Below are 72,089 nucleotides of genomic sequence, written 5' to 3'. Positions count from 1 at the left end.
CAAGCTTTGGGTTTAACCATGGAGGAAATTTCGTAGTCAGGCACGCTTAGGTTGGAGTAGTACTAGGATGGGTGACCTCTAGGGAAGTCCCGGTGCTTCACCCCTATGAGCATCACCTAGATCCAATGAGTGCTAAGTGTTCCATTTATTCTCATGAGAGATGGATTCATATTGAATCACTACTCATGAAACATGGGTCAATGAGTTTGACTCAAAATCACACAATTAAATCCTAATAGCAATATCACAATCTCTCTTTTTGCTCATCAAGAATGTCTCATCTATGGATTTGTGAATTTCAACCTCCATAGCTTTTGCTTCTTTCTTTTTGTGATAGGTGTTTTTATGTAGATGATTCTTGGGAGTTGTGGAGTTGATCTTTCATCAACTTCAACATGGTATTAGGGCTCCAGATCTTTATGCCCCTATTCTGTTCTTGAGAGATTTGACATTAGTTTTCAGATCTATGGCTTTTAGAGGATTTTTGTATTGAATCTAGGAGGTCACTAATTTTCAGTGCACTTTGAGCCCGAACAAACATCACCGTTGAGCTCAGAGTGCCCACAAACCTTTATTTTCATATAAAATTTGTTGAATTGGGACATAGTTGAAATCTGAAGCAAAATAATATTGCTTCTAGATTGGGTAGGTTTCCTAAGGCGACGATTTTCTAATTTTTGGCACATATATCAAGATTTTTTGGCATGAAAATCAAGATTTTTTGCACGAAAATTGAGATTTTTGGTAAGTAAATCGAGATTTTGTGTCATGCAAATTGAGATTTTTGGCACGTGACCTAGAATCTTTGGCACACAAATTGTGATAGTTTTGTACAAGACTGGCACACTTCTTGAGGTAAATCTATTGGGCATGTTTACTGATGCATTCTGGCACGGATCTTGAGGCAATGATTTTTTTGCCCTTTGAGTGCTTTTTTGACCTACATGTGGGTTTTTGGCCATAACTTGCTCATGCGGACTCCATTTTTCAAAAATGAGATATCAATGAAAAACTGATCTTGAGCTCATTATGATGGTGCAGTTTATTTGAACTTTTGAGGTTGTTTGGTTGCCGGTTTATGAAGTCAAAGTCAAAGGTTCTATTTTGCATTTCGGGAGACATATCTTGAGACATTCTATTTTCCAAATGTTGCTCCAGGCACATCTCATTTAGTTTTTTATTTATTTTTGCATTTTGATGGATATGTTGGTTATTTGAGATTGATTTTGTTGTTTCAGATGATTTTCATGGGTTTTACTATCTTTTTTATTAGCCGTATGTCTCTTTTGATCTTTGTTGACATCCTTTTGTAGTATTTTTGCAAACACACTGAGATAAAGTGCCACTCTATTGCATTTTAGTGCATTTCAGGATCTTAGACATCTTTGTATTTTGTTGTACTCGCACTACATTATAAAGTGCCTTGGGGGGTTTCACGTTGGCCATATTTGCCATCTTCCTTTGTCAAGTGAGTATTCCTTCCACGACATTAGCTTCATGATGTATCGATGACACATGCCATTATAAGTGTTTGTACTTCTTTTGCACTCTCAAGTTTCCTGGTTCTTCTTTTTGTAGGAGATATTGCATTCAGTTTCAGTGTTCATGTTTTACCTCTTAGCATTATAGGGGGGTTATGTTAGTTCTATTGCTTTCTTGGTTTTATGGAGTGAGCTATGTATTTAGTATTTGATCCTATGTACTAAGCAATTATAGTGGCTGGATATCTATGCATTTCAGTGAGATGGATCATTCACCATATAGACATTCTTTTGTTCATTTTTTTGGAGGCCATGAAGATACTTTCCATCTTTGATTGATCATCTCTTCAGACTTAGTCTTCTCTACCTGGTCATGTTCTATATAGTGAAGATTCTTTAGATCAACAGTTTGACAATGTTTGTAACTTCATGCTTCAGTGGTGTTCTTCATGATCATCTTTTATTCCTATCTTCTAGGACATTCCCTAGTTTGGAGGCTTTTGCAGTCCATCACTAGTTCTTTCAACATTTTTTCCATCTCTTTTTGGAGTAGGGGTTTTCCCATGTGGTTTTCTCTATTTCTCCTATTTTTAGAGATTTAGTTGTGCTTGGGTACCTCATTAAGCCTTGTTTCTGGGACTCAATTTTACATTTAGTAGTAGTTTCTAGGTTTCTAGCTACTCCCTAAGTTTATCTTAAGGGGGGATGTTAGAGTAATAAAATATTTTTGTATTAATTAAATCATATTGATTTAATTATTAAGTCACTAATTAACTCTAGTTTTCTTAAGCTAAACTTTAGGCATCTAATAATTAATTCTTTTATTAATTATTATGATTGTTGGTGTAAATAGGTATTTACTATTTACACTTTACTTAAGTTTACCTAGGTTAGTGCATTATTTTATTATTTTCCATTATTTTATTATTTCTCTTTATGAGACACTTAGGAGTTTGCACATCTTTTAGAGTTGTCATGTAGACAACATAGAAGTATGCAACTCTAATTGTGCACATGGTGTCTACAACACAGGAGTGTGCATCATTCACTGAGTTGTCATGTAGACAACACAATTTTTAGCACTCCTAATTTAGCACATGTTGTCTACAACATTGATGTCCGTGTCTCACCTTTGTAGGCTTATCCTCTCATCATTGCACTTATTTCCATGCATAATGGAGGATAACCCATATTTGGTGGACATGTGCCTAGTTGTTGGACTTATCATGATGTTGATTTCAAGGCATTCTAGATGCATCTCAGAGGCCTTTATATTGAGGCACTCCTAGTGTACTTGTACATAGAGTTGAATACTATACAGTTATTCTGATCATACTCTGGTCTAATTTGTGCTTGTGTTTTGAGTTCCTTGGTCTTGGATAAATTATGCGCTAAGGTAGATTCTTACATGGTATTAGAGCTAAGGGAGATACTCGTCACATATCCATTGGATACCTCGTTGGTTCATCTCTCTAAGGGACTCGATTTAGATCTGGAGCATTAGCAGCAATTGGGAGCGTCTAGAGCTGAAGCGAACCTTGCCATTGCGTCCAGAGCAATGATTTGATGAAGATTGATTATAAATTTGCCTATTTTAGGCCATAGTCAACCGGGAGGCAATTTTTTTTTGCAAATCGGAACCCAAAGGCCTGATTTGCAAATCTGGGTATGGTCTTATTTGATTTGCAATTTATTTTACGGATCTGATTTATTCTGCTATTTTCTTGTATTTTCGATTTTTTTCAAAATTATTTTCAGCCCAGTCGGGCATACAAAGAAAGGCAAAGAATTTTTTTTTTAGTGCACAGGCTGGTCCAACGTACTGAGAGGGAATATCCTACAATCTAGCAGAATATTCCATTTGAGAATTTGGCTTCACTAGCCTGACGAATATTCCTATCAGGTGGGTTATTAGAAATCTGCATATCACTTCTGCGAATGACTGTACTACAACAACAAATCATAGTCTGTGGCCGCATTAAATTTTTTGGACCAGACCGCACACTGGTCCAGCACCCATTTCCACTCGATGGCCGAGCACTTGCACAACCCAGCGAGTGCTTTTATTTTCAATCTTTCGTAGGTTGTGTTTTATATATCATAGGAGCATATAAATTAGTCAATGTGGGACTAAAGAGTCCCTGTCGCGTATTGAACTTGGGCACTGGATAACAAAATTCGGCATCACCTTTTGTAAACCCTCACTGTGAACTCCAATATAGCGCAGCGACATGCGTCAAGTGCGGTAATAGCCACATGACGCTTTCATGGTGGACGCGATAGGTCCACGACACCCCATTGCAAATAGGTCAGACTCTAGTCAGGGACACGTGGCAACAAACCTGTATCTACGCAGTCCACTCGGATTACAACACGTGTCGCTCCTTGATTAGCCCACATCAATCATAGCTATTTGATCGTACTGCCCAGTCATCAGTTGAGTCACCTTTTTGTACTCTAACACATCAACTTTTTCCATACACTCCGTACATGCCACATCATCATCTGTACAAGGTGACATCATCACAGGCATGTGGAGATGCTGACGTTAGCAAATCACGAGCTTAAATTTGATGGTTGTCAGACCGTCATTCCAGGGCATTTTTAAACTACTGCGACAACCATTTGATCATCAAATTTAACACATTATTTTCCTCTATAGACCCCTCTTCTTATGCAGTTTTGATTTGGTAGCCCGACTTCAAACAACCATAACTTAGTCATTTGCACTCCAAATCAGGTGCGATTTTTTTTGATTTTGGGTAAAATTTCCTAATTTTTTCAATGGTGTAGCTAGTTTTTGGTTTTGGTGCGCAGATTGGTCAGTATAAGTGTTTTTTGGCGACTATACCTTTCTAATTCTGCTTTTTGCAACTTCAAATGCATCGTACGGGCTCATCTGGACTCCTTTTCAGGTTCCATTTTTTTTGAAAGTGCATATTTTTTTGTCTAGTTTTCAGATCTGTAGTCAGATTGTAGTCTTATTTGGAAAAAAGTATCATTTTCAGAGATAGGTCCTCTTTTGCATTGTATTGTTTCATAATTGATGTAATTTTGAGCTACATTGTAATAATCCAGATTTGTATTCTATACGAAGGTTGTAATCAGAAAAATCAGAAAGCCCACTTTGTCTATTTTGGCAAGTGGCCCATTGTAAATGCACTATATATAAAGTGCCAAAATCATTTATTTGGGGGGGGGGGGGGGGATTTTTTGATTGAGCGAAAAGGGGGGGTGTGTACTGTGTACTGTGTCTCCTTGATCTTGTGTTCTTGCATTATGGATTCTTTTTCAAAGTTAACTCCACATAATTATGCTACTTGGAAAGAAAACATTAAAGAGCCATTGATAGAAAAAGGTTTATGGCGCCATGTCACTGGTGCTGCAAAGAAACCTCCTGGTGATGCTAATGAAGCTCGAAAAGAAGACTGGGAATCCAAACAAGAGATGGCCCTAGGAACCTTGTTGAAAAATATCTTTGATCCTATCAAATTTCACATTAGGAAGCTTACTCATCCAATAGAGGTTTGGGCTAAACTAGAAGCTTTGTATGGGACAATATATGAAGACATGGCTTACACCATAGAGGATAAACTTCTCAAGTTGGATCCTAGAAATTTTGACACAATTAAAGACTATCTTACCCAAGTAGAAATGTATAGGGCATAGTTGAAGGATTGTGGTGAACCCATTAAAGATGGAAAGATGATCAAACACATCACGACTCATCTTCCACCTGAATATGCTCCTTTTGTTTCTAGCTTTAATACACATAAAGTGACAATGGGTAGGTGCCTATGTTAAGCCTTCATTTGAGAAATTCTCAGAAATGTTGATCTTTGAACATGACAATCTAGTGGGAATGGGAATTCTCAAGTCTTCCAAAACCAAAGCCTTGGTAGCAAATGAAGGTAATTCAAGTGGCCAAAACTCAAATAAGAAGTAGAAGCAATGGAAGGCTAAGCTACAAGACGACACACAACAATCCTCCTCAAAACAACAATCTTCCACAAGTCAATCTTCTTCCACTCAACATTCTTCTTCACAACAAGGAAAGTCTTCTTCCAAGAACAATCAAAAGGGGAACAATTCCAACAAGGACAAGAAAATGTGTTCCTATTGTAAGAGGAATGGACATGATGAACATGAGTGCAAAGATAAGCAGATTGATGAATTGGTAAACATTATGAGGAAACACCAAATTGATGTTCCAAATGCATACAAGGATAAGGGTTCTTCATCCACGTCAAAGGGCAAGGGCCAAGCATTAGTTGCAAGTACAAACAATGCGGAGGAATGGGTTCTAGATTTAGGAGCAACTCATCATATGGGTGCTTTAAGGGAGCAATTTTCCTCTTTAAAATCGTCAAATGTACCATACATCTATGTGGGCAATGATACTCAAGTTGAAGTATAAGGTAAAGGAAATATTGAGTTAGAGAATGCCATCTTCAAGGATGTTCTTCATGTTCCTAATCTTAGTACCAACCTTCTCTCCATCTATCAAATAACTCACTATGGATGTGGCAATAAAGTAGAGTTCCTCCTCGACACAGTAGTGGTGAAAAATCTCAAAGATGATTCAATGGTGGCGATTGGAAAGGCCAACTATGAGACTAGACTTTATTCTTTCTCACACTTTGTGCCTAAGTCCACGTCTCTTGCTTTGTTGATTCATTCAAACACTCAAAGTAAACTATGGCATGAAAGATTTGGACACCTTAATTATCGTTACCTTTAGCAATTAAGCAGCAAGGAAATGGTCATTGATCTACCTCAAGTCAAGTTTTCAAAGGGAGTATGTCCAGGTTGTGAAGCAGGTAAACATCTTGAAGAGAAATATGACAAGGGGAAGTCTTGGAAGGCAACTACTATTCTAGAATTGGTTCATAGTGATGTAGCTGGCCCTTTTCCAATACCATCTTTTGGTAAGGCTTGGTATGTTCTCACATTTATTGATGACTTTTCAAGGTACACTTGGGTCTTTTTCCTTGGTCATAAGAGTGAAGTCTTTGACAACTTTAACACATTCAAAGCTCAAGTTGAGAAGAAATCTGGGAAAGCCATCAAGATCCTAAGGACAAATAATGGCAGAGAATATGTCATCTCCAAACTTATAGACTTTTGCACACATGAGGGGATAGATCTTCAACATTCAGTTGCATACATGCCACAAAAAAATGGTGTAGCTGAAAGAAAGAACAAAACCCTTAAGGAAATGACTACTTGCATGCTTCAACACAAGTCTCTTGATCAATTTTTTTGAGCTGAAGCCATGTGCTATGCCAACTACATTCAAAACTGAAGTCCACATAAGGCCTTAGATGGGATAACACCTTTTGAGGCATGGTGTGGCAGGAAACCAAGTGTTAAGCACTTGAAAGTTTTTGGTTGTCAAGCATGGGCAAGGATACCTCCACAAAAGCGAAAGGCATTAGAACCACAAAGTAAACCATGCATATTTGTTGGATATCCTGATCATCTTAAAGCATACAAACTAATGGATCTAGAGACTTACAAAATCTTCTATGAGATGAGTGTTCATTCTGAAGAGACATGTCCAAGTTTGGCTTCTTCAACTCCTCCTTCTTCCTCCTACGTGGATAGTGATCATAGTGATGAAAGTGACTCGAAAGATGAGATTCCTCCAACCTTGACTCGCAGGACTCCACCTTTGCAGGGTCAACAAACAGTTGAGGACATTCCTTCATCTTCTTCCACTAAACCTCGTTGGGCACAACAAACCCTTAATGCAACAGGTTCATTGGTGGGAAATCCTTCAGACACTTGGAGGACTAGGACACAACACAAGTCATTTCCACATGCATATATGGCCATTGCTTCAGATCCACAGTCTTTTAAGGAAGCATCAGGGATTCCAGAATGGGATAAAGCTATGGAGGAAGAATACAATTCATTGATGAAAAATAACACATGGGACTTAGTTCCCCTTCCTAAGGGAAGAAAAGTGGTTCGATGCAAGTGGATCTATCGAACCAAATTTTTAGCAGATGGAAGTGTTGATAAGCATAAGGCTAGACTAGTTTCCAAAGGTTTCTCGCAAGTTCCAGGTATTGACTATACAAAGACTTTTGCACCGATTGCCAAAATGAACTCCATTCGCCTGACACTAGCAATTGCTGTAGCTCAAGGATGGATTGTACACTAGATGCATGTTAAGAGCGCATTTTTGAATGGTGACCTTCATGAGGAAATTTATGTGGAGCAGCCACAGGGGTTCGTATAGGATTCTACTATGGTTTGTAGATTGAAGAAGTCTATTTGTGGTCTAAAGTAGGCTCCTTAGGCTTGGTATGCCAAAATGGATTCCTTCCTCCTCTCAACAGGTGTCACCAGATGTCATTCTGATTTGAATGTTTACATTCTTCAGAAGGATGACTCTCACTTGATATTAGTGCTTTATGTCGATGACTTGATCATTACAAGGAGCACTGCATCCATCATAGCCAGTGTCAAGACCTCTCTATAAGACATATTTTCCATGACAGACTTGGGATTGCTACATTATTTCCTTGGCATTGAGATCATACAGTCTTTAGCAGGGATTTCACTTTCACAGCGCAAGTATGATGTTGACTTGCTTTCTCGGTTTCACATGAGTGACTGCAAGCCTGCTCCTACTCGCTTCCTATCAAGTGTCAAGCTAGAGGCAAAGTGCACCACTCCACTTGTTGATGCGACATTATACAAACAGTTAGTTGGGAGCCTTATCTACTTGACACACACACACGCCCTAATATTGCTTTTGCAGTTGGTATGGTTTCATGCTTTATGCAAGAACCTCATGAGCTTCATTGGAAGGCTTCCAAGCACATTTTGCACTACAAAAAGGGTACACATACACATGGGATTCATTATGCAGTAGGTACAAGCCTTCAGTTGATTGGGTACACAGATTCAAACTATGCAAGAGACTTAGATTCTCAAAAATCTACTTCAGGGTACATATTTCACCTTAGTTCCGGTCCTATTTGTTGGCAAAGTAAGAAGCAAAATAATGTTGCTCTTTCTTCCACATAGGCTAAGTATTGAGGAGCTATCAATGCAGCTACAAAGGCTCTTTGGTTACAACACATCTTGGAGGAGTTTGGATTTGATCTACCTAAGCCAATAGTTATTCATTGTGACAATCAGAGTGCCATTGAAATCTCTAAGCATCCAATTCAACATCAGCGGACAAAGCACATTGAGGTTTATATGCACTATATTAGAGAGCTTATACATGAGCAGATCATTGCACTATAGTATTGTCCTACAGCAGAGCAGGTCGCTGATATCTTCACCAAACCCTTCACCGAGGTCAAGTACATTCATTTGTGAGATCTCTTGGGGGTAAGGGATGTTGCAGAAAGGGGAGTCCATTGACTTCTCTCTTCTTCTTATTTTGGGAGGGAATTTTTCCTCTTCAGAGGTCTTCTTCTCTCTCTTCTTCTTTATTGTGCTCATCTCTCTTTTTGGAGGAGAGTTTTTCCCATGAGGTTTTCCCTCTTTCTCTGCTTTATGAGAGATTGCATTGCATCATTCTATAACATTGCTTTTGTACATGGGTACCTAACATGGCCTCGTAGCCGGGACCCATTATGCATTAGTAAGCTTAAGTGCACTCCCCTAAGTTGCACTTAAGGGGGGGTGTTGGTGTAAATAGGTATTTACTATTTACACTTTACTTAAGTTTACTTAGGTTAGTGCATTATTTTACTATTTTGCATTATTTTATTATTTCTCTTTATGAGACACTTAGGAGTTTGCACATCTTCTAGAGTTGTCATGTAGACAACACAGAAGTATGCAACTCTAATTGTGCACATGGTGTCTACAATACAGGAGTGTGCATCAGTCATTGAGTTGTCATGTAGACAACACAATTTTTATCACTCCTAATTTAGCACATGTTGTCTACAACACTGATGTGCGTGTCTCACCTTTGTAGGCTTATCCTCTCATCATCACACTTACTTCCGTGCATAATGGAGGATAACCCATATCTGGTGGACATGTGCTTGGTTGTTGGAGTTATCATGATGTTGATTTCGAGGCATTCTAGATGTATCTTAGAGGCCTTTATATTGAGACACTCCTAGTGTACTTGTACATGGAATTGAATACTATAGAGTTATTCTGATCATACTCTAGTCTAATTTGTGCTTGTGTTTTGAGTTCCTTGATCTTGGGTAAATTCTGCCCTAAGGTAGATTCTTTCAATGATGCAACCTAGGTTAGACTGTTCTAGGGTTTCAATCTCCTTTATAAGGATAATCTCTCTTTGTAATTATTAATTGATTCACTTTTCATAATAACAATCTCTCTTTTTGCTCATCAAGAATGTCTCATCTATGGATCTATGATTTTTTTCCTCCACACCTTTTGCTTCACTCTTTCTATGACAGGTGTTTACATGTAGGTGATTCTTGGGAGCTGTGAGGTTGATCTTTCATCAACTTCAACACCTTGTACCTTCCCTTGACCACACTACATGCATATTTGGATTAGCTATATGGAAGAGGTCTTCTAGGAGGGATCTCTTTTAGTCAAGACATGATAAATATTCCTAGGTAAACCAATAGTATATTCTTGTTTGTACATATATGTATGAATCTACTCTTACAACTATATTTAGTTGCACATTTTTTATTCAAACTCTTCAAGCCATAAAGAATCATGCACTATAGAGCCTCTTGAACTCATCCTTTTATAAACATAAGGTGTATGTGTATATGTATATGTACTCACACATGTGCGCGTGCATGCATACAGGCATTCTATTGCAAAATTTTATAGTCAAACTCATTGATACATATCTCATGATAGGTATTTCACATCAATCCATCACACATAAGAATGATGAGAAACTTAAGATTCATTACATCTATGTGATGCTCACAAGAATGAAACATCAAGGCTTCTTGAGAGGACAAATATTCTAATACTTCCATTCAAGCATGATTAACTATTTAGTTCCTCCTAACATCAAGCTCACATTGTTTCAACAAGTTCTTTTGCTTTATGAACCATTCATTATATCTAGCATCCACCTTTTGGTTATCAGTTGATAAATAAAAGGTATTTTCAATACAATGTAAATATCACAATTGAATTTTTATATGTATATAGATACATACATATATACTTGTATACAAACAAATATGCAAACATATTCATAGATTTATTTGTATATTTTGAGAATTAGATTCAATGGACTATATACTTCTTTCTGTTAGTTTTTCATGATTGAACAGGGAAGTATCGTACGTACTCCATAATGGAAAAAAATTTGGGGCTATTTTATCGATATTTTTGGGCCTTAATGTTGTAACTAATTTTAACCCTAAAGTGGCAAAAAAATACTTGTATATGGCTTCGGGTTAGGGGTGTCACAAGGTATGATATGATAATTACTTCTTGCGACAGTATTGAGCTTTAAGGGATTGTGGATTGTAATTAGGTTGTAATCACTAGATAATAATATTATTAGACTCGTTGTTTGGTGGACGTAGCATAGGGATTAGGTGAACCACATTAAATCTTGGTGTCTTGTGTTCTCTTCTATGCAATTTATTATTTTATGATATTTGTTATATTTGCATGTAATTGTTAGTTCTTGTCTGTGGTTAATCCTAACACTTTCTCATGAGAATGAATAATCCACTTAATACTCATGGTATTCAAGTACTACTAACAAAAATTGTACATTTTCTATAAAATTTCTCCTAAAATTAAATCCACTTAACTTGCAAACCCATTTACAAAATATTTTACCTTACAAACTGTTCATTATAAAACTAATTCAACTCATTAATATGTAAGAAGTTTGTTCTCCAATAAATGCATTGAAAAACTATATAAACTAAATAAAAAAAGATTGGAAGTATCTAGTCTAGGCCACCTCTATTATTAATACAGAGTCCTAAAAATTAAGTGAACCAAAACATAAAAGAGAACATATTATCTTTCCACTTTCCGAGTCGGCTCCATGATGGCTTTGCCTTTCTTGCGCTATACTTAATTCCCTTCACCTTACCTTATCTTTTCACTCAGTAGTTCAATCTATTACATCTTTTGTGGATCTTTTCCCTCAGACATATGCTGGTTTAAACATGTTTGCTTACCATTTCTTTTTCTTTCATACATTGTGAGATATATTATGATTCTTTGCAAGTGAAAATGGTTGCATATGCATTGTGTGTAAACCCACATCTCCATGCCAGTGGTATCCCATCAATCTTGTTACATCCCCTTCATATTTTTATTCTTGACTCCAATAAAGCAATGCCAAAAGTATTGGGTTTCCTTCAACAATTAACTACAAGCATAGCAGTCATTATTCAATTGATTGATATTTTGGAGATCTTGGTGAAGGAATACCTTGCCCGTCATTGAACATTAGCTTATTTATCATTATTGAGCTTTGTTATGGATATCAAATGTTGATACAACCCTCATTGGCTAGAATACCATAAGGATATCAATATGACAGTTGTCTCTTTTTGTTTTGTTTGTATTTTGATGTTTATGGATGTTGGAAGTAGACATAAGCATCAAGGCACAACTTGGATGACCAAAATATCCTTTCCTTTCAATTTAGCAAGCTAACATAAGTATCAAGGCATAAATGCGAGGATGACCAAAATATTTCTAGCATACAAGCATATTAGACACACTAGAGTTCTTTCTTATGCTATGTAACTTTAATTGTTTTGTCCATAATAACCCTAAGTTATCATTCATGATATGAGACAAAATTTGGCTTTATCTACCAACAATGACTTGTAGGTTCACATCCTAGGGTAGCATGTGAATTGCAATAGAAATGAGAAACCACTCAAACAAAGAAGGAGAAGTTCCAACCTCACCAAAGTGTCCAAATAAAATGAGTTGAGGTAGACATGGCCATCTAATACAAAATGAAGGCTCTCATAGTGGACACCAGGGATAACTTTGAGAATCTCCCTCCCCAGAAAATTTATAAAATGTTGGCAAAGCCATCATTTTTTCCAGAGGAAAAAATTATTTTCCCTTGATGATTTTTTTCCTCAACGTACAAAAACTTTAATTTTATTGGATCTTTTTTCCAACATGGAAGAATTTTGTAAAATCGAGGCAATTAATTCAATATTTTTGGGTGAAATACATATTTTATGAAGCGATTTTTTCCTCTTGAAAGGAAAGAATATATAAATTATGAGGCGATGTTTTTCCATTTGATGGAAAAAAGACATAATGTACGAGGTGATTTTTCCCCTTAGCTGGAAAGGGTTTATAATTAATGAGGCAATTTGGTTGCTTTTAACGGAAAAACATGTAACACAATGGCAAATGTTGTACAACTTGGTTTCAAAGCATGTGAAACATGACAATTAATTTCCTTTTGGCATTAAATGCATCTTTATAAAACCAAGTTACCAACGAAAATGAGAATGTGTACTCAAAGTGCAAGGTTTTCTCTAGATTAACAAGTGTAATTGGGAAAGTTGATGAGCACAGGACTTCCTAGTCAAGAGAATCCAACATGATAGGCACCAAACCCTATAGTGCACCCAGGGCAGTTTGGGTATGAAGAAGATCAATATGATATTATTAGTAGCATGATACACGCTATGTGGGATCTCCATATAAATTATCCCAAGTATATTAGTGATCAACACAAACTAGAGCATGAGGTAGAAAAGGAGGAGTTGGACTATGCAGTTCTTGATTTGTGATGATAGAAGAGGCTCAATCCACATGTTGCAAACATATAACATATTGATCATTTATTAGCAATTTTTTGAGCTATTCAATAGGCACTTCATTCATTTTCTTGTTTTCCAAATCATTTCGTAATTTTTTTGGGAAATTTTTCCAAATTAGTTATTAGTTACCAAACAGTCTAAAGCTTGTACGCACCCCTTCATTTTCTATAAGAAGGGGTACCAAGACTCTTTGGGAGGTATTTAAAGGATATACAACATATAATAGGTATACTTATAAGTTATTGTACTCTGTTGAATGTTCATATAATAGAATTTTGTATAGGCTCTTATAAGGTCATGCAACTATTTCAATTTTTAAGCTCGATTGTACTCATATTTTTCAAATTAATATAAATCCAAACTATTTTATGCCTCACTGGATGATTGTTGATCAAAGTATTTTTTGCCTACTAGACTTTGTCTCAAAAGGTCCTCCCTATTTGGAAAAAGTACATATTAAAACGTGTTATGTAATGATTGAAAAATGACAATTGGTAATAGATACAACACAATGGAGTTGTATTGAACAACCATGTATTGTTTGATGATTATATATCAATGATGGAAGCTTTATTTTGGGTCAAATCCCTAGAATGAAACCTCGATCTAATTTTATTTTTCGTAATGGTAACAAGTGTCCACTGTCCTCGCCGCCACCTCCACTTGGCACTTGCAGTGTGAGTTGACATTAATTAGATGTCCCATCACTACCAGTTACATTCCCTCTGTCATTTGCTTCGCATGCTTCACTTTTCTTTGGTACTGAAGAAAAATTATAGACTATAATCCTATATATTTGGGAAAGATTTCCAAAGATTTTGATTTTCTACTAATAGAATTTAACTTTAAGGACTAAGGGATGTGGAAGATTAAATGAATGTTTGTTGGAAATACAATAGGAAAGTAAACTCTGAGAGGTGGGGGTGAATTAGCGCTTCAAAAATTTAACCTTAAAATCATTCACCACACATCCATCTCAAAACCTATGCATGTAAATTGAAATACCAAATTTAAGCACCTACATTCATAACTTGAAAGTAAATAATATTCAACACATGCATGACAAAAGATATTTGGTTAACCTGAAACCCTCCAAGGAGAAGGTAAAAATGAGGTGGGGATGACATCCAAAGATATCCACTACTGCAATAATAAAGTGTATCCAATGAAGGTTACAATGTTTTATCATGAAACATGATCTACCCTGTGAAAGGTCTTCCCTGTTAAAGGCTTACAAGATTGTTAGATCCTACCTTGTTAAAGGATTTCAACACCCTATTAGAAGTGTGCCTGGTAAGAGGACTTTAACTTACAATGAAATAAACACCCTCTTAAAGGATTTATAACAAACTATTAAGACTACTCTATTAAGAGATTTAACTGATTCACCTGTTAGAATATCTCAACAATGATCCTTCAGTTAGCATTCTACTGCTAGATAATAGATCATGTCTTTCCTAATGTGTACTTGATCCTCACTGATCAAATGTCTCTCTTCTATCCTTTAACCTTCTTTCCTCTATTCTCCACTAACTAATTTTGCAATGTATCTCAATTCACCATACCTTAGTCACCATGAATACTTTGTTTGCTCATATAAACATCTCTCCTTTCTCCTTCCATACATAAAAAATTTAGGGTCTATCCTTCTTAAGAAGACCTAGGTGACTTAGGGTTAGGTATGAATCAATGATTGTGATTTAGCCATATTTCTACTTAATCCTTCCCTTTTTATGATTGGCTACATCTACTACATTGGGATTCTTAATAAAGATTCATCCTTATCATCTAGGATCGCAAAATAATCCTCAAGTCAGCTCCAAAATAGTTTACATAGTATTTTGTACCATTACAAACAATTATGTCAAAACTGTATTACTCGACACTTGAAGTCTATGATATCCTTGGCATCAATTGCAACTTCAATGCTATAACTCAGCCTCTAAATGACTCGACATCCATTGATCACTCGACATCTCAATGACTCGACACTTACTATTTTCTACACACTTGAGTGACTCGGCAATTATTAGTTACTTGACACATACTAAAAATCTCTTGCTTGACTTATATTATCTGACAACTTATGCTTGGCATGTAGCACTTGTTCAGTATGAAGTAAGTAAAGTACTTAATTATATTGTCAGTCATATGTCAAAACCAATATGAGATTAACAATCTCCCTCTTTGACATGAGTGTCAAAATACTTGGTCATGCATGAATAATCTTAGCATTTCAAGCATAACTTGGATAATACAAAATTTGAAAACTTCAAAATATTTGCAAAACTCATGACTCATCACTCGTCAATGATACCTCAAAATTCAATAACCCCCCTGAGTTGATTATCCCATTCTAAACTAAAAAATTGAATATTCCTTCTGAGTAGATTTTGCGTATGCTGGCTTGACTTATTGACTTTGTCTTGTCTCCCCTAAAACTTATTTATCCGTTCATGCATTCTCTCCCTTTATTTATTCTCCCCCTTTTGACACTTATGTCATGGGTTGTACAATTGCAGTGTGTTTGTCCAAGAAATTTTTGTAGATCTCAAGTATTATCTTCAGAGCTGCATCCTAGTTATCACAAGCTACCTCCAATGATTTGATTTGGATGGCTAACTTGGTAGCAAGATGAACTAAGCCTTCAAGTGTAGAAAGATGAGGATCTTTCTGCATTAGTGTCTTGACAAAGGCTAGCTCCTTGTGAAGTATTTCTGTTTGTGGGGTCAACATGGATTGGATGCTGATTAGTGTACCTTGAATATTTGCATCTTAAGCATGCAGAGTTGCCAACTGACCTTGGGAATTCATCAAATTCATGAAGTGCTTCTGACTCTGAGCTGGAGAATGAGGTCGAGTTGTGACTATTTTCTTCATGTCTTCCTCCAAATTGTCAATGTGGCATTGCACTTCTTGTGTGAACATAGGTGTATCACACAACTTAGTGTAAAGTGAGAAAATATTCTTGAGTACTTTCTTTACACTATCAATCTTACTTGCTGACTCAACCAGACTAAGTGCAATAGCACTTGATATATTTTCATTAAATTTTCCTTGAAATTTTCTTTTAGACCATTCAAGTAATTTTATATTGGAATTCAGGTCTGCATCATTAATCCAATCTACAATGTTTATCGACTGCTCCATAATAGGCTTTTCTTCTTCAAGTACTAGTAGGTTGAATGCATCAAGAAAGATATCCTTGATGTCTTGAAATGCTTGCTTCTGCCTAAGTTCCCTTCTAAGCAGTTCTTGTTGCTTTTTCCTTGCAAGTGCATCTTGTAGTATGCTCATTTGTTCAATAGTGATTGTTGCAAGGTCAAAGTTTGGTAAAACAATCACTTCATCCAAGTTTACATCACCAAATGATGTAACATCATCTACCTTGGATGTACTAGGACTAGACCTTGATGAATATAGTGGTGTAGCTTCTACACTTGGCATGTGAAGTGCTTGAATTAGAGGAGTAGCAGTTGCTGGCAAAGTAACTAGTGTTTGTATTACTAATTGCTCCTCAAGCTTTGTTGTCAAGTTTGACTCTTGAATGTTCTTCTCTTCTTGTCTTTTAATTTCAATTGCACCTTGAACTTGTGCTATAGGTACAAGAGTATCTACCTAACCTGTTGGAACTTGTGTTCCATCCTATGCTTCCATATCAACTTTTGGTACTGACACAGTGTGTACCAATTTGTTGATATTTGTCATTGATGTCTCTTTTCTTTGATACACTACAATGGGTAATGTAGGTCGTATCATAGTAAATTGAGGGGTTTTTGATATGTCTAGTGTTTCCACCTCTGTAGATGCCTTCTTTGCCTTCCTGGCTCATCTACACTCACCAATATAGGATGACTACATAATTGTGCCTTTGTCGTGGTGTCTCGTAATATTTTTTGCATATCCTCCTCTGTTAGGGGATTGATGTTCTGATTAAAGATTAGTGTCTACTTGTGTCACATGTTGTGGACTAGCACTTAGCATCTGTATATATGGTACACTATATTCTGTTTGTTTCTCATCTTTAGCTATCTCTTGTGCATTTGCATTTGTCTTAGTGGCTTCCACATGTGCATCTTTTTTAGTATCAACTGTAGTAACCTCAGTTACTTCTTGTCCATCCTTTTCATCATTGACCTCAATAAGTGTTTGCTCTATTGCCTTAGGTGTTGTCAGCCCGTAAATACCTTCCAAATTTGGATATTTTGTTGAACAACATCTTCAATCTTTTTTTGTAAAATGTTAAAGGCACGATACTTTGGAGAAAATTTTCCTGCATACTTCTTAATAGCCTTTGTCATCTCAGATTTATCCAAAACTGGCATCACTCTTACAAGTGTAGTTTCTCTTGTATCTCTCTCTCTATTGTGAGACTATATTTCCATCTTTGCCCAATGCTATCATATAAATGGTTTAGTAGAGAGTTGACAACCTCAATTGGAGTCATCTTAAATGTTACCATCATGGCATATACTGACTTTGCTACCTTATCCATATCTAATTTTCCAAGCTTATCAAATTCAATATGTGAAAATCCACTCAAATATATATTATTCTTTATATTTTCACATAGATTATCCAAATCAAAAGGACTGTGACTTACCACTTGGAATTGGCTATCATCATCAGATTCTATCTTCTCATGTGATTCAATCGAAGTAATGTATTATCTCCTTTGTCTCTTCTCAGACTCATCAAATTGTATAGCTTTCCTAACCTTTGTTTCTTTTGGATTCACCACTTCTTGAGCTTTCTTAGTAGTAGCTATTGTGCTAGTTCTAGTAGGAGGAACTACAAGCTTAGGTTTTACAACCTTCTTTGGTTTGCTAACTGCTGGAGCTTTAGCTTTTCTCTTCTTCTTCTATATGGCTATAGGCGCTTCACTAGCTTCTTCTCCCTCAACATCTTCTTCAAGCTTGGCTTCCTCTTCATCTTGATCTTCTCCTTGACCTTGTGTCAGGGCTAGTGGTGTTTGAGTAGTAACATCTTCTTCATCATCTTCATTGTCTTCCTCTTCTTCATCTTCTTCTGCTCCACCAATTTTTTCTTTAAACTTGTTAACAATTTTGTTCTTCTTTCTTATCATTGATGTTCTCTTTGAGTCCATTATTATCTTTGATTTGGAAACATCATAATTGTAATGCCTACCCCTACTCGACTTTTCTAATTTGTTTTGACTGGATTCTTTTAGGCATGTTTTGTTATTGTGTTTTATGATTAGCAGTGCTAGATTACTAGAACTGATTAGTTGTATTTCATATTCAGTTGATATATATGTTGAGGTACTTAGTGTCAGTTATTTTAGTTATTGAATGATGTTAGTTAGATGAATGATTTTTATGCAGTTTTTAGGGATACTTACCCCATACTTGCATGTGTATGGTGTGTGTGTATGTTTTCTTTATATTTGACATTTCTGATGTGGTTGAGGAAGGGAGTCGTAGTCACCTACTAGTCGAGATCTACATGATGAACCACTGATTGCCATCACCTATTTAGTTTAGAATATTGTGTTTGTATATGTGTGAATTTTATGTAGATTGTAGGTACCAGGTATCGACTTCCCTGAATTGCCAAGATGAGTGTACCCTATCGCAATATTTCAATGGTATAAGTGGGGAGATAACTCTTGAGTCCAAATCCTAAACCTTAAGCCAATTGTCCTAGAAAATAGGATAAGTCTCTAAGTTTGTTTACCAATCTAAATTTGTTAAGTGATGCGAATTTGTGATTTTGACCCTGGAGTTTGATTATGGTCTTTGCCTTTATTTGAGTTGTCATTTTTGGTTTTGATGGTATGTGGTGATTTTTTGTTATAATTAAATCAAATTAAAAGATAATTTAATGAAAATTTTATAAATAAATTTGCTAGTTAACTATATTTAATTATTTAAGAGAACAAATTTTCACAATCCATTATATTGTATTGGTATGTTTCTGGATTCGATTGTGTTAAGATTTTTACCATCAACGTTTCAAATCACACTATTTTTTGTGCTTCTCTTGCTCTTCATCCTGATGATGGATCACGTAGTGTGATTCAAAACGTTGATGGTAAAAATCTTAACACAATCGAATCCAGAAACATACCAGTACACTATATTTAATTAATTGAGAAATTAATTATACAAAAGAATTAAATTTAAAGATTTTATTAAAGTTCTATTTTAGACATATTTATATTTATTTAATTTAATGATAGTTATTTATGAATATTATTTTAATAATAAACTCTAAATAATGTTTTTTTTTTATTGGTAAGAGGCCGAAGCCAAGATTAATTATTGTGTGTTATAATTAATTATTATTATTATTTATTAAGTGTGATTGTGAGTAGATTTGAACCCAAGACCTCTTTGATAAGAGGCTCACAATTTACCATTATGTTGTAGGCTTTTGCCTGGACTCTAAATAATGTTATTAACTAGTATAAATATCTTAAATAAATCTATCTAAAGAAATGCCGATAAATATCCTCTACATAATAATTATAATTTAATTTTCTACATCTAAAATTATTTATATTTTCTTTAGCTCCATTTATTTAGTTTTTTACTAACTTAAGCATTTCATTTTTATTTCTAAAAAAATGGATGTTTCATATCTCCAAATATTATAATTTAAATAAATATTTTATGGTATTTATTAAATTATTTTAAAAAGTATATTCTATTTATAATAAAATTTAAATTTTAGACATGTAGATGGTTGTCAAATTTAACTTAGAAGAATAAAAGTTAACATTAACACGCTCACACCATCCCGCTCCACCCATTCTGCCATTGTAGAATGCCTATCAACATTAATTAAGTTAATAAATATATTATTAAAAATGTCTCGTGAATTACTTAGATAAAAGAATAAAATTTAAAGATAAAGTTATAGTTCTAATTTTGACATATTTATAATTATTTAATTTAATAATAATTTATTTATAAGTTTTATTTTAATTAATAAACTCTAAATAATATTATTAGTTAAATTAATAAATAAGATATTAAAAATGTCTCATGATTAATTAAAGTGAGAAAGAAATTTTTTTTTTTTTTTTTTTGAGGGGTAAACGCTTTGACCTGGAGCTATGAACCAGTGAGGCCACAAACAGGGGACCTCATCCCTATGAGATTTGAACCTTGATGGAAAGGATAACAACACACCAATTTAACCATCACAACATGCCACTATTGGCAAAAGGGTTTGTGGTAAACCTAGTGTGACTCGAACCGGAGTTGATGCGTAGCACCGGGATCATTAGCCTAACACTACGCCTCACGACTCGCCTTCACACCAACTCGGCTACTCACTCACCCTTAAAAGGGTTTGTGGTAAACCTAGTGTGACTCGAACCGGAGTTGATGCGTAGCACCGGGATCATTAGCCTAACACTACACCTCATGACTCGCCTTCACACCAACTCGGCTACTCACTCACCCTTAAAAGGGTTTGTGGTAAACCTAGTGTGACTCGAACTGAAGTTGATGCGTAGCACCGGGATCATTAGCCTAACACTATGCCTCACGACTCACCTTCACACCAACTCGGCTACTCACTCACCCTTAGAAAAAAAATTAATTTAATAAAGATATTTTAATTTGAATTGCTTAAAGTTGTTGCATAAAAATTGTATATAGAAAATTTAATATTTAATTATATTTAATCAATTAAAAAAATTATTTAAATTTAATAGATTAAATTAATGTTCTAATTTTAGCATATTTATATTTATTTAATTTAATAATAATTATTTAAGAGTTTTATTTTAATAATAAACTCTAAATAATATTATTAGTTGAGTAATAAATATTTTTTTATTAAAAAGGAAATATTAAAATAAGTGAATATTTGATTAATTAAAAAATAATTACATTTATGCTTTAAATAAAAAGTCTAAATTAGAGATCTAAATTTAGAAAATTGGTTAAATAAAGATTAGAATATGATGTTATTTAATTAATTAAATATGCATTTCGGTTTAAAACATTTATTTTAAAAGTCTAATTTAAGAAGTTGGATAAAAATAGAATTAAAATATTAAAAGATTAAAGATTTAATATTGTTTTATTATGATTATTTAATTAATAGTTATTAAATTAGAGTTGCATTTAAATAATGAGCTTTAATTATTCTTATTAATTTAAATAATAAATTATGCTTTAAATAGTGCTTGCACTAATTAATAAGTGCATGAAAAAAAAATATAAAAAAATGTTTTAATTAAAAAGTTCTTTAAATGTGCATGAAAGAATTAAATTTAAAAGATTTGATTAAAGTTCTAATTTAGGCGTATTTATATTTATTTAATTTAATAATAATAATTTATTTAGGAGTTTTATTTTTAATAAACTCTAAATAATATTATTAGTTAAATTAATAAATATTATATTAAAAACATCACATGATTTAATAAGGGAGAGGAAGCTTTAATTTAATAAAGTTTATTTTAATCAAATTGTATAAAGTGTGTGCATGAAAATTAAAATATAGTAATTAAAGAAAAAGGGTTTTCATATGATTGCATGATCAAAGCCTTGATTTGGGGGAAAAACTCTTTATTAAGGAAATTAGAGCTCATTTCTGGATACACATGTTTGGAGGAGCCAATTTCTGAAAAGAGGATTTTTGAAGGAAAAAAGAAGATTCTTGTGTGTTTGTGCATTCATTGTTTTAGCATTAGATCCAGGTAGGATCTTGTCAGTTTGTGCAGTAGTTGCTGTTAGATTAGGTGAAAAACTAATCTCCCAAGAACACCTGCATGCATAAACCTGTCACATGGATGAAGCAAAGAACAGAGGCAAAGAAAAATCAAAGAGGCCAAAAAGCCAGATCCATCTTATGGACATGCAAAGAGCAATATCTCATATAATCCAATAAGTGAATGTTTAAAATACAAAGAGGTGAATCCTTATAAAGGAATCATGAAACCCGAAAAGGGAAACTAAAGTCTAAAAAAGCTAGGGTTGCACAATATAATTAATAAAATATTAATTATATGCACCTACAAGATAGCTTAAGAAAACTAGAGTAATAGGAAACTTAATTAATTAAATCAAAGTGATTTAATTAATAAGTTAGAACAAATAATTACTCTAACACCCCCCCTTAAGCGAAGCTTGGGAGGAAGCTAACCTAGCACAGCTATGAAAGAGAATTGGGTCCCAGCAACAAGGCCAGATCAGGTACCCAATTACAACAAAATCTCTATAAAGAGGAGAAATAGAGAAAACCACATGGGAAAAACCCTACTCCAAAAAGAGATAGCAAAGAATGTTCCAGAAGAAGGAACAAAGAGATCAGAAGAGAATCATTGAAGCATGAAGAACAACAAAAATCTGTCAAAATGTTGATCTGTAGAACCTCCATGGAAATAGAAGGCACGAACCATCAACCAAAGGAACCTCCATGGAAATAGAAGGCACGAACCATCAACCAAAGAAGCATAAAACAACAATATAACCTCCCCTTAAGGCAGGTGAGGTGACAGGCAGCTGAAAAGATGGGCCAAAAATCTCCTACAACACAGGAGCCAAACACATTGAGAGTGAGGTACAAACACAAATAAAGGCACGTGTCATTGACACTGCATGAGGAATTAGAGAAAGAGGGCCTATAAGCGGCAAACAACTATTCCCCCCATGGCACTTTATAAAATAGTGCGAGTACAACGAATCACAATGATGAAAAGGATCCCGAAATGCAAGAGTGGCACTTTATCTCAGTGCGTTGCATAAAAATGCTTACAATGAATATCAACAATGATCAGAAAAGACATAAGGCTGAAACAACAGAAAGTAGAGCCCAAAACGAAGCAACTGAAGCAACAAAAACGATCCCCGGACCTGAAACAAACAGGATATCCACCAGAATGCTAAAATGCAAAAGACTGAATAGGATTTTCTTGGAATAGAATCTGGAACAACAACCAGCATCACTGGAAAGAGCACAGAAAGAGCTTTCCAACGATATAAAGAAGTCCAAAATCGGAGACCGGATGCTCAAGATACGCCTCCTGGAGTGCAAAAAAGAACATCTGGCTTTGACTACCAAAATAGGCAACCAAACTGCATCAAAACCCAAAAACACTTGTACCAGCATCTCCGTCTCAGAACCAGCTTTCCGGCGCATTTTTCGGATTGAAAAAATACGTCCGTATGCTCAAGTTACGGAGAAAAAACCTCCAGGGCCTCTGAAAATGCAAAAAAATTATTTTTTTTTTAATAAAAAAAAATAATAAAAAACAAAAAACTCTCCACCGCAGGCGGAGCGGCGGCCGGGCGGTGGGAGGGAGGAGAGCCACCGCTGGCGGACCGCCAGCGGTAACCACTAGCGGTGGCCGTCAGCGGTGACCGCAGAGGTGACCGCTAGCGGCTCCGCTGCGGTTAATTAACCGCGGCGGCCAAAAAAAATGCCGCAGTATTTTTTTACGATTTTTTTTAAATTTCTGCCTCGAAACGCGTGCAGGGGGCTGTACAGCCAGCAAGCAAAAAAAAATTGCCTCCGGGACCAACGTTGTCCAAAATGGATAAATTTTATATGGATTTTGACTGCAAACGGCCTTCCGAATCCAATGGAAGCGTCCGTTTGAGTCCAAAGTGCTCCAAATTTTTTTTTTTTTGCAATAAGTGCAAAAAAGTTGTCCGTACAACCTCCCACTGCTCCGAAAAACGCAGCTTCTGAAACGCTTCAACAAACCACGAAGAATGAGCAGCAAGCTTGCTCTGATACCATGTTAGATTAGGTGAAAAACTAATCTCCCAAGAACACCTGCATGCATAAACCTGTCACATGGATGAAGCAAAGAACAGAGGCAAAGAAAAATCAAGGAGGCCAAAAAGCCAGATCCATCTTATGGACATGCAAAGAGCAATATCTCATATAATCCAATAAGTGAATGTTTAAAATACAAAGAGGTGAATCCTTATAAAGGAATCATGAAACCCGAAAAGGGAAACTAAAGCCTAAAAAAGCTAGGGTTGCACAATATAATTAATAAAATATTAATTATATGCACCTACAAGATAGCTTAAGAAAACTAGAGTAATAGGAAACTTAATTAATTAAATCAAAGTGATTTAATTAATAAGTTAGAACAAATAATTACTCTAACAGTTGCTCATTCTTCGAATTCCTAACTTTTTCGTGTCTATTGTGTTTCTGTTTTCAGAAGTTCTCTCGGTTGAAACTCCTGTTTGAGAAAATTGGTTTCCATTATAGAATTGTATGTGATTTAATCTGAAAACCTTTAGTAAATATTGAACTTTAGGGTTTTCAAAAACTAACGAATTATGAAATTCACTTTTGTATGCACTTTATGTGACACGTGATTTATTAGTGTTGGGGTTTTTGGATTTTTTTTAGCTTTGGCCAATCAAGATGTTTACCAGAGGCTTGGGGGTTTGTTCTGTGATGTCATGATGATGTTTGTATATGATCTTTTATACTCAACCATAGTAATGTGTTTGGTATGCTCTATGATATGTTTTGATGCATTGATTGTTATTGCTTTCTAATGTTCTTGTGTGAAACTGAGGTGAATGGTGTTACCTATTTGATATAACCTTTGAGTCTTTGATCACTTGTATTTGGATTGCTTTCCATTCACTTTTATAGGACTGAGGTGTTTGTATGATTTGTTCTTGGTGATGTCATGTTATGACACAGATTGGTTTATGTATACTTGATTTTGGGATCAGTCCTGTTAGAATGATCGTATTGGTGGAATCCATGATTATGATCAGTGTTTTTCAATATTTGTTAGTTGCTTGTTTAAGAACTAATGTATGGTATGTGGTCTTTTATGATCTTTCAATTTTATTGAGCTTAGGGTAGGTTATCTATATGTCATGTTGGGAAGTGGCTTGCAATGGAGGTTGGGGCCCAAAGTGGTTGCTAGGGTAACCCATTGTAAGTTGTTTAACAAGTGAAAACATTACACTAAATGAGAATAAAATGAACCTAAGAAGAGCTTTTACATGTTCTCACCCATGCCTCGAGTGCTAGTATAGGCTAGGATAGGAGTAGAGAGGATGCTTGGTTGTGACCATGCATCGTTAGTATGCCTTGTCAGTACAAAAGGATACTAGTGCCGCATAGAGTCACTAGGGGGCTGGGGTCAAGTTAGACTGCTAGGGTAAATCTGGCGTTGATTTGTGCGATGACACTTTCCCACTTGCATAGTAGATTTACTATGTGTCTATGTTGCTTCTGGGATTAGTTGATACTTGTGTCTTGGTACCTTTGAGTTAGATTGCTTTCAGGTGATTCCTTGAAGCTAGATGTTGGATTTGATTATTGATTTTGTTATTGTGTTTGGGACTTGAGATTATCTCCTCAATGTGGTGGGAGTGGACCTTTTTAGGTTCCACGAGGTTAGGTGGTAGTTCTTTTTCTTATACCATTGAGATCCGACCATCAGATGCTGTTGTTGGATGTGTTTGTACAAATGTTCCTTTCTATTTGTTCTTGTATTTCTATGATGGATGGTTGTAATATTATATTGTATTTGATTTCATAATATCTGAAGAGATGATGCAATTTATTTCATGATGTATGTTATTTCAGCCTTTCATACCTTGTGACCTATATAGTAGATGATTGTGCATTTTGTTTGGTGCCAAATGACATCATACATAATTGTATATTATTTAAATGGATTCATACTAGTATATTATTATTCGATGTGGATTTATTATAAATTAGATTTATTATTAATTAAACTTAAATGTGATTCAACACCATGGGATTGTTAAGAATTGAAATCTATTTTATGGTATGTGTTTATGTGAATGTTAATTGATTTCACTATGTTATAACTGTTGTTGTTAAGTTATTATCTTTAACTTCTAAAAAAAAATGTTTGGCAAACTTAGTAAAACTTTAGGTTAATTCTTTTAGATGCCTTGGTGGGGCATTACAATAATTTCCAAAGGAAGTAACCTTATTATCTACTTCTTCTACAAGCAAAGATGTGATTGCTAAAGATGTCTCATCCACATTAATATCATATCGTAGATGTCTTAACCATCTTACCCTTGGAATTGCAACCTATACATATGTGAAATCAATATCAACTAGAAAGCAAACATCATTAAAATTTTTCTCAACTAGTGATACTAGAATCCTATGTCTTTGTTTCATAAACTTCTTAAAGTCCTCAAAGTATCTAGTCATTCTTTGTTTCATAGACTTCTTAAAGTCCTCAAAGTATCTAGTCATTAAAGACTTAAAGATATCTCTCATCTGCTCAATGAATTCACCTATTTGTACTGCAATAGATTTGTTTGTCTTCCAAGAAAATTTTCTAAAGGAAGGAAATGTGTTATGCATATAGAAAAATATACATACAAGTATTGATCCAAACTTGCATTGTGCACTCTTGGTTTTCCTTATGGCTCCCAAGTTTTCATATAATTGTTGCAACTATAGCTCGACAAGGTCATAAGTAAATCCTTCTTCACTATCTTGTAGCCTACATTAACAACGATACAAGGTACACCATTCAGCCTGCTTGATTGAAAGAATTTGTGTGAAAGAATCCTTACTGCAAAAACAATTAGGGGATCTACGATGGTATCAATTTTCATTCCTCTTTTGTTCCACACTGCTCTTGTGTTTTTCTCAATGACCTCTTTTGCATCACTTCTCATAGTTTTGGGTCTGTCTAGGGTTGGATACCCTGTTACCCTCTGCACAATATTCTTAGCGATTTTGATAGGTCCATTTTTTAACCATACAAAATTATCATGAATTCTGCTCAAAAAAATCTTTATCCACTCTATCTTAAAGATGTTTGGAAAATCTAGGGCACAAGTTAACTGTTTTCTTTCTGCAATCTTGTTTTCTTCCTTTAGTATCCCATTTTTACATAGTTTTCCATATAGTTCTTTGATTTCCATATCTCCTATGCTACCCACCTTGCATGTGTAACAACATCTTACATCTTGAATCACTAAGACTTGTGGTGGTATCATGGACAACACAGTAGACAGGTCTTGTTTATAAGAAAATTCAGGAATAGCCTTGAAATTAGGTTGTTTAATCCCACTGCTTATTATTTGAACATTTAAAACTTCCTGTCCCTCTTTGTCTTTATTAATAGAAGAACTAGACACCATATTCAATACCTAGGGTTTGCACAAATTCAAATAATGTAGCTCGACACACAATAAATATCTTCACAAATATGTTGAATGGTGTCAAACAGTGGTTGAATTTGCTCAACAAATGCTTGGAATAATCTCTTCAATTTTCCTTTAGCTCTTCATGCTCTCCCTAGTTGTAAATGATATCAAATGAGTTGAAAAATTGATCATATAGACCTTAAAACTTCATAATTAATGCTCAGTGCTTACACAGTTGTAAGCTCGACTTGTATAGAAATTTCAACTCACTTAGCTTTCATGTAGTTTCTTTTGCACTTGACAACCACTATGAGCTCAATCAACACTATCACTTGTGATAGCTTGACAACAACTATATTTCAATCGACAACCATAGTGAAACTTTTCATGGTTGGCAATAACATGAAAACTAATAAAACTTAAAGATTTCTTCCAAATTCTAAACAACACTTTATATCTTTCTTCATGCAAATATAATCTTATCAAAACTAGATCCTTAGAATTGATGTATAGTATATCTTTTAAATACCAGTCCCACACATACCTCTTGATTTATTAATTGGAGGTGGTGTGATAACCTAACCCATTGGGTGAAGTGATCCCATATGAACTTGATGTGTTGCAATCTTCCTTTCTCTTCCATGTCTTGTTCATCTCATCTTTGACTTTCTCAACATCTGCCTTTTCTTTGCCTTTTTAGAACTCACTACTTGGTGCCTTTGACCTTGTTGGACAATTCCTGACTAGTCTTTAAGCAACTAAAACATGTAGTTTGAATTAACCATCTTTTGTAGTCACTTATGAAATGTGTTCTTATGTAGTTTTCAGCAACATGTCCATATCTTGACAATAGTGACAACTATACCTAGTATTATAATCACAATTGTAAGAGTTGTCATTATGCTTTACTTTTGTTTGCTTGTTTGATGAGCATTTAGGCTTGGATTTGCATTCATATGCTCTATGTCCATACTTTTGACAGTTATAATAGTATCCTTCAAATATTTATGTGCTTATGGGCTTGGTTCTGCATTCATGTGCCTGATGTCCTTACTTGTTGCATTTGTGGTAGTGACCCATGAACTTCTTCTTAAGATTCTGATTTGCAGTCTTGCTCTTGCAAACATTTGCAGTATGACCTATCTTACCACAATTATGGCAAGTAAATTTGGAGTTCTTACCTTTGTTACTTCTCTCCTCAACACTTTTAGATGATTCTCCTTCTATAGTGTTGGTGTACCCTAACCCAATAGTTTCACTCTTGGATCTAGAAGATCTCACTAGTTGCTCAAAATACTTGATAGCTTGGCTAAGTTTGTTGAAAATTTCAACAAACTCTTTTTCTCCTTTTAGTTCATTTCTCAGTTGTTCATTTTATAACTTCAGTGTTATGATCTCAATATCTTTTCCATTCAATTCATGATTTGCAATCATCATTTGATTCAATGTTTCCAATTGCATGTGAACAATCCTGTTCACCTCTAATGGTTTCTCTTCCAATCTGTTGGTCAATATCTTTTTGTCATCTTTAAGCATGACCTTATCCTATTTAGCTTTCTTTTTCTACTCAGTCACCTCACATAGCAATACTGATTGGATGTCTTGTTCTATCTTAATATTTCTGGCATTTTCAGTTAGGGTTGCATTCTTTTCCATCAAATTTGCAACTACTACATCAAATTCACTTGTGTTTCTATTTGCAAATAATTCAGTAATGTCAATTTCTTGGTAATGTGTGTCATTCTCTTTAATAGCTATCTCTTTCCTTCTTTTCAATGATTGCTTCAACTCATCTCTTGCTTCATTTAGATGATGTAGGGCAAGTTGTATTTCAATCTTCTAGTTCTCAATAGTCTTTCCCAATTCGTATACTTTCATTTCCAAGATCTTTCCTTAAAGCTATGAAGCCTTACTTTCTAGAGAACCAAGCTCTGATACCAATTGTTAGAAATACAATAGGAAAGTAAATTTTGAGTAGGGGGAGGGTGAATTAGTGCTTCAAAACTTTAACCTTAAAATCATTCACTAGACATCCATCTCACAATCTATGCATGTAAACTAAAATACCAAATTAAGAACCTACATTCATAACTTGAAAGTAAATAACATTCAACACATGTATGACACAAGATATTTGGTTACCTAGAAACCCTCCAAGAAGAAGTTAAAATTGGGGTGGGGATGACACCCACAAATCTCCACTACTACAGTAATAAAGTGTATCCAGTGAAGGTTATAATGTTTGATCATGAAACATGATCTACCCTGTAAAAGGTCTACCCTTTTAAAGGCTTACAAGAATGTTAGATCTTACCCTATTAAAGGATTTAAACACCCTATTAGAAGTGTGCCTAATAAGAGGAATTTAACTTGCAATGAAGTAAGCACCTTGTTAAAAGATTTACAACAACCTGTTAAGATTACTCTATTAAGAGATTTAACTATTAACCTGTTAGAATGTCTCAACAATGATTCTTTGGTTAGCACTCTCCTGCTAGATAACATATCACCTCTTTCTTGATGTGTATTTGATCCTCACTAATCAAATGTCTCTCTTTAGTCCTTTAACCTTCTTTCCTTTGTTCTTCTCTAACTGATTCTGCAATGTATCTCAATTCACCATACCGCAGTTAGAAATAATCAAGACTAGCTAGGTTACTGAGAGGGGAGGGGTGAATCAGTAACCTTAAAAACTTTAAATCAATTCACCACTTAAACATATAAATCATTCACCATTCATTCATCTAATCTACTGCATGCACGAAAAAGATAAACATTCATAACACATGAACATAGTATTTTGGTGACCCAAAAACCTTCCAAATAGAAAGTAAAACAAGTGTGGGGATGATACCCACAAAACTTCACTACTGTAGTATAAAGTTGGCCTATCAGAGCTTACATTGACCACTTTTGATGATCTACCCTATTAAGAGCAATTTGGATTGATAGATCCACCTTGTTAGAGGTTTTACAAACATATAATGAAGTATGCACTCTATTAAGAGATTTATACAAAGACTGTTAAGTCTACCTTGTTAAAGGATTTGGAAAAATAATTCACCTATCAGGATGAAATAGCAGATTTGAATTACAACTTGATTACTGATTAGATCTTTGATGTACGAATCACCTCTTGTGATTGATATGACTTTGCTGCTCCTTGTAGACCTTCTTGAATACTCTCCTCTACTGCTGATTTGCATTCACTCTTCTCAAAATATCACATATCCATTCCTTTTACATGCTCATGGTACAAAGAAAATGATACAATACATTACATATATACCATTCCAATAATTACAATTACAAGGTCGGCTAAAACACAAGTAAACAAAATATTACTGAGTTGGCCAATTAGTAGAAAACTTGGGTTCTTCAAGCTGACTTGGTGACCTTCTGATACTCAACATCCACTATATTACTTGGCATCATCATGCACTCAATAGAAGTAGAAGCTTAGTCCATACTAATCACATAACATAGCTTGGAACTTGGTAACCATTGGAGACTCAGTAGATATAGTGTCACTCGGTAGATACTAAATCCTTCGTTTACCTTGTTGTCACTTGGTAAAAACTACACATCCATCACTCGATAGAAACTAGCTTCACATCACACAAACTGATGACTCAATAGACACTATAAAGCTCGATAACCACTATCTGTTTGGTGAACACTGTAATCTCAGTGAACATTGCTGATCTCCACACTCACTTGGTAGCTTTAGGAATGCTTGGTGTGAACTACTTAAGTGATGAACATACCAGGTAGCCACTGAATGCTCAATATAAACTGTGGACTGAGTGATGAGCTCGGTAATCATTCAGAATCAAATAAGTGTTATCACTAATGACAAATACAACATAATGCCAACAATCTCCCCCTTTGGCATTAGTGATAAAAACACTTATGAGCCAAAACTTATGTACACTGGCATACTAATTTTTGATTTTTCAAAATTGATCTTTGTAAAGTTTCTATGTATACATATCTTACATATCTCACATATCTCCCCCATACATATGGCATAGTATATACATAGCTTATCATTGTACATATATCAATCTATTTTCTCTCTTATTTCTTGACAAGTCTCTTATCATCTTTTACTATCACTTACTCCCCCTTTTTGACAATAATGCCAAAGAGATATGAAAAATATTCAAATACAGACATCAAAATGTGAGAGAAATTCAGAGTGTACCTTGAGAATAAGAGCCAATGTCTTATCCCAATTGTCTTGCAAAGTTTTGCACGTGGAGAGTCCCACTTGAACTTCTGCAAAAAGTTCAATCATATGATCTACTATGGAAAAATTGTTATCCTAGACCAATGTTTTTGAATATGCAACATGTTTCTGCATTGAGTCCATAACTAGAAGGATCATATTTTGGATATCAATAAGTGTAGACTTGATCCTGGCTTCCTCTCTTAGCAATTCTACCTGCATTTTTGACAAAAATTTCACCTTCATGTGATGTGAAGAGCTTGAACTAGGGTCAAGCTTTAGCCTTTGAGTGCTTGCTTTCATATCAACATCAATATTTCTCAATTTCTCCTTTATATCCTTAGTATACTCGGTAACATCACAAAGCTTGAAAAAAAGTGATGTTACATTGGTGAAAGATTGTTCAAAATTGAAGATAACTCTAACTAATTAATGGCAATGTGCTGAGCAATGTGCTCAAGCACCTTATTATCAAACTTCTTCTCTGCCTTCTCTATGAGTTTTTCTTGGCTAGAGGTATCCTCATTGAACTTATTTGCAACTTCTTCTAATTGTAGAAAAATGTGTTGAGATGAGTCTAAACCAACACCTATAACCTCAATTATTATATTTTTGGCATTTTCAATCATAGTACATGCTCTATCTCTCTCATCCCTAAGCTGCTTCTACCTTGCATTTTGCTCTAAAAGCTAACTAACCAATACCATTTCATTAGCTATGGTAGTGTCCAGATCTATCTTAGGAATAAAAATTTCTTTGTCCAAATCAATATCTTCATCAATTGCTTTGCCAGTAAGCAGAAGTTTTAGAGGAGGCTTTGGTTTTACTTCTGAGCTTACTTCCTTGGACTTAGAAATGGAAACAAGAGTAGAAGTAGCTAGACTTGCAGTAAAGAATTGAATTGGTCCAACTAAAGGAAAATTGAGAGAGGTACCAACTGTATCCAAAAATAATGTATTTCCCAAAAATGAATTACCGATAGGTGGTATACGAACTAGAATACTTACAACTGAAGAACTGACTTGAACAAAAATTGGTGCAGTTAAAGTTGTAGTTGAAAAAATTGTAGAACATATTGGCAAACTTACTAAACATGTTATAGAAGAAGTTGACACAATTGGAGAACTGGCAGCTGCGCATACTTTTGAAGTAGATTGCTCGAGAGCTGATGAAGAGGGATGCAACTCAGTAGATGAAGTGGCTAACACTTCTATTGTACATACCTAGAGCTTTGAGGTAGCAACTAATGATTGTGCAGATGATATATCTTTGGTGGTGGCAATCATACTTGCTAAAGCTATCTCCAACCCTGATGATGTAGCAGTTTTAGGTGGAGAATGAGGAAGGGAAGCAATGACTTCTACTGCAATTTTCATTGGATCATCTTCTTCATCTTCTTCCTTGTCTTCCTCTTCAGCTTCTTCCTCTTTCTCTTCATCATCAACCCTTAATGCCTAATAGTCTTCAACATCAAAAGTAACACATGAAGTGTTATCCTCTTTATCATCATCACTGTCACCATCATCATCCTTGATCTCTACTAGATCATCACTGGGCTTATGTAGATGATAGATGTTTTTCCACATGTTTGCTGCATCTCTAACAACATGCTCAATAACTTTGATTAAAATCAAACATGTATGGAATCTGATCATCATTTTACCTTCATTATTTTTCATGGCTATCTTTACTTCTACATCTTTAAGATTTGGCAGTAGCTTCCTCATAGATTGTTCATATATATATTTTGTTGTTTGTATAATAGATTCCCACCTTGGCTGCAATCTTGCTAACAATTCTTTTGAAATTTGAGGAGCAATCTGGTCAGGGCAGTACTTCCACTTTCCCATTTTAGTGAGTACCAATTCCTCAATCTGCATCTTCTTAGCATCAGTCCTTGTCTCAAACTTTAAAGCCTTGAAGTTTGTGGTGCCTGCTCCTTCTTCCATCTATTTCAATCTTTCTTGGAAGGTAAGTGGAGTCTTGCTGAGCACAACTTCACCTTTTCCTTTTCCTCTTCTAGTGAAAACAACTGTGGAGGCCTTTGATGGCTTGGTAATGATTACCCTACCCTTCTTCTTTGCGGGCTCTACCTCCTTCTCAACTTCTTGTTCTTCTCCTTCTTGTTGTTCTTCTTCTTCTTCATCCTCTCCTTTACCTTCTAAAAGGATAAGAGGGCCAGTGGCAGTTTTCATATTGCCTATCTTCCTCTTGCCTTTGCTGATTGCCTAAGGTAGCTTGATTTCAAGCTCAATTCTTGCTTTGGCCTCATCATATGTACCAAAAATTGGTTGCTTGGGATATGTAGGTTAATTCACCAAGGCTTCAATGATGTTTCTAGTTTCATCAATATTGACCTCATAGGAGAGAGGTTTTACCCATGCAACTTAGGGTCTAACTGCCTAAATGTAAACTCTATCACCATCAACCATGAAACACACATCACCTTTATAATCCTCAACAAGTTTAGGATGAATCTTGAACCTGCTGTTCATTCTTTCCTTGAAATCTTCAAAATAATTGTCCATAATGTTGTCAAAGTTTACACCCATTTCTGCAATAAACTCATTTATCTGATACAAGATAGGAACATCTTTTCTCCACACAACAAAACCTTTAGATGGGAAAAACTTTTGCACATAAAAGAAAAGACATGTCAACAAAGAACCAAATTTACAAGGGTTTTTCTTTGATGTCCTAATACTATCCATATTCTTGTTCAATTGTTTCAATAGTAATTCTGACAAGTCAAAATCCATGTTTTTCTTCACAACCTTAAATGCTAAATCCACTGCCTCACACGACACATTGTTCAAATGACTCCAGATGTAAAGCTTATGGGCAATTACATGAATACCAAATCTTAATTCTACATCATAAACAATGCTAATTTTCAAACCTCTACCATCCCACTCGGCTAGGGTTTTCTTCTAGAGTTCATCCCAACCTAGGGTTTTGGTAGATTTTGCTTTGTTTAGCATGGGAAGACTAGTAATATTGTGAATCATCTTCTTGGTTATTAATATTGGCTTCTCTAACCATAATTGACCACTATGCACATGACTGAGAATGTACCTAATCCACTTAATTTGAAAACTTCTTGGTAGGTGTGTGATATGGGTCAACCCTTTTGTTTCAAGATGTTTATGCTCAGATTTTAATGAACCTTCAACACACATTTCCTCTAATGCACTATCAATCTCTAGGGTTCTAATTTCCTCAATAGAACACTTAAAATGAGTGCGAATATCATTAATTAATAGTACCTTTGGTGGAATTTTGGATTGCGCACCATTAGGTTTGAGTGCCTCCGCAACTACTAGAACTAGCTTGAAATTTGGTGCTTTCCACTCCACACCCTTAACCAACATTTTTGAACCTCTTTTTTCTTTTCTATTGCTTGAACTCCTGGATGCCATCGCTGCTTAGTAAATGATAGAAATTTTCAAACAAATTCTTTGCTGGAAATTCGGTTGGAATTGCTTGTGTGCACCTGGAAATTTCTTAGCTCTGTGAATACTGAAGTCATGGTGAAGAATGAAGTCAAATTCTGCCCCTTTTTATGAAAATTCACCATTAATGCTAGGTACCATAATGACATAGTGCATGACAGATTGTCATCCACTCACTAGCTCAGTATAAACTTGTGACTCAATGATCAAACAAAAATTTTCATTACTCCTGACCTTGCTCAGTTGAATCTGTGACTAACCTTGCTTGGTAAGGCCTGATCTCATGCGATCCCTTTGTATCTAAAATACTAATTTGGATCTTCTAATTTCTCCATTTGGAACTACTCAAGATATAGCTTGAAGATACAGTTCCAGTTCCTCCTTCATGAGTCTAATTGGAAATGGTAGAGTCACCCACTTCTTGAGTGACATGGCCATCATTTGAACTATTCTGCTTGGTAGATTTGGGAACCCATTTCTATCTCATTTGCTTCTTGATGTTATCAACTTTATCTTTCTTCTCATCTTCAATTCTTCCTATATTCATGTAGTTTTTAGCTATATGACCAATTTCAGTGCATGTATAACATCTTCTTGTTGAGTCCCTCTTTGTCAAGTGATGCCTTGTGCAATCTATGCCAATGTGTCCATATTCTCCACAATAGTGACATCTACACCAAGTGTTGTAGTCCTAACCAAATATTTCTTTGACAATTTGTTCAACTAGATTGAATGATTTTGCTCTACATTTAGATGCCTTGTGACCTTGTTTCTTGCATTTGTGACATTTGCCTTCAAATTTTGATTTCTATTTGCATTCATTAGCTTTATGACCATGTTTACTGCAATTGTAGCATTTTCCATTGAATTTTTCCTTTCCATTGCTCCAACATTTGTTTGATGCATGACCTAACTTACCACAATGATTGCAAATAGGTCTTTACTTCCTTTGGGAACCTTGTTTGGAAGATTCACCTTCTTCTTTGTATCCAAGTCCTGCTTTACCTTTTTTCCTATAGAGATTCTGCTCATTTTGCTGATTCAATTGATCCATGTTTTCTTGAGATTTCATCATCCTTTCATTGAGTTGCTTTTCAAAGATTAGATTAGCTTTCAATCTTTCATTCATCTGTCTTTCAGTGATTAGATCATTCCTTAAACTTTCATTTTCAGATCTTAGATTCATGATTTCTTCATTTGCATTGGAGAGCTGATTGATAAGACTTTCTTGCTGAAGGGATTGATTTTGATTTACATTGTTCCTTGCTTCCAAGTCTTCACTTGCCTTATTCCTTTGTTCCAAGATTTCACACAGTCTTATTGATTGAATTTCTTGTTCTCTTTTCAATTTTCTTACCTCTTCTTGCAGAGAGCCATTCTTTTCTATAAGTTCTTTGATTGCCTCATTTGCTTCATTAGAACTGCTTGATGGGAAAATGTCTTCAATCTTTTCTTCAACATACTAGTGGTATTTCATTTCTTTTGCAAGTTCCTTCCTTCTTTTCAAGGATTGGGAAAGATTCTCTTTTGCTTCCTTGAGTTGAGTTATGGCCATCTCCAGATCTAGCTTTTGATTGTTAATAACTTTATCAAGTTTGAATATCTACATTTTCCTTGATCTTTGCTCAAGCTGTCAAACTTTGGAAATAATCAAGACTAGCTAGGTTACTAAGAGGGGAGGGGTGAATTAGTAACCTTAAAAAATTTAAATCAATTCACCACTTAACCATATAAATAATTCACCATTCATTCATCTAATCTACTGCATGCATGAAAAAGATAAACATTCATAACACATGAACACAATATTTTGGTGACCCATAAACCTTCCAAATAGAAAGTAAAATTGGGGTGGGGATGATACCCACAAAACTTCACTATTGTAGTATAAAGTTGGCCTATGAGGGCTTACATTGACTACTTTTGATGATCTACCCTATTAATAGAAATTTGGACAACTAGATCCACATTGTTAGAAGTTTTACAGACATATAATGAAGTATGCACTCTATTAAGAGATTTATACATAGATTGTTAAGTCTATCCTGTTAAAGGATTTGGAAAATTGATTCACTTGTCAGGATGAAACAATAGATCTAACTTACAACTTGATTGCTGATTAGATCTTTGAAGTAGAGATCACTTCTTGTGACTGATATGACTTTGCTACTCCTTGTAGACCTTGCTAAATACTCTGCTCTACTGCTGATTCACATTCACTCTTCTCAAAATATCACATATCCATTCCTTTTACATACTCCTGATACAAAATAAATGATACAATACATTACATATATACCATTCCAATAATTACAATTACAAGGTCAACTAAAACATAAGTAAGCAAAATATTATTGAGTCAGCCAATCAATAGAAACTCAGGTTCTTCAAACTGACTTGGTGACCTTTTGATACTTGAAATTCACTGTATTAGTCGACATCTTCATGCACTCAATAGAAGTAGAAGCTCGGTCCATACTAATCACATAATGTAGCTTGGAACTTGGTAACGATTGGAGACTCAATAGATATAGTGTCACTTGGTAGAAACTGAATCCTTCATTTACCTTGCTATCATTCGGTAAACACTACACATCCATCACTCAGTAGAAACTGGCTTCACATCACTCAAACTAATGACTCAGTAGACACTATGAAGCATGGTAACCACTATCTGTTCAGTGAACACTGTAAGCTCGCTGAACACTTTTGATCTACACACTCACTCAGTAGCTTCAAGAATGCTTGGTGTGAATTGCTTAAGTGATGAATATACTAAGTAGCCACAAAATGCTTGGTATAAACTGTGGACTGAGTGATGAGCTCAGTAATCTTTTAGAATTGAATAAGTGTTATCACTAATGAAAAATACAACATAATGCCAACATTAGTCACCATGTATACTTTATTTACACATGCAAACATCTCTATTTTCTCCTTCCATACATAAAAGATTTAGGGTTTGTCCTCCTTAAGAAGACCTGGGTGACTTGGGGTTAGGTATCAATGATTTTGATTTACCCATATTTCCACTTAATCCTTCCCTTTTTGGCTGCATGTACTTCATAAGGATTCTCAGTAAAGATTCATCTTTATCATCTAGGATCGCAAAAAAATCCTCAAGTCATCTCCAAAATGGTTTACATAGTTTTTTTGTGCCATTGCAAATAATTATGTCAAAATTGTATTACTTGACGCTCTAAGTCCGTGATGCTTGGCATCAACAAAAAATTTAGTACTGTAACTTAGCCTATGAATGACTCAGTATCCATTGATCACTTCACATTTGAATGACTCAACACTTACTATCTGCTTGACACTTTCGTGACTCAACACTTACTAGCACTTACTAGTTACTTGACACATACTAAATATCTCTTGCTCGACATATATTATCTAACAACTTATGCTCAACATGTATTACTTGTTTGACATAAGCTAAGTAAATGACTTAAGTATATTGTCACTCATATGTCAAAACCAATATGGGATTAACAATGTCATGGAAATTGACCTTAAGTAATTATTAGGCTCTTTTCTTTGTCATTTATCATTTTTTTTTGAAGTGACTATGGTAGTGTTTGGTAGTGATAATTTAAGTCTACTTTAGGTGAATTACCCTTGCCTCTAGTGTTAGTGGTACAAATTGTCCAGTTAGGTAAATTATTTACAATGGACACTCCAATAAGATTAAGGTACAAATTGGAAGAACCACAAAGGGAATTTCTAAACCCTTTTCCTTTTGAAAACCTAAATAAAATTTGCAATGATGTTAATCCTTTTTTCTTTGAGGCCCTAAAAATGGTGCCTGACCACAAGTTTATGGAGAATGAAAATAGGTACTATGTCAATAGAGACATCACTTCCTGATTTCTAGTGTCTCTATTTGATCTCAGAGGAGAAAATGTGGACATGCTTATGTTGTTGAGGCATACGTTCAAAGAAGTGTATCTAGGTGATGACATTGATGTCATCACACATGCAAAATTAGGAGTGGACATCCCTTGGGCTTGTCAATTGTGAAAGCTTTTACAACCTACTCTGAATGTGGCAATGAAACCTCTTTTATTGGACCTCTTTGTTAGGCAGTTGAGGTGCTACAGGAAATGGGCGTAGCATGGAAGAGACTTTTTAAGAAAATGGTTTTGTCTATATGTTGAGATTGTGGAGGGCCCTGAGTAGAACACGTATCTTGATGAATTTACAAATTTAATCCTTACACAACAATTTTACACTAATGATGGGCACCACCACTAGGGTGGACAACCTGCAATTGTCATATTTTGGGTTTTGTTTTGTTTTAACAAATTACAATAAAATATGCATCATTGCTTGTGAACATTGTAATTATTGTTTGAATATTAATGAAAATATGCAGTTTCATTTCAAATTTTGTTTAATAGATTATGGACTTGTAGACTCCTTGAAATATTTGGAAATGTTTTTTTAAAGTTAAATATTGTTAAGCTTTCATCTTTAAATTTTTTGCATTTGTAATGAAGTTAATCTCTTTAAAAGTTTTTGTTGTTGTCCCCCACAAAGAAGACACATCTAGTTTACTCAAACATAAAATTACATTATTATTATTAATACAAAAATTAATTAATATTTTCATCTATGAAGTTTAATGCCATAAATAGTGAACATTCATTGCCATTCGTTCGATTTTGAAAAAAAATCAAAGGCTCAAATTATATTTTAGACAAAAGTTCAAAGTCAGGATTCATTTTTTTAGTTTTCCTCTGCAAGGAAGACACATGTCCATTTTCTTTTGAGATGATTTGACATCATGTATCTCTTCTTAAGGTTTCTTTTCTTTTCAATGACTAGCATTTACTCTTCCTTGTCATATCTCTCACTAGATGGTGTCTTTAGCAAGAATATCAACATACAATATACACCTTTATTTATTTCATGTTAGGGGTAATACTTTTTAGAAGATTTTATTAGTGATTAAATTGTATGAATTTGTGGCATTTATAGTGATATGTTGACAAGCATCCCTTCACCTATTTATCTCAAGGGTTGTCTTTCTAGGCTCCACTCTTCTTCAATGGATACTCTGATAAATATTTATTTCCCCTCTCAGCTCATGGCTTTCTACAGATCGATCAAAATAGAGCGCATTATGCAAATTGTCAAAGTTAAGAACATGGTCATTTGGTGGGTTGTCCTATGATGCTTAGGGACCCAATTTGTTAACAATCCTAATAGATTCTAGTCCAACCCAGATATTGTATCCAAGTTCATTGTAGTTTCTTGCTATTTTAATGCGGACCATGATCTCATAGCCACCTTATGCAGGGAATTGTTTGAGGATGTTCTGCTTGGTGACTTTGACACTATCCTCCAAAATATTAGGGTTGACCTTACCATCTCATTAGAAAAAAATTATAACATGCTTTATGTTCATGGTGAACTCATTGCAACCTACCCAATCATCTTCATAGAGAACCCAATTGGCTTCTAGGTAGAAAGTGATTCCTACAAGCGAAACTTGTGTTTCTTCTTCAATTTTTGCTCAATCATTGAGCCCTTAGAAGAAAATTGGGTGGAGCGGTACTTCATGGACAAGGATATCTTGTAGGAAAAAACCCTTAGGGCTACTATTGAGGACCTTCAGGAGGCCTTTAGAGTGGACTAGTGACCATGTTGTGCCTTTTGTTTTAACTTAATCTATAGAATTTGTTGAACTCAAGCTTTAAAACTCTTGTTATATTTTGTTTTATTTAACTTTACTCCTACTGCTTATTTAAATCTTAACATTATTGTTAATCTATTAGCATAGAAAATTTTAACTAATTATGTTTGAGTATAGATGGTTTTATTGGAATTATTTTTTGAGTCATTGCCAAGTTTAATGTTGAAAAATGCTCTTTGTTATGATTTTCCTGGAACATTTGGTTATTTAAGGGTTTTTACATCAGTTAAATTTAGGTGAAATTCATAAATGGTATTTACTCCTATGAAAATTATAGCAAGCGTTCATGTTTATTATATTCTAACCCTATTCAATGGTATTTTGGTATGGTAGTTGCTCTTTGTTGTGGCAGGTGGATTGAAGGTAGATAGAGAGCTACCATCAAGGTGTCATTCAACATTGCATTGGGTCTCATTTAAAAGTAAATATCATTTTTAAATAACCTTTAACTAACCATTCTCATTCTCATGAAATTCACTGTAATAGGGGGTATGCCCTCTAATATTTCTTGTAAAAGAGGGGATGCCCTTTTCAAGTCCCATTTAGGGAAAATGTATGTACATAGTACTTCAGTCTTAGGCTATATCGGGGGTTTTCTTTACCCCGTTCCTTTTCCCTAGTGTCTACACTTTGAACGAGGTTGTATAAAAATATTTTGATATTAATAAAATGGGCTTTTTCAAGTAAGATCTTAAGGACTAAATGGTTTACAAATCATTGTACTATAATTGTACATTATAGAATTTGGGGTTAAATTTTGAATCATGTAAGTAACTTTGTAAGCCTAACTCATTAGTAATGAGTAGCTACTAGTTAAATTCTAGAATTCTAGCTAATTTGCAAAGTTAATTATAGAATTACTTAATTTACTTTAAATTTGTAAAGGCCAAACTATCAAGATCTACAAAAATTTTTCCTTATCAAAAAAATATCAAACTATCACCACTAACCCTTAGTTCAAAATGTTAGAATTCTTTAGAATAAATGAGAGGGGGGGGGGGGGGGGGAAGGGTGAATCAGTTATCCAAGGTCCAATGATGTCCAATACAAATTTTTCTACAAATCCTTAATGGCACATAACTGAAATTATTAGGCATGCAATTGAACATTAAACAAACATAAAAAGGTAAACATGCATCACACCATAACAATAAGGATTTGATAACCCATAAACCCTCCAGGAATAAGAAGGTAAAACTGGAGTGGGGATGGTACCCACAAAATAACTATGCAATTGCTTTCAACCACTTCTGATGGTCTACCCTATTAAAGGCTTGCCCTGTTAAATATGACCTTGTTAAAGGATTTAAGAACATTCAACTTGGAATGTCACCCTATTAAAGGAACATAGAGCTGTTAGACTCACCCAAGTTCATGGGATTTTCAGTCACCTTCTCAAAAGAATCTTTCATCCCTCTCTAAGGATCTCCTATCCTCCTCCTAAGGATCTCTTATCCTTCTCCTGAGGATCTCTTTATCCTTCTCCTAGGGATCTTCTATCCTTTTCTTGAGGCTCATCCACCTAGCTGTTAAGCTAACCTAGTAATGTAGGATTTCAATATCTAATACAATGGAAAGAAAGTATTAGAAGGGTTTTGACCTAATTACAGATTGTAACTTCAACCTTGCAGATTTCAGATCGCTCTTTAGTCATTTTTCTTTGCTTGGCTTTCCTCCCTTGCAGTGCTGATAGCTTGTTCACCCTTCAAGATCTCTCCTTGAGTTCTTCCACTCGATATGCCAATGCTCTCTCTGGTCACTCGGTCAATTCAGAGTCTTGATGCTCTGTTCTTACTCCTCTAGGCTTCTTCGCATGATTACACTTATGACCAACTTCCTCTCATGCATGCGCATTTGATCTCTGACCTGTAACTCCTTATAAAGAAGTTTTATTATTGATTTCCCTCTCAAATCTCCCTCTCCAACTTTAGAGTTTCAATGGATTAGGTAGGATACAATGTATCTATCCCATATCTTGTTTCTATCTAGAAACTTCATGATAAATCCATTAGCATTCGCCAAAATCATTTTACATAGAGTTCTGTACCACCAGCTCATCATTCTTATCTTCTATCTAGTTCACAAAATTCTAGATAACTACCATGTCGGCTAAGATCTAGCGAATCTTTGACTTTTCAAAATAATGCAGCAACTCAACACTATTGGTTTATTGATGCTCAACACCTTTTGTGTTACTCGGCTTCTTAATGTTATTTACTGGTGCTCAGCACCTGTATCTTGCTTGGCACCTGAAGGTTGCTTGGCAACTATAGATCACTTGGCACCTGAAGGTTGCTTAACACCTGTATATCACTCGACACCTGAAGGCTGCTCGGCACCTGACTAGAACTTAATTAATCCTTACATCTCTGATATGTCTTAGTGTGTCCATCCTCTATGTCTTAGAGTATGTCATCAATACACTCTTTCATCAATGGCTTAGCTGATCCTTATACTTCATTACAACATCATAACTTCAACCTTTCTCTAAGTACTCTAGTTACATCTTATTGATTGCCACCTCCTTGTTAATCAACCAATTGATAGTATTTGGATCACTAAAGTAATTGTCATTACTGCAAGTAGCAAGTTTGACATCAATGACAAAATAATGATTGAAACATTCTTTACTAATTCCATTTCTCATCATTCATGATCTTTTCAATCATTTACAACACAAAAATATCATAAATTACATTAATAAGTACTGCAATGATATGTCAGATCTCATATACTGATCACAATGATAATCTTGAAAGTAAATGACAAACACATAACACAAATAATCAACCGTTAGATCACCAATGATCAATAGTGTTCAGTGGATTTTAGGCCAAAAGGGTAATGAACCCCAAAATCTTGATAGGTGTTAAAATATCAAAATATATAAAATTTAACTTAATTTTTATTGTGGCCCACCTTTCGTATCAAGTAATTTTTGGGAAGAAAGACCGAATGGGGCCAAAAATTTACCAAAGGCTCTTGCAATGATGACACATGGATTGTTAGATGTGTCACCACAAGGCAATAGGGATTAACATCATCATGGCCTTACATCGACAATTAGATCACAAAAGATCAACAACATGAGGTGTATTTTAGGCTGAAAGAGAAACAAACACCACATTTAAAAAATAATATCCCTGTAATGATAATAGGCGCCCACTCTATCATATTACTACGTGTTGTGTTTCAATCAATGAGTACAAGTATGAGCTTTAGCTCTTAGTTGTAGTATTTACAATGAAGAATGCATGTACTAACATAAATAAATAACCAATACATGTCACCAAAAATTAAATTTTTTAAACTATGTCTTTGTGTAAAGTTGTTTCCACTTGTATTTTCATTGATTGATAATAGTTTTGTAGTTCTAAACTTGCACGTAGAAGTTCAATATTTTAGAATCTGTATTGCAGAGAGGATTCTTGGTTGAGGAATGCAACACAATCTATCAAATCTTTTACCACTTTCAGCCTTTTAGTTCTCTTCTCAAATTCAGTTTCTAGGTAAGATCTTAAGGACTAAATGGTTTAGAAATCACTGTACTATAACTATAAATTGTAGAATTTAGGGTTTAATTTTGAATCATCCATGCAACTTTGTAAGCCTAAATAATTAGTAGTGAGTAGTTACTGGTTAAATTCTAGAATTCTAGGTAATTTTCAAATTAAATTATAGAATTTCTTAATTTACTTTAAATCTGTAGAGGCCAAAAGGAGTTAGGGTTTAATTTAAATTACCCCTATAAATTGTATTTTGCGATTGTGAATAGTTATTCAAATTTTGGAACTGATTCAAAATGACAATAAGAAAGATGAAGAGTGCAACATAGAAACAAGGGAAACAAAAAGATTCGAGAAACTTTTGTGAACTATTTAAAACACAAGGTTTCATTGATGAATTTAATGATATTTAAAATCCTATTATATATGGGAAAAATATCATGGAAATTAGGCTTTCACTTGAAAATAGATCCAAAAAAGGATGAAAAGTATTCTAAGTATAATGCCAGTGTAGGGACCATAACATATACACTCGAAATGTGGTCTACTGGTATAGTCCATTTGGTGTTTCCACCAATATTTCCTTGTCCAAAACTTGACATGCTCTGTCCCAAAAACTGATGAAAATAGAAAGGCAATTGTTAATAAAAATACTCAGGAGGTAATTTTGTCCATAACAAAAACTAAATATGCTAATCTATTGGGAGTAACATGGGTAGCACAAAACTCAAACATGCACATTTACCTGGAAAACTTGGCAGAGTCATATGAGAGATTTAACAACAAATAAAAAAGATTCCTATATCAAAGGAATAATTTTATCCCCATCCAATGTTCAAAGTGATCATAAGCCTTTTTATAAATTTGATATTTCTTTGCAATTATAATTTTGTCCATAACAAAAACTAAATATGCTAATCTATTGGGAGTAACATGGGTAGCACAAAACTCAAACATGCACATTTACCTGGAAAACTTGGCAGAGTCATATGAGAGATTTAACAACAAATAAAAAAGATTCCTATATCAAAGGAATAATGTTATCCCCATCCAATGTTCAAAGTGATCATAAGCCTTTTTATAAATTTGATACTATATCCTTGTTGTCATTTTGTTTGGGGTTGGAAAGTAATGAGGAAGTGGATGTCAAGATTTTGGAAATGATTTATAATATTCATTGTCAAGTAGTACCAGTACAATATAATTTTATTAGGAACATTTTTCATACCATGCGAGAACAATTTTTAATGATTAAAAGTGGTTACGAGAAGATGTTTAGATTCACAACCTACTTGTGTTATCTTTTGCTATCAAAGCATCATCAAATATTTCAAGGTAACCAACTTAAGATTAGTGTTCAAGATCAAGTATACCAATGGTCACCTATTATAAGGATGAGTGATAACATAAGGAACTACAAGGATTTTTTTGACTTCTTCTTGGCACCCATGTGTCATATAATCATAGACACTTTAATGCCTAGATTTCCCGAGTCTTATAGAAGTTGCATTCAACTAGGAAGTCAAATATAATTGGTTGATTGATACTTCATTGAGGATTACAATGTGTTAAGGTTTTATGGTTCAATGATAGAACCCTTCAAACATCCAATACATGTAACATAAAGGGTTTTGCATTGGAATATGTCTGATAAATAGATAGTGCAGATGTACTATTTCATGGTCAACAAAAGAAAAGCCATGCTTTTTCCTTTCCTATCTCATGTGGAGGGTTCCCATTTGACAAATCAACATTCCAAGTGGAACACAGGTTTTAAACAGTGTTTAATTTTTATTTTGATGTTTAGTGGCATTATGATCTAGTCAACATAATTGGCTCAAAGATTGTACAATATGGGAACAAACCAACCAAGTATGTACATGCGAGTATCCTATTTACTAAGAGATTTAGAAATATAGACTTGGGATGTCGTTACAATAGAAATGGGGAAATGTACCGCTGAAAGCAATATTTTAGTTTAAGAATTGAAAACACAAATTAGAGGATTGCACAACTAGAAAAAAAAACCAGAGCCCATTACATCCTACAATTTCTATGCAAAAGTGGATAACCCAAGTAAAATGCTTACTCCAAGAGAAATAGAGACTGATTGTGGGCATATGCACCAAGTTGTGGTGCCAAAAAGGTGACAAGTAATTTTTTTTCCTATTTTAAATAGCGTGTGTGCACTATAGCGCGGACGCACTATGGCTTTGGTAACCTGAGCCATAGTGCGTACACGCTATTACCAAAACAAAAAAGTATATATGATGGGTTGTAGACCCGCAACCCATCATTTTCATCAGTATTTTATTCTACTCCTACAACGAGCAGTGCATATGCGAGTTGAAAACTTAACATTTTCACCACCATTTTCCAAAAATGCCTCCTCATCGACGAAATCCAAGACCACAAGCAGACCTACAACGACATCGTAAGTGATATAAACCTAACTTTGCATTGTTTGATATGTTTTTCATATTGTGTTGTAGGTTTTTTATATTGTTTTGTAGGATTTTTACAAATTTCATTTAGATTTGTTTATTTATTTGGATTTCAATTGATTTTTTTATCAAGAAATGTCCATAATCAATTAAAAAATCCACAAGAACGTCAAAACCCTCAAGAACCTCAAAACAAAAACCCTCCTCAAGAAGAACAACAAATACCACAACTCGAACCAATTGCAAGATCTCCGCTAGGCACACAAGAAAATATAATAAATGAAATAGTGAGAGGCAAAATTGAAGTAGAAAGACTCATTGCTCTGTTGAAAGAATCCAGACAAACCAATCCAATGAGGGCTCAATTGGCATCATCCCTTGAATCCATTAACACCTAGATAGCCTCAGTTAGTGGTTAGTTAGATATTTGGTGGGTTAAGAGGGATGAACAAAAAAGATTTTATGCAAATAAATTGTCATATGAAGATTATAAAAAAAAAGAAATACCAAAAGGTAGTATTTGTGCATTATTTAGAAAATTCGGTGAGAAAAATACCATTAGAGAGGGTACTAAATGATTCCCCATCCATTGGTGCATACACAATGCTATTAGAAATAATTTTTTGGATAGATGGTGGATGGTTTTTGATGCCCCTCCTTGCAACAATCACGAGGTCCCCAAGTATTTTTTGAAGAAATTATATTGTGAGTTTGTCCTTGGCGAGATCCCCAATTATTTTGATATATTAGACTCCCAGGGTAGAGGTGGGGGGTCATCATTTGAGAGGTCGAGAGCACGTGGTGACCCTAATGTAGTTAGGGCACCTGTGGTCAAGCCAACGCATGAGCATGTGACTATTCCTTCAGTTGTGAAGGAAAATGTAGAGGCCAACACTTTAGGGACCATTAATGCTTTGACTCAAACCCTCATCCATTCCATGAGCCCATTAGTTGAGGGGAAGCCTTTTGTGCATCATGGTCACATGTGTACTTCATACAGATCCCTATGCACATTTGGCACTCATGCTGGAGATGGTGCGGATGATGGGCTTGTCACCGATCAGTTCCTGAACGATACATTTGGCATTGACACATAGGTAAATTAAAATTAAAATTTACTAATTTTATCACATTTCATATGTATAGTGAATGATTAATTAATTAGCATCTATTGACATTGTTCAAAATTCAGGGTCAGAGTGTTGCTGGGCCTAGCAGCGATCCTCCAGGCCCATTTTTTGTCCCTTCCACGAGTCCTGAGGTATGTATCAATTTAATCACTTTCATTAATACATATATTTATTACATAATCATATTAAGGATTGACAAAAAAAATTATGCATGTGCATTAGTTATCCATAGGACCCTCAACCTTTACCACAGACTCAGAGCATAGACATCATGTACAGTTTTTTCATGTTAATTTAATTCATTTGATTATATTTATTTTATGTTTCATGTTAGATGTAACGTGTATTGTATGAAATGCAACTCATGATGTCGGACACACCTCCTCATCTGCGACAGTTTGTTGATAGTGGAGTGGCCACAACTATGGCTAGCTCACAGCCACTGACGGAGGTATGAAATTTTTTTCTTTGTTTTAGTTGTTGTTTATAATAGTTAATCTCAAAATTTCTAATGTTAACCTTTGTTTATATATTACTATAGCTTTTATGGTTTTTACACAAGCAGTATGTATGTTAGGCCTACTGATACTCTTTTAATTATGGATCGAAACCTTGTTTTCTTTTTACTAAGTGGTAAGGGGTAGTTTTGTTTAATGGTTATCTGCTGATAGTAGGTCAGTTTTTTGTTAAAGGGTCAGCCCCCTAGTTTTGGCTACTTTTAATTCAAAAACTAGGAGTGAACATAGAAGTGGTAGTGAAAGAATTAGATAAAGAAGAACTAGGAGCACATATTGAAGTTAGAAGTAGAGAAGTAGGAAAATCAAATAAAGGTATGAGGAATAAGAGTAGGAGATAGTGAAATTAAAAGTAAAGATAGGAATAGAAGATTAGTTGTATTCCAAGTTGATTGCAACTAGGAGTAGGACCTACAAGATGGAAGTTATATGTTTTCTATAAATAATAGTCAAGTCTAAAGATATAATTGGTGATTAGATATAATCACCTTGGTCCAGTAGAGTCATAAGTGCAGGAGAATTTGTGTTTTAAATTAATACTATTCATAGGCCAAAGTCAAATGTTGAACTTGATAATAGAACTAGGCATATCCTTAGGATTCAAAGAAACTATAGTTTTTGGAATCAACACCATCAACTCTCCTTCACTATTTCTTTGGGATGAATGGAACTAGCATAACAAAATTCTACATTATTTCATTCTCGTCCTCCTCCTTCTCTCATACAAAATAAACTTGGATAAGATAACTTACTAGACTTTTGGATTCATGGCCCTTCTCTCTTCTTTTCATACTCTTATAGCTATGCTAGTGGGATAAATCATTGAGTATTTTCTTATCTTTTATTTTTTCTCTTTCTTTTCTCAAGTGACCACTTGAGATTTTGCTATAGCTTTTTCAACACGATGCTTGAGATTGAGACATTTTCTTGAGTGAGGTCTCTTCAACTAGTTGACTTGGATTCTTAGTAAGCTTTAGGATTTTATTTTCTTTTATGTATCCTTGAAAATGAATGTAATAGTTAATATTCTTGGTTTGGGAGCTTTTGTCCTTTAGCTTGGTGATATTTAATCTCCTTGTAGTTTTCCAAAAATCTTTACTCTTTCTCTTTTTTTCTTCTACTTTATTGTGTGCATGAGGTGGACACATGCTTCCAATAAAGTGGGGACTACATGTATCATTTGAAAAAGTAAGAACACTTATTTGGTATTAATTTTAGCCCCATTTTAATATACATTATGGGTTCCTACATTGATTTCACACTCTCCTAATACTCATTGGACCTTCAAATTATTATTTAAGTCCTATATTGATTCATTTTCTTTAAAAACTCAAGGTTACCCTTATCTATAAGTCTGCTTCTCTATTTCAACTTCAATCAAATAATTCCTTTCATTTATTGGACCTTATCTTACCATTTATGACATGTATTTTCTCTCTAAACCCAAAAATAAGTTGTTAGATCAAATTTCACACGCTCTAAATATCTTGGACCCATAATCAGTATAAGATGACTTTGGTGATATTTACTTGGGTACAATAATTTTGTTGGTGATATGTGTATTTATAAGTGATTATATTTATTGAATTGTTGTAGGGTCTCGTCACACCTGATCATCCACGAGCATTTGAGGTGAACTTACAGAGTGACTATTTGTTGGTGGTAAGAAAATAATTGATTTTGTGTGTACATATATTTGATTTCAACATATAATAAATATTGATTCATATCTACTTTCTTTGTATCAGTTGGAGTTGGAGAAGAGCCTCAACAAGAGGTCGAGTGAGCATGTTAGGAGGGCCCTGTCATCTCCACTGTCTCCCTCCACATGACGGTAAAGGATGTCGAGAGACTTGTTTCCTTCCCCTCGTGGGAAGGAAAAGATGTAGTTGATCTAGACATGTATATATAGAGGCATCCATGGACATATTTGATACACATTTGATGTATATGACATTCTATATTTGATATATGACATTATTCGACTTATGACATTATTGGTTAATATATGATATGTTTGTTCATATATGACATATGATATGATATGTTTGTTCATGTATGACATTAAATTAGATATGTTCATGTATGACATTAAATTAGATATGTGCATGTATGAAATTAAATTCAATACCTAATCTATTCAGAACTTTGATAGAATATTGATTAACAAAAAACTTTATCATTGTTTAAGCATAAGTTAATCATTTGCAATATGTCATCGTCATATGATTTATGATCTTGTTCATGTTTAAAGTTTTCCTTCTCTATCATTTGTTTATCAAGTTTAATTCAATACCTAATTAGTTTGAATTTTTGATAAAATATTGATTGGCAATAGACTTTATCAAGCAATATTCGTGGACCTCCTGGAAATTGGTCACCTAAATGAGAACCTTGAGATTTATTAGGAACTCCATTAAAGAAATTAGTAGTTTGAAATTACTCTATCCAACAAAATAGTGGTCTACAAATATTAGAGAGATAGACTTAGTATTTACCAAGTGGCCATCCAATGTCAAGTGTTGTGGATGTATCTCCATTCAAAGTTCAATCACATGTTAAATAATAGACATTTTAGGAGTAATAATAAGTTATCTAACCTTATTAACATTCTTTTGTATGAGTTCCTAGTAAAGTATCAAGAGTGCTTGAAATTCAAGACTTTGTATTCTCATCTTGTCCATGTCTTTACTTAAATCAACCTGGATTAACTAAGGTACCTCAGTTAACTTTGAAACACTATTCATTAAATCCTCATCAATATTTTTCAACTTTCTATAAAATATATTGTGTCAAATGTAGTACATCACATAACTATTGGAGTATGTAGATTATCTCCTTAAGAATATTTTCTAGCTCGGTTGTAATACCACCAAGTTCAACTTGTTGAGTAGCAATAAACTTATTTAGTTTCTCCATAATTTTCTTCTCTATTCTTTTCTCTTCTAATTGTATCAAATTTTCATTAACATCAACGTCAGGTGCATTTACCTATTTTACAAGTAAAATTAATTGATCAATCATTGGAGGTTTGTCATTGGATGGTACATCTAGAACAATTTTTAATAAGATGTCCTTTACATCTTATAATACTTGTTTGTACTTCACTTCCTATCTTTCTCTTTTGCATCTTTCCCCTTCACAATTCTCAATAATTTATCATAGCATCAGAATCCAATTTTGTATGATCATAGATTGAAAGTATGATAGCTTCATCTAATATTACTTGATCTCTTCTACTCTTTTTCTTCTTTTTCTTGTCTTGAAATGTGATTGATCTTGTACTTGGTGATATAACTGGTTGCACTAAAGCCATCTCCTCCTTAGATTTTTTATTTTTCTCATCAATTAAAGGTTTGTCTTACTTTACCCACTTTTTTGTGTGCAAATATTAGGCTATTTAGCTAGTGTCCCCATAACAACATTTGAAACAATAATTTTTTTTAGTTTTGGCTATGCGTATACAACAGTGTTCATTATTATTTAAGGGAATAGTAATAGTTACTAATCCATGTAACCCCAATAATGTTTCCTTTTATTCATTACAATCCTATAATAGTTGATAATTTCTATAAGGATTTAACTAATTCTGACTTGGTTGTGCATAAGGTGCCTATTAGTAAGTCATATTTTACGAATAAGAACTCTAAGAAGAATTTTGATCCTTTGCAAAGCTATTCTCCACATCAAACTCCCATGCCTGATTCAATTCAAGTGTCTACTTGTAAGAGACAACAAAGCAAACCTAATACTTAAAAGACTAAGGAGAAAACTGACCTTGGTATTCAAGTTATTCTGGATAAATATTTGATAGATAGAAAAAGGAAAAGGAGTGCAAAAGGCACTCCTTAGAAGAATGAGGGACCTTTCGTGAAATGTTAGACAAAAGTTCTGCTCTCTAACCTAACTTGATGCGGGTGGTGCTAATGTAATTTTGCTTCAAAAAAATAAATTGTCTCAATAATCATATTCTTCTATAATTTCGAAGTTGACTAAGTGGAACTCATTTCATGTTCATGTTGTAGGTGCTTCGAGTGGTTCATGTATTCTTTGGAACCATAAATCTTGCAGTGCTATATATTCAGTCTTTTCCTAACTAGTGGCAAGTAGTTGTTACTAATTTTGGTATGTCATTCACAGTGCTCAATATATATGGCCCTACTTCTACATGTGATGATAAGACATAACTTTTGGATTCCTATTCTTAGGCTATTTCTAGCATTGAAGATGATAAATTTATTGTGCCTGGGGATTTCAATGGCATTCTATCTTGGGATGAGAAAATTGAAGGTATATTCCCCCTCTTCATAAAATGATAAATTTTCTGATTTTGTGAATAATAACACCCTCATTTATATCCCTCCTTCAAAATTTTCTTGCTCCTCATCATTTGCTAGACTTTGATTATACATGGGAAGAGGATATAATTTTATCACATATTCCTCATTTGATTCATGATGCAGATAATGAAAAACTTCTTCGGTGCTTTACCATTGATGAAATTAAGATTGTGGTGGTCTCTCTCTCTTTTGATAAGGCCTTTATTTTTTTAGAAAGCTTTGGATTTTATTCTCTTTGATCTTTTCCTAGCCTTGGACGAGTCTTGAAAGAGTGGTGCAATGTTATCTCACTTTAATAACACCATCATTTCACTTATTCCTATGTCTCAAAATGGTTCTACTTTTGTTGACTTCTGTCCTATTTCATTGTGAAATATCATCTATAAAATATTTTCCAAGGTCATTTATTTAAGGACTCAACATTTCATTCCTTTGATTGTTTCTAAATAGAAGGGGGTTTATTTTTGGAAGAGAAACTACAGATGGTGCATTAGTTTTTCATGAAGTATTGCATTCCATTTAAAAAAACTCCCTTCCCTCATGTGTCATTAACCTGACTATGATGAAAGCTTATGATAGGCTTCAAAGGTATTTCTTGCACAAAGTTATGATAAAATTTGGTTTTGTTAAGAAATGATTTAAATGGAATATGTCTTTTTTAGAGGGTGCAAGATTTTTTGTAATTATCAATGGTTCAATTGGTGATCATTTTCATGCAACAAAAGACATTTGACAAGTCATTAGAGAGATAGAATTAATAGTGGTCTAAAAATATTTGTTTAGTAGGTTGAGGATAGGGTTTACCTGGCCACCCAGAGCTAACAGAGTAGACAGTTCGATCCCACGATGAAAGGTGAGAGAGATTTGGCAATTGGCAACTTTGTACTAGCCAACACTGTAAGTTTCAACATCACCCGAGATGGCATTGTAAAATGAAAATAGAATGTGATATTCAAAAAGAAAGAGAGGTTATTGTAGGTCTATACAACATGGTCTTGTAGGAACTAGAATCACATCCATACCTCGCACGAGCTCGGAGATATGCCCTGTCAAAGATTGTAGCCCTATGGGATTTAGTGACCCTTGGGTACATTCTGGTTTGTCATGCCCGAGAATGTTTGAGCCTTGAAGGGGACATGATGAGGTTGAGGATAGGGTTTACTCAGCCACCTAGAGCTAACGGAGCAGACAGTTCGATCCCATGAAGAAAGGTGAGAGAGATTTAGCAATTGGCAACTTTGTACTAGCCAACACTGTAAGTTTCAGCATCACCTGAGATGGCATTGTAAAATGAAAATGGAATGTGATATCCAAAAAGTGAGAGAGGTTATTATAGGTCTCTGCAAAAAAGTCCTGTAGGAACTAGAATCACATCCATACCTTGCACGAGCTCCGAGATATGCACTGTCAAAGATCACAACCCTCTGGCATTTAGTGACCCTTGGGGACATTTCGGTTCAGCGTGCCCAAGAATGTTCAAGCACTGAAGAAGATAGGATGAGGTTGAGGATAGGGTTTACTCGGCCACCCAAAGCTAATGAAGCAGACATTTTGATCCCATGACCTTTTTTCCACTAAGTTGCAAATTTGAGCAACTTTTACAACTTTCAACAATGCAACTTTGCACAAAAAGTGCAATTTTTACATTTTTCACTTGATTCCAATTTTATGAATTAGAAAAAGGTTTGGAAACAATAAAACATCAAAGGAATATAGGAATATAGATAGTTTTATGGTTATTTCCTAAAAGTTGCTTAATTGTTGCAAAAGTTGCTAATGGAACTTTGCAATTTTTGCATTAACAACATTTGGGTGAATTATGCATTTTGGCTTGGAGGGTATGGAAACTGAAAGGTGTTGATGGGAACATGATAGATAGGGTAGAAAAAACCTATTAAAGCCTAAAAATATCTTAGTGTTGACTATTTGTAGGATTTTCCCATCAGGACCTAGAAGGGTCACTTGGCACAATGTTACAAATTTGCTCATTTTGGGTTGTTAGTTGGGTCCATCACCCTATCCTCTGCATCAAGATTGATCCTAGGTTAGGGGTGGATAGAAAATACCTATAAAGGTATTAAATAATGTAATAAGGCTATCAAAGCCTCTAAAAGATGTAAAAGGCACTAAAAGTGCAATATTTTGTAAAATTGCCAACATTGGCAATATAAGCCAAAATGGGCTTAATCAAGTTATGTAAAGGGTCCAAAGGGAGGTTTTATTTGGTTTTGAGAGTCTAAATGAGTTTAAAACCTCATTCCCACGTGTGGGAGAAAAGTTTGGGTAGTCGAAATTGATTGCTCCAAAGGTGGATTTAGTGTTTTCTCTAAACAAGAGTTTCATTTTACATTGGAAGTTATCTAATATAACCAAAGTGAAGGTGTTTGAACCATTTTGGGATTCTAGAGACATTGGAAAGTAAGATTTCTAGAAAGCCCTAGGGTAAAGGGGCTAGAAAGGAGGGTTTTGTAAAAACCATTGTAAAGTTGATCATGAGACCAAAAAAATAAAAGAATCCTTGCATTTGAGTCATCTCTTAAGACTGTTTTGGGTCATTGAAGTTCCAAAAGTCAAGGGATTGTGAGTTGCTTTGTAAATGGCCTTAAACTAGGCCTAGTTGGTAGACTAAAATAGCCAATTTTGAGTCTTTATAATAGTTGGTATGTACTAGGTGCATGGTGCATGGTAATCTAGCCTTCTGGTGTTGTCAGTTTTGATTGTTCTAGAAAATCAGTTTCAGTTTGGTATTGGAAATAGTTTCGAGTTGGAGGACAAATGATGGGGAGGATCTTGAACAAGGTTCTAGCCTCAACTACTACAACTCACTCCAGGCTTTCTCCTAGCCTCTTAGGGTATTTCTCCTATACCCTATTCCAAAGGAATCTTCTCTCTATTCCCTTATTACACTAATCCTCACCAATCAACTCAAAACTCTATTTCACCATGGGGTCTCCCTAGTGCTCTCATTGCACCATTCTTCACAACTGGCTTCCAAGAGTGCATTATTGGCTATATTTAATTCCAAGTCTTTTATTAGGTCTCATTCAATAGTTTTTAGGATCACTAAGTGGATTGGAGTATTGGGTTTCCAATCGATTTGCAGATTGCATAGTTAAGAGGGCTACTAGGACTAATAACAAATTAGTCCTCCAAAACTAATTTTTGGCTTATATCTCCTCAAAACCTTAAGAAGAACTCAAAAAAATTTATGATTTGGGTACCCTTTTGGCTCCCCTTGAAGATTTTTTAGGTCTGCAACACCTAGATCATTCATACAAGGGATTCCCAAAAATATGTCTATTTACAAGGGTTTCTTGTTTGTATGAACAGGAATATAGAGGGTTTTTCCTTCCACCACTCAAATGGACTCTAAATGACTAATGGTTCAAATCTATTCTTGAAACAAGTCATTTTATAAATTTTTATTACTTCTTGGGGATCTAGTTTGAATCCTCAAATCATTGGTATCAAATCTAGTAGATCTATTGAGGGGTGCAAAATTAGTTACTTGTGTTGTAGATTGTTATAATGAGAAGATGCCTCCAAAAAAAAAATATAGAAGGAGATACAAGAGCTGATATAAGCTACTAAAATAATGGATAGAGAGTTGAGGAAACAAAGAGACTAAGTTGCAATAAGGTAAAGAGAACTGAGACAAGTAAGCAAGTAAAATGCAACCATCTTGGAAATCTTGGAAGCTTTGGAAAGGATTCCTACAAGGGATGTGCATGAAGAACAAGAAAGTGATGCTTAAGCACTTGAGAACCCTCATGGAGAGGATGGAGGGGACTTAGATCTTGAAGAAAGAAGGATGATAAGGTTGTTAAAGATATTTCAATGTGGTAGAAGAAAGACAATAATTGATTTCCATATCTATCATGGCAAGATAGATAGTGAAGAGGTTTTGGGGTTGATAGATTCCCAAGAGAACTATTATAATTATGGAGATATAAGTGAAGTAAAATAAGGTAAAGCTATACAAAACATAGCTAAGAGGGACAAAATTGACATGGTGGAGTAGTGTAATGGAAATGAGGTTTTGTAAGGGTGGAACAAACATGACCAAATGGTGAAGGATGTGCCTCTTCCATCAAATAATACAATCCAAAAATAGAGGATAAGGAATAACGTGAAAGAAAAGGAGATGGGTTTGATGACCTACATAGAGGAATTTCACAAGTTGAGCATAAGAGGTGGATTAGAGCATAAAGATAAAAATGTTGCGAGGTATCTTAATGGTCTCATATAAAACTTGCAAAATGGGATTACCTTGATTTTTCCTAAGATTCTTAGAGATATTTTCCAATTGGCTATAAGTGCATAAGATATGGTCAATAGGAAGAAAGAGAGACAAGAAGGTGGTAGAGGAAATGAAAATAGAGGAAGGGGAAGAAAAACCAATAATATAGGAATAGGACAAGGAAGAAATGACAAGGGTAATGAACCTTTTTTTCTTATCAAAGAGGAGGCTATAGAGTTGGAGGAAGATTTTGTTTAGGTAGAGGAACATGGATGTTTACATGAAGGGTAGGGAACATTCCAATTAAGTGTCAATTAAATGATCAAGGTGAAAGGAAGATTAAGAAGAGGGTCAAGAAGTTAGAGCACATAGAGATTCAGATCCTTATGTTTAACTAATTTTAGAGACTAAAGGATAAATGTTGATTTTTATAAGGGGAAAACAAAAAAAGTGAAACCAAAGCTATTAATTTTTAGAGCACAATATAAGAGTCAAGATAAGTTGTGAATGACAAGAATTCATCTAGGTTCCAATGATAGTTTAGTTTCATATAAAATGGTGAACAATTTATATTTGGAATGGTCACCACACAATAGGCTGTATAGAGCATCACATGTAAGTAGTGATGATTTTCTTAAAAGATAGATGAATATGAGGTGACTATCTTGAATTGAATGATATCTCTAGGAATTGAATGGAATCTAGTTCTATATGATTGTGCTCTACTTTAAACAAATGGAAGTTCTGAGCATTGTAAATTTGTTTCAAGTCATTAGAATGTGACTTCCCAGAAGTATGTACTTATAACTATTTTAAACTATGTCAAACTCTTCATGAAATCTATGACCCAAATGCATCACCATTGTGTCAAATCTTCTAATATACATCTCCATTAAAATATGTTTGCTGGTGTAAACCTGCGAGGAATAGTTGGTCCCAGTTCAGTTGTGTGTCAATATTAAGAATGTGACCAATTAATTCTACAAACCTTAGTATTGACATAATTTAACCATATTGCGGGTTGAATTCAATTGGGTTTAGAAATAAGTTATTATTAACATGTGTATGAACTGCCAGAGAAATTCTAAATATAGTAGATAATAGCCTTCCATGTTTGATATTGAGGGATAATGTATGCACATGCTATAACAAAACTAGAGGATCATATCATATGCAGATTGAAATTTCTATTTGTCATTCAAAGCATAGTAAAAAATTTATTCTAGGAAGTCTATGCTAAAAATTATAGTGTACAAACAACCATTACTTCATAAATCACTTCAACTCAATCATTACATTGTACAAACAACCTCATCATATGTCACTTGAACAAACTGATCATGTTACAATAGTATTAACCTCATGGAACACACATCAGATGAATATACATAATAAACTATTAACCCTTTCCAACATGCCAACTTTATGATAATAATGAGTCAAATTCCAACAAATTGGAATCCTTAAAGAGAACTATATCTGTCACTACCCCATTATCATCAGATCGAGATCTATTTTCCTTCTTACTTTTTGATGATTGTGATCCTCTGAAATTCTAGGCATAAGATGATTAGCATACAATGGTAGTTGAACAAAGAACACTAATAAATATTGAGGATGTGAATTGATAATACCATTTCACAGATGATTTTGGCATCTCACCCTTTATCACTTGTGCGTCAACTTATTAGCCCTCTTCTTTGGTGACCTGCAAATGAAGAATTAGCACAGTAAAAAATCTAAGATAAGATTAATCCACTAAGATTAAAACACATGGGATGAATATTGATAATCAACTATTAAAAACTAAATCTCATCACTTACACATCATAACAATACAATCCACCTTAGTCATGTGATAGTCTTGGGGAAGAGGTTGTAACATTGTATTTGGATCCAATTGATCACTTTTTATCTCTCTCCCTCTATCCCTATTCAATCTAATGAGCCAACTAGATCTGCTCAACATTTTAATGTCTCAAGTATTGCCTCATGGTCTGACTCGCAAACTTTCCAAAGAATCTTATTATGTGGTTTTCCACCATATTTTATCAAGTGGACATTTGATGCAACAACAAGGTTTGAATAATGAAGAATCTTCCTCTCTATTTGCCAATCCTCGAATAACCACAAGTTAGGATTCTTCATAGGATATCGTCTAAGCCATGTGCCTATTACAACCACCGCACCGACATGGTACTCTAAACCTTCACCATCTATAACTGAGTGATCCAATTTTTGTTTGGCTTCAACACAATGACACAAATAATAATCTGTCCCTTCTTCATTGTCTTCAGGTGCAATAACAAAAAAACATGGCCTACAGTGACAAATGTACAAAATACGATCATTAATTCAAAAAATACTTGGGTAAAAGTTATAAAGTTACATATTGAAATTACAAAGATACATAAATATATATACATAAATATAAATATATATATATATATATATATATATATATATATATATATATATATATATATATATATATATATATATATATATATATATATATATATATATATATATATATATTACTAGGTTGCACTAGATCTAACAAGTGGTCAAAGTCAATAGATGAATCCATCTCTACCATTTTCAGTGCTTGTGGGGGATGATAGGTGTCAATTGGGTCCAACACCCGTATATCCTATTTGTCCACCCATTTAGTTGACTCACAGTCATCCCAATTTTCCTCTGCACATGATGGACAATAGCATGCCATTTTTTGTGTGTGGATACTCCATGAACCTGCATTAGAGCTTCTAAAAGAGTGTAACTCACTAGATCTTGTTAGTGTGCAACAATCCTAATATAGTGTAATGTTAGTATTATCTATGAACCAAAAAAATCTTCTAACTATAGACTCACCTTCCTTACCTGGACCCATTGTAGTGTTACACCATTGGACAATGGATTTTGCATCTATCAATATTGCTCCATCTTTATACTTTAGTTCTTCACGAGCCAAGACTCTTTTAATGCATGCGCTTGCACCATCGTGCTCTCCCTTACCATGACCAGCCTCTATGAAATTCTAAATATATTGAATTCTACACAACTTGTACATCCTGCTCAACCAATGGAACATCCGTGAATTCTTGAATTGAGATGCACAATTGTCTGACCAAATAATGTGCTGATGATATGATATACCCCTGTTAGCCAAATCTTCATAAAATAGTTGAAAACAACCATGTACAAACTTTGTAGAATGTGATCGATCATCACTGATGTAAAAATGGTACTCTCTCAAAATCTTCCTATCATCCTCTATACTTGTAGGTGAATGCATGAATGTTATGTGAACAAATATGGAAACTTGTTGAGATGTATAATACTTTTCTTGCACCTCATTTTATGGTTGTAGTGTGTAGTTCTCTACAAAATCTACAACCAAAACAATGGTATCCAATGGAAACTTATCCTTGCAAAAATTGAATTGCAAATCCAACCATCGAGCTCTATGGGTATGCCTTGCATACTTATAAATAATCTTTTCACGAAAAATCTTCATGAACTCATACACTGGAATCTTTTCAATGACTAGATCACATCTTTTACCATGTTTCCCATCTTTTAGAGCATATGTCACTATCTTGAATTTTTTGTAATCTACTATTTCATTTCCAATTGCATGCGTACTATCCATATGTTGACAAGTCGATAAAAAGTTGCAAAGAACCATAAAATAAGCACGTACCATCCAAACATGATGTCTTGCAAAATTGTTGGCTGTCCCCTATTTCACATAAAATGTTGGATATGAATTCCCTTGAAGATCTTGGTGGCTCTTTTATGTCACAATCCTGCAAAATAAAATGAGAATGCAAAACTACGCATATATGCCTAAAAACATCAAAATGGTTAGAAAATTCAATATGTATCCTACAACAACAAGTTGTGAGTGTGTGATTTATCTTCACATAAAAAGGTTTATCCATCTCAAAAAATCTTTGACTTATTCCAATTTGAGGATACATACCAATAAATTTTGCAAAAAATTGTGTCTGAGTTGATTCCAAAAAATGTTTCGCATGTGGCTCACGATTTTGGCTACCAATCCTCCTTCTTAAAACATCTCTTTGATTAGGAGAAACACATGTATTATTTTTCCAAAAATCTTCAATCAATGATTTCAAGGCTTCACTAATTTCTTTATCCTTTTGTGGTAGTCTACCGCTAAATGTCCATAACTCATTTTTTGTTGGATCTTCTAATCTCTCACGCCTTAGCATGGCTCTCCTTAGGGTACCTCTACCAATTTTAAATATTTTTCTTATCTTTCTCATGGGTCAAGCTTTCTTCATTTGGCTACTTACTATTGTCAATGTGAGTACTCGTCTTGTGATATTACTATCTTTGGTGCGTGATTTAGAACCCACTTTGTCATAAGCACTCAGTAGATTCTTTACAATATTTCTTTCATTTGAATCATCTATCATTCTTAGCCAAAGAATCTTCATGATAGGCCTAAATTTCAACTTTCTCATCATTTCAACAAATAATTGGCATTGACATGTAATATTTAATTCTTCAAAAAATAATCTCCACATACTATTAACTTTTTTTTGACAAGTACGCTTGCTAATCTTGTCAGGCATTGATTTCAAAATGTTAGTATCAATATCAATCAAATATTTTGATCTTCTAAAATGAATTCTAGAAGGTGTTCTAATCTCTTCAATTCTCTCAACATTTTGAACATCAATATAAGGTTGAGTGTATTACATACCTTGAACCGAAGATGATGTGCCTTGGCAATAAGATGTAAAAGATGGAATATCACCTACTTAATGTGTTGATGTTGTGCCTTCAACATGACATGATGGAGTGTGTATATTGTTGGATCTACAAATCACCATCTCTTCTACATGAGAGGATGATATGCCTTCAACATTGGAAGATGGTACTCCAACATTGGAAGATGGTGTAGCAGATGATATGACTCCAACATTGGAGGATGGTGTAGCTTCACAATTGAATTGTCTTCTTGAGCGTAACAATCTCATTTGTTCTCTTTGTCTTTCTAATTCTTCCTCTTTGTTTCTTTGTAATGGTGGTTCTTGGTCCTCTTCAAAAGTCAATTCTTCATTATTGCTTTGTAATTTTCTTTGTTCACATAGTAATTTCATTTTATCTCTTTTAATTGCCAAATCTCTCTCCCTATCTTCATTTGTTTTAATCTTTGGTTTCTTCCTTGGCATGATGATGATTTATACATGTCAAATTATTCAAACATCCGAATTACTTAAAATTTGTAAATTAAAAATTATTCAATTACATATAAAAATTATAATTATTTAAATGAATACATAATATATATCAAATGACTTGTCAAATTTATGACCATTCCGAAATAACATTTCATTCAAACATACAATTTTCAATGAATTCACTATATATTAAATAACATGTCAAATTATAATCAAATTTTTATCTATATATTGACAAACAATATTTAAAATGGATTGCACTAACCTTTTCTATACAAGGAATATTCAAAAATTCTTCAAATCACATATCCAATGATTGAATTTTGTGTTTGCTAACTTCCAAAAGTGTTGAAATAGTGTTTGCTATGTTGAAACCCTTGATTTCTGTCAGAATAATAGAGTGCATAACAGACCAAAAGTAAGAAATGGATGAAATGGGTCCCAAGGTTGATTTTTTACCATTTTTAGGTGATTTGAGATAGTGCGTATGCACTATAGCGCGTACACACTATAAAGTGCATATGGACTATGTGAAATCACATCACTCCCCATCCTCCCTACTCTCCATCCTCCCTACTCTCTATCCTTCCTACTCTCTCTCTCCCATCGTCTCCCTCTCTCTCTTCCTACTCTCTCTCCCGTCTCCCATCCTTTACTCTCTCTCACTCTCCCTCTCCCACCACCTACTCTCTCTACCTCTCTCACCCTCTCTCCTCTCCCATCCTTGACTCTTTAGATCTCTCTCACACACTCTTATCACCCCTATCTCTCTCCCTTTCCCTCTCCTACTTCCTACTCTCTCTCTTCTCTCCCATCCCCTACTTTTTCTCTCTTAAACACATTCCCATTCCCCCTATCTCTCTCCCTCTCCTACTGCATACTATCTCTCTCTGTCAAGTTCTCTCTCCCTCTCTACTCTCTCTCCCTCCCATCTTGTATGAGCTCTCTCTACCACCACCTACTCACTCTCACACTCTCTCCCATTCCCTACGCTGTCTCTCTTACACACACACTCCCATTCCCCCTCTCTCTCCCTCTCCCACTCCCTCTCTCACTGCCTACTTTCTCTCCCCCATCCCCTGCTCTCTCTCTCTCCTCTCCCATCCCCTACTCTCTCACACTCACACTCTTCCATCCCCTACTTTGTCTCTCTCACACACACACTCCCATCCCCCCTCTCTCTCCCTCTCCCACCACCTACTTTCTCTCCCCCATCCCCTACTCTCTCTCTCCTCTCCCATCCCCTACTCTCTCACACTGACACTCTCTTCCATCCCCTACTCTATCTCTCTCTCACACACACTCCCATCCCCCTCCTCTCCCATCCCCTACTCTCTTACACTCACACTCTCTTCCATCCCCTACTCTGTATCTCACACACACACACTCCCATCCCCCCCCTCTCTCTCTCCCTCTCCCACTGCCCACTTTCTCTCCCCTATCCCCTGCTCTCTCTCCTCTCCCATCACCTACTCTCTCATACTCACACTCTCTCCCATCCCCTACTCTATCTCTCTCTCTCTCTCACACACACTACCATCCCCCCTCTCTCTTTTCCTCTCCCATTGCCTACTTTCTCTCCCCCATCATCGTACTCTCTCTCTGCCACCCCCTACTCTCACACTCTCACACTCTCTCCCATCCCCTACTCTCTCTCTTTCAGAGATACACACACTCTTCTTCTCTCCCATCCCCTACTCTCTATATTTATCACACACACTCCCATCCCCCTATCTCTCCCCCTCTCCCTCTCCCACTCCCTCTCCTACTGCCTACTATCTCTCTCTCTCTCTCTCTCTTGTTCTCTTTCTTCCTCTCTACTCTCTCTCTCTCTCTCTCTCTCTCTCTCTCTCTCCCTCTCCCTCTCCCATCCCTTACTATCACTCTCTCTCTCCCATCCCCTACTCTCTCTCATGCTCTCCCATCCCTTAATCTCTCTCTCTCTCTCACTCACTCTCTCTCTCTCTCTCTCTCTCTCTCTCTCTCTCTCTCTCTCTCTCCCATCCTGTACAAGCTCTCTTTGCCACCACCTACTCTCTCTCACACTCTCACACTCTCTCCCATCCCCTACTCTATCTCTCTTACATGCACACTCCCATACTCCCTCTCTCTCTCCTCTCCCATTCCCTACTCTCTAGATTTGTCACACACTCCCATCCCCCCTCTCTCTCCCTCTCCCACTCCCTCTTGCACTGCCTATTATCTCTCCCTCTCTCTCTCTCTCAAGTACTCTCTCTCCCTCTCTACTTTCTCTCTCCCATCCCCTACTCTCTCTCTCGCCCCCATCCCATACGAGCTCTCTCTGCCACCTCCTACTTTCTCTCAAACTCTCACACTCTCTCCCATCCATTACTCTATCTCTCTTATAAATAAATACACATTCCTATTCCCCCCCCTCTCTCTCTCGCAGTCCTTGTCCCACTACCTACTCTCTCCCATCCCCTACTCTATCTCTCTTACACACTTCCATTCCACCTCTCTCTCCCTCCCACTCCCTCTCCCACCGCCTACTATCTCTCTCTCTCTCTCTCACTCTCTCCCACTCTCTCCCATCCCTTTGCCATTGCCTACTCTCTCTATATATATATCTCTCTCTCTCTCTCCCTTCTCTCATTCTCTACTCTCTCTCTCTCTCTTTCACACACACACACACACACACACCTATCCCCCCTCTCTCCTCTTCCATCCCCTACTTTTTCTCTCACTCACTCTCCCTCTCCCACTCCCTCTCCCACTGCCTACTCTCTCTCTCTCTCTCTCTCTCTCTCCCTCCCCCCCCTCTCTACTCTCTCTTAAATTTTCACACTCTCTCCTATCGCCTACTCTCTCTCTCTTTCTCTCTTACACACATTTCTATCCCCCCTTTCTCTCCCTCTCCCACTCCCTCTCCCATCGCCTACTCTCTCTTCCATCCCTTACTCTCTCTTGAGCTACTTTGTTTTCCCCCTCTCCCATTCCATACTCTCTCTCTTTCACACACATGCACTCCCGTCCTCCTCTCTCACTCTTCCTCTCCCACTCCATGTCCCATTGCCTACTCTCTCTCTCCCCCATCCCCTACTCTTAATCTCTCTCTCCCAACCTGTACTCTCTCTCACACTTCCTCTCTCTCCCATCCCCTACTTTCAATCTCTTTCCCCCATCCCACACTCTCTCTTTTCCACCCCTACTCTCTCTCACACTTCCTCTCTCTCACATCTTGTACTCTCTCTACCTCCCCTACTCTCTCTCCCATCCTATACTCTCTTTGCCACCCCTACTCTTTCTCACTTGCTCTCTCCCCTCTCCCATCCCCTACTTTCTCTCTATCTCTCTCACACACACACATGTCCATTCCCTTATTCCGCCCCCCCTCCACCTAGTTCTCTTATGCAATTTAGGTCTTAATAGTGCATGCACACTATAGCACACACGCGCTACTGAGAAATTATGTTTTAGATAGTGCGTGCGCACTATAGTGTGTGCGCACGATAGGGCGCACACGCTATTGAAAGCTTATTTAAACCCAAGCCTAAGGCTTGGTTTTGTCTTGGAGATCCAACCCAAAGGTTTGGAGTTTATGAATAGGTCTAAGACATGTTTTCCATCAAACATACCAAAAATGATTATTTTTTCTAGTGTGCTCCCCTTCAAGATTCCTCGTGGTTGGGTATCGATAAGATCAGGTTACATAGCATTATAGGTCTTTGTGTTAGCAATCTAACCATATAATTTATTTTTAATTTGAACTATTTCAAACCTTTCATCTATAATTTCTTTTGAATGTATGTTCATTTTTTGTCAAAAACCACCATGTACTAATTGGGCTATATATTTTAGATCTTTCATCAAATTTTGCAACAACTTAGTATTCTATAAACTAGACTTCATTCTACACACTTTGAAAAAAAAAGTTTTGATTTTAGATTAGTTTTCAATTATTTCTAGGGGGAGGACATAGATATTTCACATTTTTGGGATGTCTCTAGTTAAAAAATTCATTAAAAAAAATACACATTATAAAATTACTCAAAAAATCTTGGATAAAATACATAGTGTTAAGTAACTTTTGACCAAAGCGATTAAAGAATTTCAAAAAAAAAGTTAAAATTTTAGGGGGGCCACATTTTATATCGTGTTATGTTTTTTGGAATAAATAGTACTACTTTTTGTGGCCCCCTTTTTTGAGGACCTAAAACTAAACCATTTTGAAAAAAAATTAGTAGTTTAGAAGCTAGATTCAAAGGACTACGACTTTTGTTTTTTTCATATCTTAAAATTTTGAGCATAACTATCTTCAAATTCTTGTTGCAGTTCAAAATTTGTAGATTTTAGGAAAAAGGTGTCCACTTATACCACCCTTTTGGCACCACAACTTTGTGCACTTACCCTTGTGACATTTAGGGTTGGACTAAAACACAAATTAGAGAGTTTTAGACAATGAGGAAGAATCTCTGTGAGCCAAAGATCTTTGTAGAGTTTGATTCTTTGGATGAGGATAAAATGTTTTTTCGACTATGGGATGAAGAACATCCAAAAGCACTAAAACCATTACCTAGGGATGGGTTTGAAGATTATCAGAATGAGTCTTATGTGGATCCCCAAGCTACTCCAACTACAAGTGCAATCTCACTCTTTTTATCCTTTGTTGTACTCAATACAAAGAGAATGAAAACTTATGACATAGAGACTGACTTAAAATACAAAAGATGGGTTATTCAGGTGTTGGTGGGTTGGGACCAAGTGGTGAAGGAATTTGGTTTTCACCTCAAACATCAACTTCACCAAAATGTGTTGCTGCTCTAGTCCTTGGGGGTGAATCATCTCTATCAAGTTCCTCCATAAGTGTAGTGCCATTCTTGGTTTTCCTAGTTTTGTATCACCTTCAATTCAAACTCCACCTGCCACTACCCCTATTTCTAGTGGTGTAAAAAGGACATTACAAGTGGATATGAGTCAAGTTCAACTAGGTAGTGAGAAGAAGAAAAAGGTTATGCCAATGTTGTCATTACCAATCCAATACTGAGTTTGATAATTTCCACTAATACAATTACTTCAGGACAAAACCCTTAGAGTAGTCCAAAAACTCCACTAACTAGTGACAATAAGACAAGCTTAGGAATGGATCAAAGTGCAATAATTAGAACATTAGGCTTAGGTGTAACTGCAGACAACTACATTAGTGCAAGTGTTATTTCTCCTTTCAAACATCATTTTATGTCTACAAGCCTAGAATTTAGTTTCAATGATTTTGCTACAAATTTTCAATAGATGAAAATCAACAATAGAAAAAAAAGAAAGACATTGAAGAAGGGAGAAATTATCACAGCTTATGATGAAAAACTTACATTGACTAGGATATTTCCATCTTATGACCCAAATAAATAATTGATGAATTTCATAGTTTTTGTGCCTCCATAGATAGATAATAATCCACCAAAGAGCTAGATAAACCCATCACAATTATAGGTTAGCACCCTATCAATGGATTTCTCCAAAGTAAAAAATGTGGACAAAGTCAGTGTGGCCAAAAAGATGAACATGTGGCCAAAAAGATGAACAATGTGGTCTACACTTCATCATTCAAGTTGGAGAGAGAGAAAAAGAAGTAAAATTGATAATAGTTGACTTTTCTCCTCTGTATGAAGATTTGCAAATTGTGTAATTATTTCTTTAGAATTTTTATTCAATTTCCTCTTCATAGTATGTGTAGTTTGACTAGCATATTCTATCAATTTTTCCACATCCATTTCAATTAAATGATCTATATTTCTATGATAATTTTTTCTCATCAATCTTTGAGCTAGTTAACATTCTCAATTTTTTTGATCTCAGGCTATAAGAAAAATTAAAATAAAGACTTAAGGTATAGTCTTTTTAGGGGACATATGTGTATATACATAACAAGTGAAATATTATACAATTTTATCTAACCTTCAGATGATCCTTCTTTAATATCCATTGCTTCATCTTCAATTTCCACATGTCGAACATTTTCATCATCTACTACTGCATGTGCATGATACAAAAAATAAAATCAAGCAAGTTTGTAAGGGGAAATGTCTCTAAAATTAAAAATCAAAGATATAAATTTTGCCTAGACCTAGAAATCTAGAGAGAGATTTTACTTGCGAGAGATGTACATCTACCTATTTGAACTTGGAATGAACCTTCTCCAATCTCAACAAGTTGTCTTGGTTGACCAAGTCCTGGATAAATTCATAATTTAGAAGACCATACTTAAAATGAACCCTAATTCTAAATATTCTTAATTTAAAAAACCATAATGTAATAAACCCTAATCCTAAATGTTCTTTATTTTAATTTAATCACAATTTAATAAAACCTAATCCTAAATATTCATAATTGAAAAAACCCTTAATGTTAAGTTAATAGTAACCCTAATTTAATATTTACCATATTCCTAATTGAATAAATCCTAATCCTAACTATATATAAACAATCTAGAATACGATTGTACACTATAAATTAAATATTCATTGGAAAAAAAATTGCACATGTGTAACTTTCCTCCTATAGTATCATGCTAATTTTTTTTGATGCTTTTCATCTTATTGTATGCGAGTTATTATTCATGCATATTTACTTGCTCTTTTATCTTTATTGCGCATGCTACAAATTCTTCTTCCAAAGTTCAAAAATAGACAAGTTGCAAAATATTTCCTCCCTCCCAATTGAAGTGCAAATTATTTGATTTTATTTGAATGTTTAAATTGAATTATTATTATTATTATTTATATGATAATTTTTATAGAAAAAAGAAAACCCTAAAGGCCGACTAGAATTTCGATAGAAACTACCTAGATAGTTCTGATCAAAACTATCTAAAGTCAATTAAGCACATGTGTAACCCACCCTTTTAGTTTGGATATAAACTATAGGATTTTATTTCTATTGAAACTATCTAAGGTTAATTAACCACATACATAACCCACCCTTTTAGTTTTGATAGAAACTATAGTATTTTGTTTCTATCGAAACTAAAGTTTAAATTTTCTATAGAAACTTTGTTTCTATCAAAACAATCTAATTACAAGTCTTCTCCAAATGTTCAAAGAATTTCAATGATTTCATGGCTTCCATTCTCAATTACCAAGTTCAGATGGAGCACTGAAGATATGTCATTTTGCATGACAAAAATACTTTGTATGATCTTTCTAATGACTATGAATTGATACATTTTGAATTTTTTAGATATACATTTTTTATGTGAATTGAATTGAGGTTCGTTATAAAAAATAAACCTCTATATTGGATGCTCATGGAAAAATAGTAACTAAGAGAATTTTTTTTTGAAAAATAGCTATAGTCTCCGTATTTGAGTCCTGTTTCAATCAAAAAATGAAAATTTTAAAATTGGATAAATATATAATAAGTTAAATGTGTCAAAAGATGCATATGTCCAAATTAGTGTTATGTCAGCTTTAAACTTTGATAAAATATGAAATACTAAAGATAAAGACATCGGGTCACCTCCACAATTTTGATATGGATGTTATCAAACTAAATTTGAAAGAATCACTTTGATATCTATTGTAGAAAAAAGTTATGTGTCTCAAAAGCAATGTCACTCTTTCAAAATAAGGTTTTTGATAACATACCAATTTTTGTGTGAGAAAAAATAATTCAGTAAAATCAATTCAATTTTTTTAAAAATAAAAAATTTAGAATCTAGACAAAAAATCCTAAAATACTCTAATATACTTCATCTTCAAATTCCTAACTATTGAATGACAATTTGCATTTGAAAGTGAAAGTTTTCTTAAAAGTTCATAGTTCAGTGTCAGTTTAGGCAAAAAAGTGTAACCCATTATTGTGGGCCCACCCTTTAAAAAAGAATACCTTGGAAACCAAAAGGCACAAGAGAAAACAATTACTAACAAATGTAGAGGATTAGAGAAATTTGATAAAAGATGATTCCTTCAAAGAAGCAACTAAATAGAAAAAATGCAGGAAAAACTAGAAATTTTGAAGAAACAATTGGAAGAAAGAAAGAAAAATGAAAAAACTAGTGATGTAAACATGCAGGCAGTAGAAGAACTAAAAATGATGAGGGATTAATTGGAAAAAGCAAATAAAAATTTGGATAAAGAAAAAGATTCCATGGTAAGTTTTTTCAAACAAGTAGAGTCTATGACACAACTACAACATAAATTAAGTGAGGATTTGGAGAATGAGAGGGAAAAAATAAAATAGTGGGAAGAAAAAACACACGAAATAAGGAAACAAGGTGAAGATGATTTATCAAAATTACAAGGAGAGCTAAATGAGGCAAATAAAATAATTAGAAACTATGAAAATAACTTGAATCAATCAATGGAAAAAATGGAAAATATGAAGGAAATAAAAGAAACCATTTGGGGGGAAATTAAAGAAAATGTTTATAAATTGTCTAATTGGTTTGAATTGTATGATAGTCTTGATGTTGTTTATTGGAAGATCAGAGAGCATGTTAAGAAGAACATTGATCTTTTTCAGAAGGAGATCACTACAAGAAATGTTTTAAAACAAATCAACACAAATAGTGACAGGTATTTTTCAAGCAAGGGAATTTATGACCGCGTTACTACAACACTGTAGGCTAACTATATCATTCAAATCTATCAAAAATTGAGGGAAGTAGATGAATATTTGACATCATTTTGGAGAAATCTCATCAAGATGAATAATAAAAAAAATAAAAAATGAAGGGTCTTGGTTTGCCAAATCAATCTACAACTACAAATTCAACATAATTCATTGGAAGGGAAGCTTGCCTAAAAGAGTTGGAGGACACAATGATGTTTGAAGTAGTCAAGTTTCCAAGGGACACAACTCCTCAAGGAATTGTAGATCGCATCAAATAATTTTCAAATCCAAGGGCACTATTGGATACTTTCTTGCATTCAAATATATCTTCCAAATATGAAATTATCACAAAGTTGCAAGTCATTTATCATAACATAACAAGTGTCCAACTTCCAATAGAAGCAGAATGGGACATCCTAAAAAAAAGATGGCATAATCATCTCATAATTGATTGATTATAGTATGCGAAAGTACTATAATCATTGATTCATTTCTATAGTATTGTATTCTATATTTCATTTCTATTTGTAATGGTAGATAGGAGTTTCAAGTTTGTACTTTGTTTCTTGAACAAGATAAATGTAGCAAAATGCAAATGGTAACATGTTGAATAGGCCTCTCAAAAGAAAAAGAGACTTTGATACCAAATTTGATGCTACTCTCCTCATCAGGAAAATTGAATTGAAGTTGTCGTTTCTCCCTTCTTACTATAAAAGGGAATTCAGGGTCATTTTCTATTGCTAAGGTTTATAAGTTACAACTATGTAAAATGAACTCATTGAATTTTATTAATTATCATGTCTATAATATATATAAGGTAATGACAATCAATATGAATTGTATTGTATGAATTACAATTTGCTAATGCTATATTTTCAAAAAAATAATGAAACTCTTCATGCCTTGTACCATAATAAGTTAACATTGTATGATAATGAAAAAATTCTGTTTGAATCTTCACACAAGACAAATAGAAATAATGAATCAATGACTATTGACTTATCACTTGAATGGTACTACTACCATTACTATTTAGAGTTGACTATTGCAAACATAAATTATATTCTTGTGATTCATGCGTACCACTATAAGAATTATCTCATTTGAATTTATTTTCAAAAAATTAATGAAAATCTCAAACAATACAATTGACAATCAATATTTATTATAAAAGAAGATTTGTATTCAATATAATCAAGTTATCAAGTTACAACCACAATGCTTAATAATCATGCAAATTTGATGTGCATGATTAGTAAAAAATAGAGTGTAGTATTAAGTTTAATTACTAATAAATACCTATGGCTTGCTACTGTTAAGTGCTAAATTGAATCAAGTTGCCATAGCCTCATCCTCGACATCTTCAAGTTCAAAATATTCAGGCTCAGAATCTTT

This window comes from Cupressus sempervirens, chromosome 8 (assembly GCF_028749045.1).
Source record: "Cupressus sempervirens isolate cs-2001-9-10 chromosome 8, ASM2874904v1, whole genome shotgun sequence".
NCBI lineage: Eukaryota > Viridiplantae > Streptophyta > Pinopsida > Cupressales > Cupressaceae > Cupressus > Cupressus sempervirens.
The sequence above is the reverse complement of the archived record's forward strand: the minus strand, read 5'-3'. Positions refer to the sequence as shown.